Genomic DNA, 72,089 nt, shown 5'->3' on the forward strand with positions numbered 1-72,089 from the left:
TTTTTCGAATCTATGTGTACAGTAATACAAACCCTCATTTTTTTTTTAAAACAATGCTGGGTCAGTGAGTCGAGTCACGTCGTAAAAATGGTAAGCTCCAAAGTAAGCATGATGATTATCTAGCGTAAAAAATAATTCTATGTCGGCAGTAATTTTTTTTTTTTTTTTTTTTTTTGTTAAATATTATTACATGAGGAGTCATTTCGACTTAAAAATTATTTTATTTGGTAAATGTTACCTTACGCTACAACAGAACACCGACCACTCTAATTTTTTTTTTAAGGGGTATTCGAGGTCGCTGACAACGAATCTGATAATCAAACCCGTCGCAAATTTACCGTTTGCATGGTATGAACCCCTATTTTTTGCACCATTTCACTGACTGTGACTGACTCAGTCTCACCACTTTCAGTAGTGTTTTTCTTTCATAATGTGTTCGCGTGCGAACGGGCATAGGGAAAATGACTTATTACATACATCGCGCAGCAACTAAGCGGTCATTTGAAAGAAATAAGAAAGTTCACACAAAAAAAGAAAAATGTGGTTCATTCTTTTTAATTAAAGTTTTCAGGAGCGGATTACAAAATCATAAGCACCAAACATTTTTTATGTTTTTCGGGGTCGGGGGATTCAATTATAGAACTTGTGTAGTTCAATAGGTGATGTTTTTTGTTCTTTTTTTTGGGGGGGGTCGGGGGATTCAATTATAGAACTTGTGTAGTTCAATAGGTGATGTTTTTCGTTCTTTTTTTTGGGGGGGGTCAATATTGTATTTTTTGCACACTGTTGTGCTCTACGATTGATTGACTTCCTTCTTTACTTGTATAACGTATCTCAGAAATGAATTTAAGGTCTACATTTTGACCTGCCCTTTTTCCACCATTCGGACGATTATTTACAGTGAACTCCATGATGACTACCGGGCTCGCACCATTCATCCTTGGAAGGCATCACTTAACTCATCGACTTGTTGCAACTATTCTCTGAACAGCGTGGAGTCTTGAATCTTGCAAACGTGGAGGTAAACCATGAACTACTACCCTTACGGGTGTTACCCACTCTCTTTCAACAGAAGGCTAAGAATGGTACATCTTTTGCAATTTGGATTTTTTTTACTTTAATAAAATTTACATTGAAGTTTAAAGTTGAGCCTGTTGTGATTTCTGTTTGCTTTCTTTCATTCTGCCAAGGGCAAAACCGAGGTGAGAGAATATCTTAGTGAACAACAACCACAAAACAGAGCATTCTCTGCAAGTTTTACCATATTTTCAAGCGCTTTTCTTTATTTGGTAAAACTTGTGGAGAACGCTGTTTTACGGCTGTTAGAAAAATGGAACAGAAATTTAAATTTTGTGCCGTCTTAATCTTTTGTTTTTCAACTTGTGAATGCCTAATAATTTAATTTATAAACGAAAAAAGTCAATTTGGGTGCTTCTACACTATTAAAACAAGATTTTAAAGGATAAATTCTAGCACTAATTTTGTCCAGATACAAAACTAAACCGCATTTCATATATGCTTATATGATTTCTTATTCGCTGCTCAATTATTCTCGCGATTACTTTCCGTATCTGCACAATCAATTTCCAACCTTTGTAATTACTTATATCAAGTGCTTCTCCTTTAGCTTTGTAACAATTCACAATTATACTCAGTATTTCGAGATAATCTCTTCTTTTATGATCTGATTCATCAAGTCCATAGTCATCTCCAAGCCAGTTTCATCCGTACCGTTTAACAACACCTGGGGATCCTGCAGCAGCATCCTTCTTCATTTTACACCTTTACGTACTATTTCTTTCTCAATTTATTTCACTGAAGCTTCTAGATTTCCACGGTTCCACGGAAACTCAATATTCAACAATTTCTCATTGTGGCATTTCGAAACATCCCTCGTCTCATTTGTTGCTAACGTTCCATTGTCATTTTGTATACACTGCTCTCAAAAATATATCCATATTTGTCATTAAAATGTGTTAAGCTTTTTTTATTCTTTTTTTTTTTTTTTTACATAGGCATCACCACTTATCAAGGCCAAGAGGCCACTCAAGGATAAGGGTTAAAGAGTGTACAGTAGACATTGGACAATATCAATATAGTAATCATTAGTAATGAAAATTTGGTAAATTTGAAAACTTATATAGAACGGCTCATCAAGAACTTTTTTTTTTTTTTTTTTTTTTTTTTTAATTCAATTTTCACCCCAAACAAGGCACAGTGCCACTTTGAAGCAGGGGGCTACTATCAGGGACTTAATTAGCGGGGTCATTATGAAGGGAGATGAGTAGAAAGATCTTTGTTAACATTACACTTGAACTTCTGCATATCATTGCAGTTGGGAAAGCAGAATCCCGGAAGGGAGTTCCAAAGACCCGCAGTTCTGGGGAAGAAACTATTGGAGTAAAAGGCTTTCTTGCACCTAGGGATCTCTACTGTAAAGGGATGAGACTTAGTAGCTTGTCGGGTTTGTCGGGGGTAGTTACGTCGGGGAGGTACAAGTGTTTGCAGTTCGTCAGAGCATTCACCATTGAAGTATTTGTAGAACAGGCAAAGGGATGCAGCATCTCGTCGATGGGACAGAGGCTGAAGCCTAGATGACAGTTCAGGACCTATCAGGTTGGCGACTCTCTTTTGAACCCTGTCCAGGAGCAAGAGACAAGAAGCAGATGCACCAGCCCAGATGTGACAACAGTACTCCATACATGGGCGAATGGTTGCCTTATAGAGGTATAGGATACTGTCAGGCGTAAGTAGTTTTCTAGCACGGTAGAGGGAGCCAACCTTCCTTGCAGCAGCCTTGGCAATGCTCTCAATGTATCTATTCCAGTTCATATTCCCTGTAAACGTTAGGCTGAGGAGTTTAAAAGAAGTACTTTCAGGTAATGTGTTCTTGGCCATTGCTATTGGTGGTAGAGAAGGTTTCTTGTAGTTATTGAAGGAAACAAGCTTAATCTTAGCAGCATTGAATGTGACCAACCATTTTTGTCCCCATTCCACTACGGATTGGAGGTCATCCTCTAGCGTTTCAGCCATTTCCTTGGATATGTGTTCATTTGTTTTCCCCTCATATCTGTTATAGAGAGTGGTGTCATCGGCAAATATACCCATCTCCGAAACAATTTCATCAGGGAGGTCGTTTATGAATATCAGGAATAATAGAGGTCCAAAGATAGACCACTGAGGTACTCCCGCATTTATGTCGTATTGTTTGGATGTACGACCGTCGAGGACAACTTTGATTTTTCTATTACTTAAGAAGGATTTAATTACATTATGAATTCTTCCAGTGATTCCATATGATCTAATTTTCCTTAGAAGACCATCGTGCCATACCCTGTCAAAAGTCTTAGATATATCGAGGGCCACCGCTCTACCCTCCCCTGTTTTATCCAATGAACGGTATATACGTTCAGAAACTACAGTTAAGATATCTGCTGTTGAATGGGCTTGCCTGAATCCATATTGTTTGTCAGTCAGGAGTTTAGCAGCTGTTAGGTGCTGGACTAGGGCTTGATTAACTAAGGACTCAAATATTTTGGCGAAAAGCGGGAGGAGGCTAATGGGGCGATAATTTAGTGGGTCAGTTCTTTCACCAGAATTCTTGAAGACTGGTACCACAGAGGCGGTTTTCCAGCAGTCGGGAAAACAAGATTCGTTAAGGCATTTATTGTAAAGTTTGGACAGAACTGGAGCAACCTCGGCAGAGCATTTTTTTAATAGCACAGCCGGGATGAGATCTGGTCCACATGCTTTTGAGGTGTCTAGGTTTTTTATAATAGCATGTACCTGAGAAGGGGTGATTTTCAAATCGTCTAGTGAGGCGTCTGTTCGCAGAGGAAAATCAGGGAGTGAGTGGTGTACCGAGTTCAGTGTGGAGTTTGAGGCAAACCGACTGGCAAGCAGATTAGCCTTGTCAGTTGCCGTGCAAGCAACCTCATGATCGTTTGATAGTGGGGGAATAGTTGACTGTCCATTATTTACTACGCTGTTGTAGATTTTCGAAAAATCCCGGGTTCCTAATTTCTGTGCTTCGATGCGTTTTCTGGTGGTTTCAGAGTAATCTGTCTTAGCTGTCTCTATCACTCTCTTACAATTATTTCTAGCTTCTATAAACTTCTATTTATTTGAGCTGGACTTAAATCGGTTGAATCTGCGGAACGCATGCTGCCTTTGACAAATGGCAGCTGCACAAGCAGAAGTAAACCATTGGGGGGAGTGGGGCTTGCTATAGAATTTCCGTGCGGGAACATGTGCTTCAATAGCAGTTTTGAACCATTCAGTGGTCTCATTTGCACACTGTTCTGCTGGAAGAGTAAAGATATTTTGCCATGGGGCATCTCTGATGAGCTCCCTGATGGCTTCCCAGTCAGCCTTTTTGTAATACCTCGTTGTTTTGAGTAGTGGGTCTTCAGTTTTAGGGCAAGAATTTAGGCTGATTTCTACCATTATCACAGCGTGATCAGCATTGCCGAGTGGGCTGTGGGCATTTGTTGTACAGTCATTGGGAACCGTTGTCAGAAAGAGATCTAGAAGTGAGGCAGGTTGATCTTGCTGGTCTGGGAAACGTGTCGGAAATGTAACCAACTGAGATAGGGAATGGGATATAGAGAAGCTATGTGTTGCGCTACCAGCTACGTCTGTGTGATTAGAGAATCCTAGCCAGTTACTGTGGTGGACATTGAAGTCACCAAATACATGTATTTGTGCGCTAGTATCGAGGGAGAGTGCTATATCTATGCTGTCTGAGACTTTGTTTATAATAAACAAAGTCTCAGACTTTGTTCATGGAATCTACGTTTAGGTTTAGGCACAGATAAAGAGTGGGGGGAATTATTGATAGTGTGTACAGCTAGACGAGTGTTTCTTGTGAAAGTTTGGCGAGGGGGGACCATAGATTGAAGCTCAGTTGAACACCTTCCATGAAAATAACGATATACAAGGGTACAGTCTTGGTTTGAGGGAGAGCGGTAGAGAAAATACAAGTAGCTAATAATGTGTTGCATATTTAGTCTGAAGCACATAAAGGCCTAGTCCTCTGATTCTAGTTTTATTTCTCTAGTCAGGGGGAGGGTGTTACGAATATAGACTCCAAGTCCATGCATATGTCTGTCCGAGTCCTTACGGTAGAGTGGGAGATAACCAGGCATGTTAAAGTGGTTAGAGGGAATGGAGGAGTGAAGGTTAGTTTCACTTAATGCTAAGATATCCGAGGTGTTTACAAGGAGAAATGACTCGACATCATCTAAGTTAGTTCTAAGCTCGCGGATATTAGTAAATGCAAGCCTCAAGGGAGGAGGCAGGTTGGTTTTCTTTGAGTTTGGTCCTGGTTTAAACGTAACTTTTGCTTGAGCTGTCATTTCATTTTATTTTATTTAAAAGTTTCAGTTAGGGTGAGTGAGTGAGTGAGGGGGTGCTGAACAAGTAGTTGTGCAGAATACCAGACATGCAATACAAGTAGACCATCAGCTGTCCTCACCCACATTTACGTTAGACTTGAACACAACCATATTGTAGTCAGCCGGAAAGCAGGAAAACGGAAGACAATTCCACAGGCGTGCAGTTCTAAGAAAGAAGCTTTGTTCATGGAATCTACGTTTAGGTTTAGGCACAGATAAAGAGTGGGGGGAATTATTGATAGTGTGTACAGCTAGACGAGTGTTTCTTGTGAAAGTTTGGCGAGGGGGGACCATAGATTGAAGCTCAGTTGAACACCTTCCATGAAAATAACGATATATCAGAGACAAACTCGCAACATCTCTTCTGTGAGATAGAGGTTGCAAGGAAGAGAAAAGGACATCTCCTACGAGGCTACGAAGTCTATTTTGAACTCTATCAAGGCAGGGCAAGTCCTTTCTAGCAGCTCCTGCCCAGATGTGGCAACAGTATTCCATCCTTGGACGTACCTGGCTCTTATATAGATAGAGAATAGCATCAGCAGTGAGATATTTACCAGATCGATAGAAAGATCCCACCATTTTTCCAGCGGCCTTGGCAACAGATTTGATGTACGTGTTCCATTTAAGATCAGGAGTAAAGGTCAAGCCCAGAAGCTTGTCAAAACTTGAGGCCTCCTGAAGACAAGAGCCATTCATTTCAATTGATGCCAGATGTGGATCAGAATGTTGATGATGTAAAGAGAGAAGCTTGGTTTTAGATGCATTAAAAGTAACCAGCCACTCCTTTCCCCATTGTACTACGTGCTCAAGATCAGAGGAGAGAGAATTGGAGAGAACTTGGTCGTTTACTGTCTTAGATGCGCTACCATAAATGGTAGTGTCGTCAGCATAAATGTCTACAAATGATGTAAGGATGTGATTTGGAAGATCATTAATGTAGATCAGGAAAAGAGTTGGGCCCAGGATGGACCCCTGAGGGACACCGCATTAATACTGTCAGCTTCTGATTTTTACCCCTCAACTACTACTCTTATGAACCTATCAGAAAGAAATGATTTAATAATTGAGAAGACATTTCTAGCTATACCATAGCTAGAGATCTTATGAAGTAAACCTTTATGCCATACCCTATCAAAGGCCTTAGATATGTCAAGAGCAATTGCCCTAGAAATGTGGCCTCCGTCAAGAGATTTGCTAATCCTATGAGATATAACTGTAAGCACATCTGCTGTAGATCTAGCAGAACAGAAACCATATTGAGTGTCACTAAGGTTATTTTTGTTGAGATGGTTGATTACTTCTGTATTTAACACAGATTCCAACAACTTACTCATGACGGACAGGAGACTTATTGGCCTGTACTGAGAGGGGGATGAGCGATCACCTGAATTCTTAAATACAGGACATACTGATGAGATGGGAGATGGGAAACTATTCTCCTTAAGACAACGTTTAAACAGTTTTGTAAGTATGGGCGCTAGTTCAGGTTAAAGTTTTTTGAGTACTATAATTGGAATACCGTCAGGGCCAGTTGCTTTACTGGAATCAAGGTTTTTGATTAGCTTGGCAACATCACATACAGATATACGTATATCACATAGCGTGTTTTCTGATACAGGAGGAAATATTGGGGGTTGGCGGCCTTGGTCGCAAAGGGTAGAATTAGCTGCAAAGTTCTTGACAAAGAGTTTGGCTTTGTCTGATGCTGACGAGATTACCTCAGGTCCATTGATAATAGTTGGGATGGAGCACACGCTTCTGTTCAGGATTCTGTTTGCTATTTGCCAAAACTGGTGGGAACCAAGCCGCTGCTCAGCTACTTTGGACTTAACAGCTTGAGCATACAACTCTCTTGCGTTCTTTATTACTTTCTTACAATGGTTGCTGCCAGTCCTGAAAGTGGCTTTAGTTTCCATCCATCTATTACGTTGGAAGCAGTGGAAAAAGTGATTTCTGTACGCAATGGCAGCAGCACATTCTGGAGAGAACCATGGCTGGCTGTTAGGTTTTTGCTATCCTGTATTCGTCATTCTTTTGGTCATCTCTTTGAAGTGTGTCTTGAAACTTTGCTTTCTCAGCATCGTTCTTGTTCCTCTTTGCACTCGGATACACATCTTTACACACTAAACGTTTTATCCACTGACTCCTATGCTCCCACTTTTCTTTGATATGTTTCTCAACCATCAGGTCACATCTACGCCATGGGGGCTCTTCCGTTCACCCACAAGTCTGCTATGTTCTTCTAACATTGTATTGTTCAGCATCTTCCTGTCGTAGATCTGGTAGCCGAAAGCTTCATCACTTAATCTCTCAGCTCACATTTCCCATGTTCTTTGTTCAATCATCACACCTTTTATCCTGCAGATAAAATTTCTCTTGACCTCATGAGTTTTCTTGAGCATGAATTTGCAAATAACTGATTTATGCTGTCACGATTTCTTTACCAAGCATTATTATCACATCATCACATCACAACATTAGTTATAAGAAAATGGATGGGACCCCGTTCCCCGACCTTAGAACTAAGAAGTTACTAATTATTGGAAAAAATGTTTTATTTAAATGATAAAATCAAAATCCAAAAAATTTATCAAACATTTTATTGTAATTCAAGTTACATAATCTAGATGATGACAGGTTAACAATGGACATTAAAAAAAAAAAAATAAGGAAAAAATATGAGAAAAGGATAAATGTCTATTTTATGTCATTCAGATCTGAAGACTTAGATTTTTGTAAGAAAAAGAAAAATACTTCTTGTGAGGAAATTGGTCTATTAAGATTTGTCGGAATCAGACTGCTTCTTCTCGGTTTCTTTGTTCTGTGATGTATTAGGAGCTTTTGAGTTGCTGTCTGACTGGGGACGTTTCTTCTTTCCTCGTGTTCTCACTCTGCGTCGTGGCTGTAGACCACCAGACATTCCCATCGCATTCCTTGCACTTGCAATATACGACAACTTTCGGGCATTTGCGAGGATGTTTTTCACATTTGCATGCAGAGCTGTACGAGGAATTTTTTTGCCGAGAAATCGAAGAGAAGCTACTTCATTTTTTTGACTATCTTGATTTGCACCCATCCGGTTTTGTTGCATCATCATATTTCCTTGGGGTCGTCCCATATTATTTGGAGGAAACATTCCACAATCATCATTCCTTGAATTCTGCATATTATTCCAGGGTCCATTATTTGGCATTCTGTTGGTATCCATCATATTGTTTGGATTCATCGAATTATTTGGGTGATCCATGGGAGAGAATCGTGGTTCATCGTTGAATCGTAATCTCCTATCATCATAGTTTGAGTCTTGCGAATAAAATCTATTGTTATCAACACCGGAGACATCATCATAATCTCTTCTGTTTGGGCCCATAAATTGATTAAAGTTTCTGTTATCTCGTTCACATGTTGGTTTATCGAAATTGTCATAATTACGATGCATTTGCTCCCTATTTCCATTGGTATTGTAGAACTGAGAATTAAATTCTCTCTCCCGATTAAAATTTTGCCCACTGTAATCGTGCATTGTATTAAACCTTTTTTCATCGTGACCAAATCTTTGATTTTGGTTAGAATTAAATTCATTACCATAATTATCAGACATTCGATTCTCCATTTGACCCGGAAACTGATGTTCCCGTTCAATATTTTGCATTCGTCCAAAATTAGATTGGGATGCCTCTCTATTGTAGGGGCCAGGCATTCTGTCCTGCCACATTGGCTGATTGGGTTCCTCAAAGTTAGTTTGGGATGCTGGTCCAAATTCTCGGTTGTCATGCCAACGTGACTGTTCAAATCTTTCATTATTAGGCCGAGACATCCGCCCAAATCCCCTGTCATCCGCCCAAGGCATTTGCATAGGTTCTCTGTCAAATGAATCAGACATTTTTTGTCTCTTGGAAGAGTTGAAATCTGTTGAATTTGGAACTTTCTCGGATATTTTATCATCGTTCCAATCTGAAGATGATGGTTCCCAATGATCACATTGGATTTCTGGAATCTCGGATTTGTCGACAAGACGGTATTTACCTTGGGCACCACCATGTTTTTTCAAATAGTTCACAATATTAATTGGATCATAATGACGTTGAAGGACATAAAAAATGCCAAATCGATTATTTTTTTTTACATTTAAATTCATGTTTCTTTCTTTGGCAATATTGGATAGAATTTTTGCTACTTGTACAGACATTCCGGGGCCAAATACCAATTCACTGTTCATTTCACTCCAGGGATGAGAGTCAATAAGTTTTTTTAATGCAGTTATAAAGCTGCGATTTGAAATGTTTTGTCCAGGAACTAAAGAATGACCACCAATACTTTCCATTTCACTGGCTAAGTATTTCACATTAGTCCAATTAATCCACTTCTGACTATATTCTTCCTCACGCTTCTGAAATAAAAAAAAAAATTGAAACATAAAAGTAGATGAATATATTTGCAAGCAAAATAAGGTACATTTAGATGAGGAAAAACAATTTATTTTCATTCAGAATTAAAACTATTTAAAAAAAAATCTTTATGATTTACATACTCGTCACGATACGAAAATGTCATATTCTAAAAATTACATAAATTGATCAAATAGTTTTTTTAATTAAGAAAATTAAAATTTGTGATTTTTAACGATTTTAATAGTAAATTCTATCGATTATAAGGCTAATTTTGGTCTCAATAGTTCAAATTGATTTGTCTCACCCTCATTTCTAAAATATTTTAAAGGCAACAGATCCAAAAAATAACGTATCGCTTCGTAAAATTTTTTTTTCTGAGTTAAAAAAAAAAAAATTACAATAAATTTACATGATTTTTGGAACATGAAAATTTTATTGCGTGACGGGTATGTGCATCATAAAGATTTGTCTGCATTTTCTGTTTTATTGTTTTTTTAAATGAAATTGAATTCTAAACAAGAACCAATTTTTTTTTTTAAGAATTATTATTGCTTTTATTAAATAAAAGTATTTTCTTTTGAAGATGTTTCACTTTAGCTAAATTGTATGAATGTTCTTTGGAAGAGAATAAAAAAAATGGAATATTGCCAGATACAAAATTCTGTCATCTGACCATCCATTTTTTACATGGAATTTTTTTCTTTAGATCAATAAAACCTTAACAAATTGAGGATTGAAGTGAAAAACATTTTTATACTAAACTAGCAAGCTACCTGGCATTGCCAGGTCACAAAATAAATATATTTTAATTTATACAGATTTCATATTCATCAGTATAGAGCCAATACTATATTGATTATTATATTGTACCCAGTATATATTAGTTATTTCAAGAGTTTAAAAAAAATGACTTGGGTGTCATCAGCTAGAATCAAAACTAAAACATTTATTATAGCTTTCCAGCCTTATTTGTTTGTGTCTGATCTAAGTCCATACGCATATAAAACTTAAGCAATAATGTTGTCAAAAGGTATAAATGTATACATAGAAGTAATACGTTTAGTTGACTTATGCCTGACAAGTTCAATTTTTTTTTAACTATGATCCTTCAGTAGCTATTTTTACTGGCTAAAAACCAAATTGGATTCGTTCTAATGGTCCAAATCCACTATATATCAAGTTTCAAGTCTGCAGACCAAAAATTGATACAGTAGTTTGGTAAAGACTATTACTCACACAGATAAGGTCACATACACACACACACACACATATATATATATACACACATACGTTTGGTTTAGCTCTTAAAACTTCATAACAAAAAATGTAAGATCAAAATTCATGATAGACCATATAACAAAAAATAAAGCTAAGAACTCTTTAATTATAGACTGATTTTAACACTTTCTAAAGAAATTAGCTTATAATTCATGACAAAACAAGAAGTAATTTAAATGAATTATAACAAACTAGCAGGACTTGTGCACCAGCATTGATCACTGGCACAAAGCCAGTATAGGTTTGTTGAAAGAAGTCCACCCCTTCAAAAACAAATGAAACTATAATTATGTGGTGCATTATCATAGATTGAGCTAATGTTTTGTTTTGTTTTCTGAAGTATTAATTGAGATCCTCACTAATATAGAGTAATGTTAAAAAGCATGTTAATCAACATATAAGAGAATGTGCTTCCACCCTCTTAGAATGAGAGGAAAAAAAGAAAATATTTACTAAGAAATATTTTAAGCAATCATGAAACAATAAACAGAAATGTAAAAAAAATGGATGTTAGTTAAACTTCTAAAGTTTGTAAATGTGTATCCCCCCCCAAAAAAAAAAGAAATTAATGAATTAATTACAAAGACATATTTCAATCAAGCCTGAAACCATTGGTTCTGGTGTTTTTTTTTTTTTTGCAATGAAAGAGAAATCCTTATAGACTGAGATAAATTTGTTTTAGTTTGGTGACGTGATTGGTAATAACCTGGAATGGAAACCCACACAGTGGGATTAGTAGCTTGTGTAAGGATGGAAAAAAATCTCTAAATAAATGTGAAAAAAGTAATAACATTATTCGAAAAAAAAAAAAAGAACTTGTAAAACATAAGAAAATTGCTGAAGCGTTTGCTTATGTTTTTTGGTTTTGTACCGCTCTATTTTTGTAAATATTATTTTCAAAGCAAATTAAAGTTGTACAAGATTTTGTTTTTATTAAAATGTTAGGTGAAAGTACAAAATAGTTACAAAAACCGTCTCTTCCCGATGCTAAGATAGGCTATAAGGACCTGTGGAAATTCCACTACGGACTCTTTCACATGTATTATGTTGATGTTGGCATTCTGTGGATGTTCAGTATAAATGAAGACACCCTGATATTATTGTAGCTCTTTTGTTAAAACTACGAAAGTATTTATCTAAATTAGCATGGATGCCCAGCATAGCTCGGTCGTAAAATATGCTTAAATATGATATTTTAATTTTTGTAGATTTTGTATATATTATTATAGAGTCAATTCACTATCGATTCTTATGGATTATAAAGTTGTGATTTCAAAAATAAAAAAATATATCCATATGACTTGGGTGCATCAGTTTGAACCAAAACCGAAACTTATGAAGAAAAAAAATATGTGTGTGTATATATATATATATATATATATATATATATATATATATATAACTTCAGTTCCTTCATCTATAATCAAAACCAAAACTTATGAAGAATTCTTAGTAAAATTATTTATTACTAGAAATGGAAGGTCATAACAATTAAACGAGTCACTCAGAAGAAAAAAGATGTAAGTGTGACACAGAAAATAACACACGTTATCATATCAATATATAGATAACAATAAAGAAAAAAAAAGAATTTGTAAAACATTCGAAAATTGTCGAAACCTGTTATTAGGTTTTTAGTTTTGCTGCTAATGCACAATTGTATCGCAGAATTTGTAAAATATTAGTGTTGAAATAAATTCAAGTGTTATATTTTCTTTTATTAAATAGTTAGGGGAAAGTACAAAATAGTCAAAAAACACCATATCCTCCCCATGTAAAGAATGGCTATCTGAATAAAAAAGTTAGTACAATAATTGTATAAGGATTGTCTTTATGTTAGATTGTGTTTGTGCGTTCTCGTCTCTTTGTAAGGTTTATCCATTTGTGGAAACATTCATTTGTCTAATTTGGATTAATTTTAATAAATATGTGGAGAGATTTAAATGAAAATTATATTTTCATGGTGTTTCTTGAATTTGTTATTCAAATTAAAATATGTCTTGACAAATTCTCAAAACTGAATGCCCTTACCTCGGAATAATTATTTAAGTTGAATAAGTCCTTTTGGTTATTTTTCTTGCCAAAATGAATTATGTACTTGTTTTGACAATGTGGCCATGAAAAAATAGTCTCTAACAACTTCATACGTGTTAATTATACCCGATCAGGATATAAGAACAAAAATGTTTTGTCACACAGCACTACTATTGCTGTTTGCAGCTTTTTGTATTCTTGATGCTATTGCTATTTCTGCTAATTCCTATTTCATTGCTGTTGCTGCTAAATTTGTATTTTGTTGTTTATGTTTTGTTTATATAAATCCAGAAAGAAATATGTTATTTTGCAATATAATAGCATTGTGAGCATCGTATTGTACACACATTTAGAATCCGGTTCTGTTAAATTGTTGTACGTTTAAAATGAAAAAACAGTATGCACCTGCGATAAAAAAAACGTATAGAAATACCAAAAGGTTCTTACTATTTGTTATCAATGTGTGCATTATCCTAACCAATTACCAAAGCAGGTTCGTACAGTAGCTGATAAGCATCACAAAATGACCTGTGTATGATGTAACGATGATAAGCAAAATGTAATAGAAAAGGCAGTATATTCATGTACGTCTGTGCATCCGTAGCTAGAAGTCAGCGGAAATTAATGTTTGATCAGTAATCGTGTCCGCCTTGCTGTGAACATGTGTAAACAAAAGCTATGTACAGAAATGAAGTGTATTAAACAATAAGTCAACATGTGGTCACATCTGTGCGGATAGGCTTCGATCGTCTTAGATGAACATGGTGAAAATCTTGTATTCAGGGGAAAAAACAGGTGTTTGTTTTGTGTGTGCATCGATGCTATTTTGTATAGTGTGTAACCGTTTGAAAAAGATCGTAAACAGATAATTGCGTATTCCAAGAAATGCAAGCTGACAGCCAATCAAATTGGCCGAATTTTGTGGAGGGAGTGATCATTATTTTAAGAAAGGGATATGGAAAAACTAATGTCGAATGTATTTGTAAAAGAATGGAACACGGATGGCAATGAGGGGAAAAAGATGTGGAAGATGGAGTAATACTCACGGTTGCTTTGAGGTAAGTAAGAGTAGTAAATAATAAGAGAGTAGCATGCAGTGAAGTTCACATAAGTATAAAAGTTACTCTCCGAGGAATTTATATAAGAATTTATGAGAACAAATGAAATCGAATTGTAATAATCACAAAACCAACATCAGTTAATGACTAGTAGTTGGATTATATTGAATTTTTATGCAGCATGTGCATTTTTCAATAGGTATAACGTCGGTTGTGTAGAAGGGGGGGGGGGAATCACTATCATTTTATTAATATAGATAAGAAATAAAACCTATCAAAAACATGTTTTTAGTCATTTGAAATAATATTTAATTAAAATGACTAAAACCATATTTTATGGCAGCACATAATTGCCAAATTTTTTTTTTTTTTGCAAGAATATTTTTGTATTCCTATTCAGAATTTTACTTAAACGAAAATACAGAAAAATCTTTATAATGTACATACCGTCACAGAACGAATGTCATATTCCAAAAATCGTATAAATTGATCAAGTAGTTTGCCTTTTTAACCAAGAAAATGAAAATTAACAATTTTTCCCCAAATAAAAACTTTTAATTATTTTAAACTGGCTGTACCTGTCTGGCCACACGTTGCCGTGCGTAAGCACAAACCCAAAAAACAGACACACTGGAAAAACGCACACACAACCGCAAATACATACAGAAGCACACACCAAAAAATACAAACATGTACAGGAACACACGCACACACAGAATTGCGCAGGTGCACACATGCGCAAAAAACATGCATGCACGCACACACATAGACACAGAAAAAACACACACGGACACACAAAATAAACATGAACATACACACATGCACAACTAAACTCACACACAACTCACATATGCACCCTCACTTTGAAAATAGTAAGAAGTAGACAGTTTAAAAGCTTTAAAAATCACACCTAAGGAGATTTTGAAGCACATAAAATGTCAATATATGGTTATGATTAAATGTTAGAGTCGAGCATTATAGTTAACTGAGTAAAGAAAAAACAAAGAAAATAGTATTGTTGAGTGTCTGTTAAGAAGTGTTGAACTAGGAAAAGAAACATTGCTGACCGTAAATGTTATTTTTTTACCAGGGATTGCATTTTTTAGGGGGTGGATACTGGAAAGAATTCAAAGTAAAAGAAAAAAAAAGAACGGAAAAGTGAAAAACCTGTTACAAAACAAACTAATAGAAAAAAAAGGGGGGGGGTCAAGTAAAGATTAGATATCCCAGTAGCAGAAGACAAAGATAGGCGCAATAAGGCACACATTTCAAGTGACACCGGTTGTTCAACCTTGACATTGCCGTTGGTTGTTTGTAAACACGTCAAATAGCAGACATTTTCAAATGTTCGCAAAAATTTTTTTATGATTTAAAAGAAAAAATATATATTTATAAATCATTTTCTTTAATATTAAATATTTACAAAACTTTTAAGGATTAAAAAAAAACTTTTTTCTATTTACACAAAACTTTTGGTGTAAGTAACAAAACGAACGTAAATTTAACAACATATATTAAAATAAATGGGTGTCTTTCTGAGTGTGTTTTTTAATATATTTACAGAACTTTAATAAAACTAATAATAACGATAATTAATAATTAATTACAAAACATTAGAAACTGAATATTTTGGATGCTAAACTTACTTGTACTTAATTTGTCTTTATGGAGAAATAAGTAAATAGCAAGTTTTTTTTTGTTTTTTTTTTAAATAAAAATCAAAATTATAAAAAGATTTGTATCTTGTGATACTACACTTCATCTTTATAAAAATAAAAGTTATAAAAGATATGTGAATAAAATATATTTTTTTAAATCTCGATTGTTTATACTTGTGATTTTAACATGCATAAAAATTGCCTCGGTCTAGAAGGATTTCTCCTTTCAATGACCATCTACATACATTGCACTTTAAATAAATATTGAATTGTATTAAAAATGCACAAAGAAAGATAAACACACACACACACTGTACATAAAAATTAACGTTGGCCGCAAAAATCCGAACAAGTCAGTTATTTTATATTTCTGCCATTAAAAAGTTTGGTTATAATAATTTCATTAAAATTTTTTTTTTAATTATGTATTTTTTAATGGACATCATCCGAAATTCTCAGTTATAACGTCGGTTGGAGTTTGTTTCACCTCCGCGTCAAGGCTCCCGGGTTCAATCCAGCCTCACGACCAAAACTATTTTTTTTTTTTTTTTTTTTTTTACATCTTTAAACACCCGGGCAACGTTTCTTTATTTTTTTTTACTTCGCTTATTCTTTAGTTTACCCCCCCCCCCATACACACAGCGTTTTTTTTTTGTTTTGGTTTTTCCGATTTTTTTAACATCGTTTCAGGGTTATTATTTACCCCCCTCTCCTCATACACACACCTACAAACACCCGGGCAACGCCGAGTACCCCCGCTAGTAATAAATAAACGAATAAATATCAATGCAAATAACAAACCCCCTTCCCCTCCTCCAAATCAAACATAAATCCAGATTCAACTTCCCCTCCCTCACACACATCACTAGCAGCGAGAGCCTCACTACACCCTTTAACGCTTTGCCCTTTTTTAAGCCCACCCTTTTCTCCCTCTGTAAAAACCAACTCGTGACAGCATATAGCAGCAGCAACCGCCTGCATAAGAAGTGAGTGGCTAAGCTAAGAAAAAGAAAAAGAGGAAAATATTTAAGCAGGATAAAAAAAAAACAAAAAAAAAACGCTCTTTTTTTGGTGGTGGGGTGGGGGGGGATAGAAAGAGTAACGTGACAAGATGGGCGAATTATCCTGCATTACTCTGATGATAGGATAGAGAGTTCTTACCATCCAACTGAGCCATCCCAGCTTCTCCCAGCCCGTAACACTATGCAGGTGTGAATGATGATTGTCTATGAAAATTGTATCGTTAACACTTTGGCACCCGGTTTGGCTACAAAAGTGGTTGACCTTTAGTGATCTTGATATTGTCATTAATCGTGGGGATCAAAATAAATCAACGGGATTCAAGTCCAAGGTAAGAAATGTGTAATTGGCATTTGACCAATTGATTTTGGCAAGGAAATTGCCCGACTAGCTTTGATTGTTATTGAAGTGGATTGGGACCACCACCCTATCCACTTACCCTCGATATAAAAAGGGTTACACAAGCAATTTTGCCAGAGTCTGGCAAAGTTTGGAGACAAGTTGAAAGGGAGTCTGGCAAAGTTTGGAAAAGAGTTGAGAAAAGTCAGAACAGAGGGAGGCAGTTGGGCCGACCAGATGTTTTGCACTATCTAAAAATCAAAGCCATGGCCCAAATCTGCAATTCTGACAGAGTCCTGACAAAAAACAGAGATTGAAGAAATAGAAAAACAGCTAGAGAAAATTACCAAGGCGATAAACTGATCAAATAATCCTTATAAAATGAATAAGGCAATAGCCCGAAACTTGTACTTCATACCAATATCGCTCGAAACAAGGTAGAAAGGATACTATACCTCGTCGCTAAAAGCCTAAACAATTACTGCTGCATATTAGCTGTGTGTAGCCGATTAAGTGAAAGAAAGTAAAGAGAAAAAAATCTAAAAATACCAAAGCTAAAAAAAGAAAGAAACAGACATAATACTTTTTTTATTATTATTTTTTCTTTCTGAACAGACAAACAAAACTTTGTACAAATTGTTTTCAGATTCGTTAATTTTTTTTACACAACATAAATCTCGGATCAAAAGGGACATGTTATCTTATTTTACTTTTCTTTCCTTTTGTTTTGGAATGTTCGTTTGGCAAAGGTCTTTTACAGTGATTTTGTATACAACAGAAACGCAACACAAACCATATGGGCAAGTGAGTTTTTTTTACAACAGAGGCGCAGCACAACACAACATGAGTGATTGATCATTTTGGCTACAGACACAGCTGACAACTGGAGTTATCCAGTTGAGAGAACTTTGGATCTTCTTCAACTGACATTGTTGTAATAGAGATTGTCAACCCCCTCCAACCCAGAAACTTTCACAGTATTACGACAAATATCTGCTTGTCTGATATTAGAGAGATAAAAAGTACTCATACTATAGCTGTCAAAAGATGACATAGCAAACACCGGCACCAGGATGATTAATCGGGGAAAAAAAACAGAACTTTTTAGGCAGCCTCGTTACCATTTATTCACTGCTTGATAACTGCCTAAACCCCCACAACCTCATGCCCCTTTTAGAAACATCAAAACATCAGTAATAATTTATAATCAAAAGTTTATTTGTTGGTGTGAAATAAAAGCAATATATTTTTTATAGATCAACTGTATTGTGGTTTTACTTTGCTGTCAGTGTGTATATATAACATACTAGCAACAAAAGTAGATGTTAACATTTATATAAACTGGACAAATGCATTTTGAACAGGCAGACATAGCGAATACGTAACGATTGTATTAGAATCCAAAAAAAAAAAAATTGAAATCATCCCAACACTAGTTAGCACCCACATGCCTCACAATGGAGCATGGGAATATGAAACTTTCCAAATTGTCCTTCAATGGAATATTGGGTTTTGCATGGCACATAACAGGAATAACATGGATTACGATTATAGGTGATTGTTTGAATTGATTTATGATTCCATGTTTGTAATAACTGACATGATTATTTTATTTCATGTTTGTAATAATTGACATGATTATTTGATTTCATGCTTGTAATAATTGACATGATTATTTGATTTCATGCTTGTAATAATTGACATGATTATTTGATTTCATGCTTGTGATAATTGACATGATTATTTGATTTCATGCTTGTAATAATTGACGTGATTATTTGATTTCATGTTTGTAATAATTGACATGATTATTTGATTTCATGTTTGTAATAAATGACGTGATTATTTGATTTCATGCTTGTAATAATTGACATGATTATTTGATTTCATGTTTGTAATAATTGATGTGATTATTTGATTTCATGTTTGTAATAATTGACATGATTATTTGATTTCATGCTTGTAATAATTGATGTGATTATTTGATTTCATGCTTGTAATAATTGATGTGATTATTTGATTTCATGCTTGTAATAATTGATGTGATTATTTGATTTCATGCTTGTAATAATTGACATGATTATTTGATTTCATGCTTGTAATAATTGACGTGATTATTTGATTTCATGTTTGTAATAATTGACGTGATTATTTGATTTCATGTTTGTAATAATTGACATGATTATTTGATTTCATGCTTGTAATAATTGATGTGATTATTTGATTTCATGCTTGTAATAATTGATGTGATTATTTGATTTCATGTTTGTAATAATGTATGTGATTATTTGATTTCATGTTTGTAATAATTGACGTGATTATTTGATTTCATGTTTGTAATAATTGACATGATTATTTGATTTCATGTTTGTAATAATTGATGTGATTATTTGATTTCATGTTTGTAATAATTGACGTGATTATTTGATTTCATGTTTGTAATAATTGACGTGATTATTTGATTTCATGTTTGTAATAATTGACGTGATTATTTGATTTCATGCTTGTAATAATTGACGTGATTATTTGATTTCATGTTTGTAATAATTGACGTGATTATTTGATTTCATGTTTGTAATAATTGACATGATTATTTGATTTCATGTTTGTAATAATTGATGTGATTATTTGATTTCATGCTTGTAATAATTGATGTGATTATTTGATTTCATGCTTGTAATAATTGACGTGATTATTTGATTTCATGCTTGTAATAATTGACATGATTATTTGATTTCATGCTTGTAATAATTGAAGTGATTATTTGATTTCATGCTTGTAATAATTGACATGATTATTTGATTTCATGTTTGTAATAATTGATGTGATTATTTGATTTCATGCTTGTAATAATTGACGTGATTATTTGATTTCATGCTTGTAATAATTGATGTGATTATTTGATTTCATGCTTGTAATAATTGATGTGATTATTTGATTTCATGTTTGTAATAATTGACAGGATTATTTGATTTCATGTTTGTAATAATTGACGTGATTATTTGATTTCATGCTTGTAATAATTGATGTGATTATTTGATTTCATGCTTGTAAAATAATTGACGTGATTATTTGATTTCATGCTTGTAATAATTGATGTGATTATTTGATTTCATGTTTGTAATAATTGACATGATTATTTGATTTCATGTTTGTAATAATTGACATGATTATTTGATTTCATGACGTGATTATTTGATTTCATGACGTGATTATTTGATTTCATGTTTGTAATAATTGACGTGATTATTTGATTTCATGCTTGTAAAAATTGACGTGATTATTTGATTTCATGCTTGTAAAAATTTACGTGATTATTTGATTTCATGCGGGTTAAGGAAGAAGTTCTTCAGTGTTGACTGGAAAGAAAAAAAAAATCTAATTAAAATAATGATCTCACCTGAATGATGGGACAATTGCGGTAAAAATTGTTGAAAAGGGCATCACCACAGGCATTTGTTAAAGCAATACCAACGGAAGAACCTAAACCAATTCCAACTGGTTTGTTCTGCAGAAAAACTGTCACCCTGAGACAAAAAAGAAAGATTATTTTTAAAATGACGACTTTGAAGTGAAAATGCTATTTCAAAGTGTGATTTGACAGACTCTCTTACAGATATGTGCTATTATAAAACCTAAGCCTAACACACTGACAAACACACAAAACTTACCCAGCATTTGAACTAGGATCAAAGTATAGTATCTGTTAAGTCCTGAAAAGCCATCCTCTTCAATATTACCCCTCCCCTTATTCTCAAGGGGAGTAAGTTCATTGCTCATCACAGTGGGGGAATAATATTCAGGTTATTATTTTTTTAGGCAGACCATAGTGTTCCTTATTGGGAGCAGGATTCCCATTATAAACATATCAATATATCACATGTCTATCTTTGCTGCTGTGGAAATCCAACCTCGGATTAAAATGTAGCAGCTGTTCAACCACAAGAAGTCATTCTTCATGGCATTAACTACTCCTTTGGAGCTGGCAAAAGATTAATCACTTTTAAGCTCCTTATTTTAGAAGAGGATTTGTCTATAGATAATTGCCTGAGATGCTCCCACTCAGGAGGTAATGTCATGGTACCTTCCATACTATTTCCACAGCTGGACCAGTGCCTTTTTTGGATAATCTAAATTCCTCACAATAAACTGACCTTTTACCTAACCATGCCAGTGTTGGAGGCAGGTAAACAAATCCAGTATAATATCAAAGTGTAGCATGTTTTCATCTCGTATACATGGCAAAAGGGTTTACTGCATTTTATCAACCTCTTTCTGAACAGAAATGGATTTATTGTCTGTAGAAGTGCTCTCATTAGTGAGAGAATACAGACAAAGTGACATCATGCATAACCTTGCCGCTGTGTGAGGCAGGTAAACAGATTTGCATAGGATCAAAATGTAGTATCTGTTTGGTCTTGGGAGACAGGTATTAATCCCTTCTTTCAGAGGCAGCAAATGGTTTTCATCGTTTTCTCTCCTCATTTTAGGAGGATGTCACCTGAGTTATCACCAATGAGAGAATGACAAAAATACTGACCAGGTTATTATTTTTTAGTCAAACAATAGCACTGGATTCCTACAACAAACTGAACATGAGATGGTAAACAAATGCACAGAGATCAAAGCATAGTATCAGTTCAGGTGGCTGCTCTCTCTCAGAGCTTTATCTCATTCTTTCAGAAATGTGTTTAGTGCCCCTTCCTTTCACACTTTCACAGCTGGATCAGTGCCTCTTTTGTATAATCTGGATTCTTCACAATAAAGTGACCTTTTACCTAACCATGCCAGTGTTAGAGGCAGGTAAACAAATCCTACATAATTCAAAGTGTAGCATGTTTCCCCTTGTGCTCTGCTTGTTTGTTTCTGTCTGAATTTCAGCATTTGCAGCGGCGGCTTAAACTGAATAAGCTGAATGTTATCATAAACTCAGCAGACATTTGCGCGTCTGCAAGTATAGGCATTATTTTGGTAGACTTGGTTGGATGAACAGGTGTAATGTCGAAAGAACTGAAACCTTAAGTCAATAACATTACTGATGAAGCAAAACTGCGCATCATTTTGATGAAATAAGTTTGTTAAACTTGTTTTAATTTGAAATCATTGTTTTTTTCTGACATAAACAGTTAAAACAAAAAATGTAATTACAATTGGCACTTGTAAAGTTTAATCAAGACATTAAAAAATGAAACTATCAAAAAAAGGTTATATTGTAAGTATCCGTTTTGGACTGAAGATCTCCGAAAAAAAATTTCATTTAATTTGATTGAATATTTTTTTGTTTTTTTTTACAGTGAAAAAACATGTTTTTATAAGAGTGTGTTGAAGGTAGACATCTCTGAATTTTTGGAACACGCCATGGGGAGATAACTCAATTTAAAGTGCCGACACTCCTACTCTCTCTTTAATACTAGCTTTTCTTACTAAAAATCGAACTTTTTGCTCGGTATCATAACAAATTGTTTTTTCGCTGTAAACAAAAAAACTACTCGATGAAATTAAGTGAAATTTTTTTTCAGAGAACTTCATTCTATAACGGATATGTACAGTTTAAAGTTTTTTTTTCAATATTTTCATTTTTTAATGTCTTGATTAAACTGTATACGTACCTTAAAATTTTATATAGAATTTTACATGACTAAATAATTTTGCTGTTGCCATTCAATTTTTAATTCTTAAAGCTGATAACATAATACCATTACACATCCAGTAACAGGGATGTGATGGTGGCTCAGTGGTTGACAACATGGGCTGACAACTTGGATGTGCCAAGTTCAGTTTGTTTCACAGAAACACTTTCACTTCAGGATGTTGATAACCTTCATGCAATCTCTCTCCTATCCTTCTAGAAAGAATTCTTAACAGAAAGATATCAGAGAAACGAATGCCAACAAAATCATCATGAATGATGTTCAAGATCAAAAACAAAAAAAGATTTATATGACAAATAAGATGTACATGGTGCGGATGATACTAATTTGCCATTTTCAACTAATTTTATACATTTTTTTTGCTATCAATTTTGTCTTCATGAAAATATTAATATTTCCATTCTTATTCTTGCAGATTAACTGTTTTAGACAATTTTTAATGTTATTATTTGTAGAAAACACAGTGAATCCTCCTTAGAATACATGCTGGTTGACATAAGGAGATTTCGAATTTCCTCAGTTTTTATAACAGGTGGATGGTAAAAAAGATTAGAAATGAATACAAAAAAATTCATGATTCAACTGCAAGGCAATATCAGGGAGAAAAATGCACGATCAACAACCTGATGCTGCTAAAATGCTCAAATTCATCAATAAAGAGCTCATCAATAATGAATACAGACAGTGTATGCGATTGCAAGGGAAAAGGGTAACGAAAAAAGATAATTTCTATCAGAAGATATTGTGTCCAGATCACCTGAAGTTAGTCGAGTGCACATTTGTTGTAAACAAAATTTTATTGTCTTCAGAAGTAATGGAAATTTTCAAAAGTTCGTACTCTTTGCAGGTTTGGGTTAAAATTACTATATTTGGGCATTTTAGCTCCAAATCACTTTTTCTGGCATAAATAAAAAAAAAAAAAAAAAAAAAAAAAAAAAAGGAACTTACTATTGATGGTGCACTTGTTAGAAGTGGAATTTTATTGTCTTTGTTAAAAAAAAAATTCTTTTTATTACAAAATTCAATTTTCTAGGGTTCTGGGCCCAAATTACCACATTTGGGCATTATAATGATCATGTGAAATTGATTGAGAGCTTTGTTATTTTTTACTTTTATTATTAATTCAAACAAAACACATTATCACTCAGACATAAAGGGCTACTGTGATTTAGGGGCCCAATTTATAGAGGCATCCTAAGTGGATGGTTTCTGCATGTTGGTGCAGTTAGGAAAGTAGGTGGGGAGAGAATTTCAAAGTTCAAGGAAAGCAGCTATTAGACTAGAAAGCTTTCTGGCATCTGGGTACATCTACAGTGAAGGAAGTGGGATTTTACTGATTGTCTGATGAGGTTTTATTTTCATGAAATGAGCACCAATGACTTATGACAATTGAATCTGTGGAATGCTTGGGCCTATGCACAATAGTGCCTGCACGTTGAAGTGAACCGATAGGGATAGTGGAGCTTACGAATGAATTTGATTTTGGGGACATGTGCTTCTATGCCGATTGACTCATTCAGTTATCTCATTTGTACACTTTAACAGGAAGAGAAAAGGATTTACTCTATGGAGTATCTCTGAAGGATTTCCAAATCAGCTGATCTGTAGTATCTTCGCATTTTGAATAATGACTCTTTAGTTTACAGTCGAAAGTTTTGGATGATAGCAACTATTATCACAAGGTGATCAGCATTCCTCAAGTGGGCTATGGGCAACTATCACACAATCCCCACGTACTGTAGACAAGAATAGGTTGAGAAAGGAGGTTTGCTGATCCTCACAATATATATATCAGAAAAGTGACAGTCTGTGAAAGGAAATATGCAATGGAGAAACTATGTGGACTGTTACCGTGTCTGCATAACTCAAGAAGCTAAGCTAATTTCTGTGATCGACATTAAAATCCCCAAATACATGCATTTGGGCATTCAGATCTCAAGAAAGTGCTGCATCTATATTATCAGAGACCTAGGGTACAATCCTGTATCGAAGTAGAACAGTAAATGAAATAAAAGTCACAAATGCTGTGATGTAAGTTTTATCTAAAGTACATGTAGACCTGTTCATCTTACTCTTGACAATGTTCTCTAGTTACAAATATAGTCATAGTCTGTGCACATGGTAGAGTAAGAGATATCTAATAATGTCAAAGGGATTAGAGTAGATCGAAAAGTAGGGGTGTACCGATTAATCGGCAGATAATCGGTAATTGGCCACTAAGCCGATTAATTTGCCAATTTGCCGATTAATCGGCTGATTAATAGGAAAGAAAAAAGTAATTAAATTTTAATTATTTTATCACTGCCAAGTGATTCAGCAGATAGCTTTGACACATTAACATAGTAACTGCTAATTTAACTTAATATTTAATTAAGTGTCTTGCCATTATTATGGCTTTTTCTCTCCATTAAATAAAATTACAAAATAAAATTTCCAATTCTTAAATGAATATACTTAAAAAATTAGATAAGAAAAAGAAATTACAAACCAACTACAAAGTACAAATTATAATTCTTTAAGTGAATAACAAAAAGCTGAAGTTTTGCACCTGCTGCTCTACTTCCTCTTCTATTCTAGCTGCCTGCCTCCTCTATTCTCATAGTCTCCTCAGTATTTAAAGTTGAATACTTTTAAGTTGTAATGTAGAAACAGAGTTTCTCTATTCTTAGGACACAGCCTGTTCCTCAGAGGTTCATACACATTACCACCTACACTAAAGAGTCTCTTACCTTCCAAATATGAAGGTAGTGTGCTTAAATATTTTGAAGCCAGCTCAGTAGTGGTAAGGTCACCTGTGTTTTCTTCCACCATTGAAATGATCATCACCTTTTGCGAGTATTTGTAATGATCAAGTTCTTTTGTGCATTTAACCATAAGGGATTGACTCCTTCTGAGTTTGAATTGTGATTCTTGTATTTCTGTTATAATTGCAGTTTCCAGGTTTAATTCAGCTTCTATCTGCTCTAAGTTTTGATTTGTTACTGTCGGCTTATTTGAAGCTAATTGATAAAAAGGGCTTGAAAGAGATACAGTTTTACTTTCACTTTGATCTCCTTGACTCTCAACAGAGCTTGAAGAAGTGTATCCTGTGGATACTGCTTCATCATCAGCAGCAGACAGTAGAAGATGGAGAATCTAATTCTTAGTGTTTTCCATGTCATTCTTTTGAAATTTAAATTTGAATTGTGGATCTAGGAAAGGAGACACACAAGTTTTTATCATTTAGATAGAATGAAAATCTTGTTTGCATCGATTCATTAAATTGTTCAATAGTGGTAAGGATTCCACTAAAGTCAGAAATATGAAAATTAGATTGAACAGCTTTTGAAAGAAATAACCTCAAAGCTAAAATTGTAAGTATTATCATTGATATGATTGGAGTTCTGTGACTTCCTTCTTTGGTGATTTCTTCAAATGGACTTATTAACTGGACAATTTTTTGAACAAGTCTCCATGAAAAAATCTCTTATTAAAAATTTCCGGTTTGTGCAAATCATGTTGCTTCAAATGAAAAGTCGTTTCTGATTACTGCTAACTAGTAAAAAAAAAATTCTGTTATTCTGAAAAACAGCCAAGTTCGTTTCCTTATTTTAAAACTGATAAACATTATCAGAAGGAATTTTTTCTGTGCATTCAACGTAAAGCAGAATGGTCTGCACAAACCAGAAATAAATCACTTGTAAACAATCACACCATTAACTTGAACACAGCCAATACAAAAATAAAATAAAGATGTTAAAACAATAAAAAACAATAGTACTTATGTAGAGAACATTTTGGAAACCAATTTCTCAACAGGTGAAGGAGAGGGTGTTTTTATAACTAGTCTGTTCTTTCACTTAACAATTTAATAAACAATACACAACAAATGATTTGTGCCACAATCATTGAAGAAGGATAGCTGAAGTTATTTCTCTGTATGTGTTTGACTGGGGAAGGGGTTGAGATAACCTCAAATGGACGCATGTGATCAGTGCCAACTGAAAAATTCAACAAACACCAACTGTATAAAGAACTCTATAGTCGATAACACGCAGCTCTCTCTTTTATTAAAATTAAATTGATGTGTAATATGTATGTCTACTTAATTCCATCATCATGATAAACAAAGTGAAAAACACTACATAAAGTTATTACATTTTCTTGAGGATCTTATTTAAGAAGTACATAGTGTAAATGGCTGACATTTGATTATAGCATTCTTCTGGTAATTTTAAAATTTATCATTGAGCATTTTACAAACTTTTCTGTTTCTTTTTCAGATATTTTATAGTTTTTACTTTTTGTCAGAAATAACTTTTTTCATATTTTGATCTAACTGGCAAAGATAGTCAATGAAATTAGAATGCAGAGTCCATCTATCTTAGTTGCTGGTTCATTATTTTCAATAGTTATGTACTGTTGATATTTTGAAATTATGTAAAATAAATATATTCAAGAGTTTTATGTGCATTTGAAGTCAATAACTTATACACATAAAAATGTTCAAAATTAAAATAATATCCAACCCTCATTTGATAAATCCAGAACATTTGATTAAAATTTTAATAATTATTTTTGCATAATTTGAAAACATCCACAGCTAAATTTCTGTGAAAAAAAAAAAGAAAATTGGATTTCTTAGTTTACATTCTACAATTAAATCCTCCAGTGAATCATTATTAATGAAACCAATGTTTATATAATCATGCATGAAATTAGAAAACTTTAATATGCAATGCATTTATTTGTTACTGGTGAGTAGTGCATGATGGATGTATGTAAATCAAAACTTAAATGCTGCTCAAAATAAGGGTTAGTGAAATGAATAGATTTGTCAGTTGAAAGATGCTGTGTGTGGACTGAAAATGACTAAATTATAACCTAAAGGGAAGCATTTCTGTAGTAACATGTCTCAGAGATGGAAAATTCTTGAAAAGAAACTCTGCTTGTGAAAACTGACATAAAAAGGAAATTCTTTGCAATTAGTAAATATGTTCTTTTTATGAACATCTGACAGGAAGGAACCAAAGATTAAAAGGTCGATCTAGCACCTTTCATGAAAATAATGATAGAAGAGAAAAACTAGCAAGGTTTAAAGAGGCTGTAGTAAAGAGTATAGATCACCCTTCTCCACTAGATTATGAAGTTCATTTTGAACTCTGTCAAAGAATGAAAAAATGCTCTAAGCGACACCTCCCCAGATGTGGAAACGACACTCCAACTTAGGAAGTATCAGAGTTTTGTAAAGCATATTGCATCAGTTTATATTTTTAGAGCAGTAGAAAGATCCATCCATTTTTCAACAACCTTGATTGGATACAGGTCTTTCATTTTAATTCTGGTATGCAATTCAGTCCTAGAATTTTAACTGCAACTGAAAAAAGGTTCTGAGCATTGGTAGTGAAATTAGAGAAGCTTGGTTTTAGAATTCATAAAATTAACAAGCTATTTTCTTCCATTGTACCATATGCTCCAGATCAGAAGTGAGAGATTTTGATGACCAATGCTCTTCAAATTAATGCTATGTATTAAAAATAAACAAATTTGCACATCAGAACATAAAAGATGAAATTACTGTAGGGCATTATTGTAGGTTAACACTGTCTGCTCCTTCCCCCAAAGGTTTGAGATTTTATTTTTAGGTGATTACGTGTGAATATCCTGAAAAACTTTACAGGAAAAAAAACAAAAAACAAAAAGACAATTTAGAATTTTGAATGAAAGATCAGTTTCGCATATAAATTTAACATACAATGATCCCTCATTTTTATATCAATCTTGTGTTTTAAAGCAGATAACCATTTTTTCCCTTGTCAGATAAATAATGCACATTGTTTTTTGGGAGGTTCTACTTGTTTTAGGCTATTATATATCATTTTATGTTCTTGCCACTCAGATTTAGGATTAGTGGTAAAAAGATTAATTAGTTTCTTTAAAAAGTTAAAATAGTCCAGAAATGAGATATCATTTTATGTTACAATTGTACATGAAAATACTAAAAAGAGGAATAACGGAGTGTTGATTTACAAATTTACCAAAAATAGGTTACTTAGAAGCATCGAAATTACGAAAATTACTGATCTATAATTTATATTTATTACAATTGTGATTCCTCAAGCAGATGACAAAGTTTCATTAAACGAAAACAAATATTCTAACATATTTCACTCTTTCTGAACACTCGGTATTTTCTTATTTATATATATTATAATAGTTCTGATGTAGAAAAATGCAAAAAATAAAATGAACAAGAAAATATAAGATATTATTTTTATCAATATGAAATCGAAAATAGTTTGTTTACATATGTTCTTCTCGCTGGGTGCCGCCATCTTTATTTTAACACATACTAATTATTGTGATTGGTTGATTATAAGCAAGTAAATGAAAGATGTATTCTGATTAGCTACATTTTGTACGTACACTGAATAAAAGTTAGGCCCTAATTTGACAATTAAAATTCAAATTATTAATTAATGCACCAAAATCTTGCGTGTGAAAAATTTTCCAAGGTTTCTTATGATTTTATAAACATTAATATCCAAAAATAATCCCCACTCCTTTACATCCCATTGAAAGTGATAATTTTAAACTTGGGCCGATGACCTATAGATGCAGAATTCAATTCTAAATATGTTTTCTATGCCAATCTTTTAAAATTAATATTTGAATCATGAGTCTAGGAGAGTAGACATACCTATGGTAAGGAGGATTCCACTTAAGTCAGAAATACTAGAATTAGATTGGATAGCTTTTGACAGAAATAACCTCACATCTAAATTTGTAGGTATTATCATTGATATGGTTGAAGTTCTGTGGCTTGCTTCGTAGGTGATTTCTTCAAATCGACTCAGGAACTGAATATTTTTCCCCATTAGTAAGTTGTTAAAGTAATAATCTTATCAACAGCATTACCGAAGCTTTTCATTGTTCTTAATTTATTTTCAGCAAATAATATGCTGAATTCCACTATTTGGCCACATTTTGAATGAATTTGTTTTATCAAATAAGCTGATCCTGTATTTCAGTAAATTTACTAATTGCTAATAGAAAGCGATTAAAGTGAGAAACTATATTTCTGTTAAATGATGTAATGGTTGTCTTCATAACCTGAATTACAATGTATTATTCTAAATCACATTCCCTGACACCAGCAACCATATTTGCTCTTGAATCCTGCAAGACTAAGAAAACTTTATTGAAGATTTTATACTCATCCAGAACATTGTGCAATTCTCCACTTATTCTTGCACCTGTGTGCACACCAGGAAATGGAACAACTCTGCACGGTTAAAAGTCATTTGAAAATCAATGACCTGTCAAACTAAGAAAGGAAGCATTATTTGTTGTAGCTATCCAAATGTCTGTAGTTCATGAAATGCTGCTAGTTTCAGCAAGAGACAGTTGAATTTTATTTTTACTTTTGTAAATATATCGAAAATTATTTTGTAGTAAAGTACTTTTTTGATGGAATGCTGTAATTTAAACAAAATGTTGCAAATTTTTTAAATCCAATGTCAGATGTCACAGAATATGGTTGAATATCAACAGCAATTATTTCTCTTATCAGATAATGGATCTCTTAAATTTTCTTTTTAACCAACATTGATTCTATAGTAGTTTGGTGTTTCACTAGACGCTTGTAGTTGCTGCCACTTGTTCCTGGAAAGTCTGTCTCTGAATATTCATTGTGCTTCCTTTTCTTATTTGCAACTTTTGATTCTTTTGAATGCAGCTTTCTAAGATGGTTTAACATATTAGTCATTATAAAAGTTTTTGCTGATTTGCCACTCCTTGATATGATGGTTTGATATAATTTGCAAGCAGCTGTTTTCTTATTCTTGGGATTAACATCAAAATACTTTCAGCAGAAACCGGTTGCCATAATGGTTGAAGATTGTTGTCAATATTTAGTTAATTTTTATGTAGTTAAATTACTTATGTCTGATATGTAATTAGTAATTTATCTTACTATATATTATCTAAACCATCAAAATAAAAATATATATGTAATGGTAGCAAGGGTCCGAAAATGAGGAACCAGAGTATGACTGATGAAGAATGCTTTATTTTCGGTTCGCACATCATTACAATTTACTGTAGAATTCCTTAACATGAAAATAAAGATAAAGTGATAATTTTCTTTGACAATGATTTAAAGTAAAAATAATAATGTTAATTCAATAGGATGAGAAAGGAGGGAAACTTTCCATATGCTTACATCTATTTTCCTCAAATTCAGTAGTTATTATAGTCTACATGTAAACAATGTGTCATGCCTGTTATTTGATAATAAAGCATAGATAATACATGTCTCTTCGATAAATTTTCACTGACAAGCAAAATAGGAAGGTAACTTGCATTCGTTTACAATATAATTAATACTAGTATTATGACAACAAAATTTGCTGATAAATCGGCTGATTATCAAAGGCTGATTAATCGGTAATCAGCCAATTTGATAATTGGTACACCCCTATTGAGAAGTGTAGGTTAGCTTCACTAAGTGCTAGGATATCCAGGGAATTTACTAGAAGAAAGGAGTCTACATTACTGAGGTTAGTTTTAAGCCATTGGATATTTGTGAATGTTAGCCTCAGGAGAGGAGGTAAATTGTTTTGAAGAGGTTTGAGCTTATTTTTTTTTTTTTGTCAGTCACAATTTTGTTTTGTAGATATAATCGGCAAAATGTGTGATTGATACCAGTAAGCTCACACATATAGACTAATAGCTGAGGGTCTACTAATTTCCAACTTTTGTCTCACAGTGTGAGGACCATAGACTGAACACCCATCATTACATGTGCATTCTGAGTGAGATAGTGAAATCCTGGATCGACTAAGTGGCTGCAGGTAAACATGACGTTTGGTAGCAAAACTCAGGGCTTTTCATTGCTGAAATATTGCATTCTTGTACTTGTTTGAAAAGTACTTCTGACAAACTCGTTTGAAAAGTACTTCTGACAAACTCGTTTGAAAAGTACTTCTGACAAACTTGTTTGAAAAGTACTTCTGACAAACTTGTTTGAAAAGTACTTCTGACAAACTTGTTTGAAAAGTACTTCTGACAAACTTGTTTGAAAAGTACTTCTGACAAACTTGTTTGAAAAGTACTTCTGACAAACTTGTTTGAAAAGTACTTCTGACAAACTTGCTGCGCTTATGACTTTCTCAATGTACATACCTCCAACCAATAACAAAATCTCACCTCTTCACTGTAGAGATCCTCAGATTCCATAAAAATTTCTCTCATAACTTCTTTCCTGGGATACTTTGACTTGCATCCTATGCAATTACACCAATAAGCTGAGATTTAAATGTAATGTGAACAAACATTTTGATGCACAACTCTTCAATTAGTATTCCCTCTTTAAAATTTGACCCCTAATCACAGCTCCTTACATCTCAGTGGTGATATGCCTTGTTTGGAGTGATAAAGAACGTGGCTGATTACACTTTATCTGATATTTGGTCTCCCAGCTTGCCTGACTTCAACCCCCTCAACTTTGTGTTAGGTGCGGTGGAAAGAGACATCACCAGATTTAGTTATAGCACAACAGATGAGTTGAAGGCCAAGATCACCAGAACCTTTGGGGGCCTAGACAGTGATAAAGACTTATGACTGGTTCAGAGTTTACCTCAAATCTCATCTAAGTCAAAAGGCAGGTTCATTGAGTGAACTCGACATGGAGACACACTCACCAAAGTTTGATAAATAAATCTCAGACAATAACCTTGTACAAATATCATCCGCATCCCATAGACATGTCATTTGTTACAATAACATTATATACGGGGAAAGCAACTATTGATCTCAATCTCCATTTTCAAAACTGTTGTGAAAATCACTTTTCTCAAGTAAACAGAACAGTTAATTCTTACAATTGTTTAAGTTTGAATATTGACATTGGCTGAAGCAAAAACTAAATAACAACAATTCAAACGATAAAGTGGCATTCCCTGATGGAAACTGGAAAACAGTTTGGGAAAAGCTTTCATAACTGGCCAAAGAATACAAGTATAGTAATTTAAATAAAGGTTTCATTCAAAGCATCATCCTGGCCAAACGCAATGAAGCTGTCCAATGTGAATATTCAACTTACACAAATGTTTTGGTTCTTATTTAGAATTCAAAAATTACAAAATAAAAAAAATACAGAAATATCTTCATGATATATGTACCTATTACAGAACTAAGATATCATATTCCAAAAAAAAATCACATAAACTGATCAAATAGTTTTATTTTTAACTAAGAAATTAAAATTTTATGAGTCAAAGGGAGATAACTCAGCAATAATTCATAACTATTACATTTATGTTACGTTGACGAATTCCCATTAATCGCTTAAAAGTTACTTTCTTTTAAAAATAAAACTACTTACTATATATGATTTTTGGAATATGACATTTCCGTTTCAGTAACAGGTATATATATCATAAAGATTGTTCTCTAGGTTTAATTTCTAATGAGGTTGAGTTCTAAATAAGAAGCAAAGCGTGTTTGCTTATATGTAAAACACTGTGGTATTCGATACAAGAAAATTGATATTACTTACTTGTGCACATTTCCAACCTTAGATTCTACCGTGTGCATATTTATTTTACTGAAATATGTACTCAACCGCAAAACATGCAGTGCTTTCTTTACACGGCGATTAGCGCCTTTGTGGTTTTCTCTGATGACAAGAGAAGAAATGGGTCGCATAGGATCCGGTTCAATAACGGCTCGATAGACAACTGAATCCACTGCTTCCGCATATTTAGCATTAGTGGCAGATTTACCTGGTCTGGAACCATCACCGCAGATTTCTTCGATACTCGAATCCTTTAATCGAGTCAATGCATTCATATAGGCTGCATTTCGTGCTTTATTCTTGGATCCTCCTGCTCCAGTGGTAAGATACATTTTTTCGATTCTAACTTTAAATTGGTGTTTGAACCTGTTCTTAGTTGGAGCTACATAGTTCATAACATGTGTAGCACCAACCGCATTAAATGTACTAACAAATAACTCGGCAACATTATCGGCCGTGATAGACTTATCAGCTAGATACATCTTCATCTTACGTATAATAGGATACATTTCAGCGTTTGGTTGCGACTGGGAATTCTGGTCCTGATTCCGTTTCAAGCCTGAATTTCTTTGGGGATTATATTGACCTTGGTCTTGTTCATAATTCATGTTATGACCCCGGTCAAACATAGGAGGCTCTGAAAAACAGAAAAAATAGGTGATAACTTTTCAAAAAAAACAGAAAACAATTAAAAAGGAATCCATTTTCTAGTGAATCCTTCAAAGCAACCGTAATATATGGATGGTATGTATTTCTTTTCGATCCGGTCCATTGCTACCTATTGCCCTCTTCTCTAAAAGGAGGTGTTGTCAAACATCGCAAATTGAATGCAGAGGTGGGTAGACAAGATGTAGCAAATTTTGCAAATGTTCGAGTTGTAAAAGACATTTTTAATTACATCCAGAGCTGTGGAGTCTGTAGCTCAAACGCTAGACTCAGACATATATTATTTAAATTTGTGTGAAACCTATATGTAGATATAATATTTTGAAATACAGATTATTTTTAAACCTAGACACATTTCAAATTTCCATTCTCTTCAGTGTAGGAAATGATAATTACCACGAGTCAAGGGATTCAAACCCAATCAAAAAGTCATCCTTGACTGTAAGCTGGTGTTTAACCTCTAGGCTACTGGTAATTAGCACTGCAAGTAAGGGATTTAAGTTCTGTTCATACCGATAGGTGGCACAAACAGTAAACAGTCAGATAGCATTCAACGGCAGAAGTTTAATTCGCATTTGGGTTGACTGCTTATTCCCGATTCCCTAAAGGGGGCTCAACTTTTTCTGCAAAGGACCTATTCACGAAAAAAAGAAAAAAAATTTTGTGTTATTAATATTACTTTGTACATGACCCTTTTCATCCAGTGTTTTTGAAGATGATGAGGGCAATGCTGATGTTATTAAGTAGATATCTGTGAGAGTCTGTTCATTTTACCCAGTAGAAGTAAGAATCAGGGTTTTTCTTAAAACCGATTCCAGAGACATTTTTTTTTTTTTTTTTGCTTCCTTCCATTTCCCACGTCTGGCTGAATTTGTCAGTTTTAAGAGAAATAAAACTAACAAAGATTTTTACAAAATAAAATCACAAAAAAATTCATGTGTATAAAAATTAAATATAGTTAATAAAAGACTGATTGCACTTTTCCCAACATTTTTTTTAAATTAATATTCAGCAGAGGAGTAATAATAGAATTTGAATTAAACATGAAAACACAATTTTAGATTCGTGGAAATCTTTAGAATGGTTTCATGAAAAAGTGATTGAACATAACTTGTCCGTTTAGCAATCATTGCAAACGGGCTGATAGAGTAGAAACTAACTGAATTTTAATTCTAAAATATTCAGTTTTGGAATCAAAATTACAGCATTTACATACACATGATAGAACATGATTCACTTTTAATTCGAATGCTTCATGAAAGGTTGTAGAGAATTTACAATAGACAGAAAATGAGAACACGTGTGTACTCCTGCTTCCAAGAGTGCTGAGCCCCACATAACAGATTTGAATAGTTTTCAATTTACAAATTATAAATAAAACACCTTTGTGGTTTATGAAGAGCAACCAACAAAAAAAACAAAAAACAAATAACATTGTAAAATCCTGTAATACAAAATTATTTGGATTCCCATAAAAGTTTATGTTTGTATAGAGCTTTGTTTTAAATTGCATCCTCAGTCAGATTGAATCACCATAACTATAGTATAGATTTATAAAATGAAGAAAAACAGTTTTGAAAAGAATTCCAAATTTTCCCATGAATGCATCTAAAAGCTTTGAGTTTTGTTCAGAATTCGACCTAATTAAAAACAAAAATACAAAAAAAATATTTACAATGTACATACTACGTACGTTAGGGATCAAAAATGTCATATTCCAAAACTTATGTAAATTGATCAAGCATTTTTTTACTAAGTGTTGTGTTGTGGAACAACAGTGAAAATAAGAACAATCAAGTCGAGGTTCGGTTAAGGAACAAGTGTATTAACAATAATGTACAAAGATAGGAAAGCGTGTATATCTGCTGGGCACTCGGCTAGCAATTGAAGTGCAGTCGCATCTCTCTCACCGGTGTTGAATTACTAGCGCTATTTATAGTGCTAATCGGTGTAAATTCCTCTGTTCAAGGAAGGCCGGTATAACGCTAAGAAAATTACAATTTTTCATGAAGTGAAAATAGTGTCTCAGTCTGCTATATTTATAAAATAATTTGAACAACTGAGACAGAAATAGAGATCAAAATCTGCCTACAAATTCCCATTAATTGCTAAAAAATCTTTTAAAAAATGATTATATACACACACACACATATATATATATACATATATTTTATCAATTTACGTGATTTTTGGACTATGACATTTTTATTCTGTGATGGATATGTACATCAGATTTTTCTGTATTTTTTATTTTTATTAGGTTGAATCTTGGATCACAAAATTAGGGTTAGTACCAATGAAAACTTGTGTAGCACATTATAATGAACTAAATTACTGTAAACTCTTAAATGAAAATGTTCATTTGCTAACTTAAATTTTGAAGAAGGCAAAACTTTTTTAATCATTTGGGAATAATATCTCCTCCTTTCTTGTCTTAACTGCTTGATATTGGTATGATGAAACGTTATATTGAAAAATGCGGAATAAAAAACATTACATTTTTTAATTTTAGAAATGAGGATTGATCATTCATATTATTTGGATTCTTCAGACAACTGTTCTCATCTTGAGTGTTATTTTCACGTTTTAATCATCCTTCTTATGTTTCTACCCAAAGCCGGCTAAAGGATTATTAGTTGGCCAAAAAGTGGTGTGACGACAACAACTATGGAAGGCAGCAATTACTAAATATACAGTTAAAAATTCAGCATTCCTATCCCATCACGGTTAACAACCTGACGAAGGTCAGAGGAATAGTGGGCCAAAACGTTGTGAAACAACAACTATAAAGATGAGGATAATAGTCCGCAAACAAATAAATAAAATATACAAATTACTCATCTGAAAAGAATTCCAATAATTGAATAATAAACACTGATAATGTCGTTCACCAAATTCCGCCCATGTTTGTTTACAATTCCATGTCAGCTGATATTTAGGCTTGCCCTGGAAAAGTTACTTAATGCTTAACTTTAAAATATGCAAATGAAGAAATGATTTGCAGCGATTTTAAATGGTATCTCTTCTCTTATCATCATAAATTGAACTCATTAATAAGAAAAAATGAAAATAAAATGGTGAGGTACAGCCAGGATTGAACAGGGGGATCATTTGATCTGTAGTCAAATGTTCTACCACTGAGCCATATCTCCAGATGACAATAAATCTGTTTTTTTTTAAAGAAATTATTTAGCCAGTGTAACAAAATATTTCCCTGGAAATATTCTTTTTTATCTATAAGAGGGAAAGATTATTTTTAAGATCAGATTTTTTTGATTTTTGAAAATTATTTGCTGAGATTTTATTATTTCCCTTGGCCAGTGTAACGTAAAATATTTCCCTGTAAAAATTTTTTTTTTTTTTTTTTATCTATAAGAGAGAAAACTGTTTTTAAAATCAGATTTTTTTGATACTTAGCAGATGAATTTCTGTACAAAACATATCTAAGAACACTGCTAGACAAATAAATTACCTTTGTTTGAAATTTGCAAAAGATAGGCTCAGTGGTTTCGGAATGAGGAAGGAACTCACACACACACACACAAAGTGACTTTTATAGAATAGTAAAAGATTCATGGCTTAAAGTAAAGAGATACATACAATCTAATTGCATAATCAGAAAGAGCACAAGAGTATCAAGTTTCATAAGAACAGGTTAAAAAATGAATAAATGGCTGAAACAATTAAGGATGACCTGCCACTACTATCGGGCCAACAAGTAGTTGGCCTCTGGCAATGAAATTGGGAGTGGTTAGCCATATCCTGCAACCTGGCTCAAGATTGACAAAACTGGAATGTGATATGCAGTTCATGCTCAGAAAAAAGCCCCCTTAATCTGACCAGGATGATAGCCACAACAAGTACAAGTACTTTAAACAATTATAACTTTTGAATTGATGACATTTGTATAATTTAATGGTTTTGAACTTCTTTTACACGGTTCTATTCTCTCAAGTTGATAAAATAACAATTAGTTAAACAAAAAAAAATTAAAATTGAAAAATGAAAATCAATAAACTTGTAATGCTATGAAACATTCAATCTTAATATCTAAGGATTTGCTAAGAATTTTAAAACCAGAAATGATTTGCTATTCAACAGTTTAAATGCTTCTAAATTCTTTTCAAATTAAAAGGGTCACAAAGCCATTTTGCTTTCTTTTTCAACTATTAACTAAGATTAAAATGGCTGACTTGTTTAGAAAGCAAAATAAATGTATACTAAAGGATGCAATTCTTTTGAAATTAGATTTTTTTTTACAGTTTGTTTTAATATTTAATGCTATGTCATTTTTTTAATTTTAATAAATAATCTCTGCATTTATAAAACTATCAGACAAGATAGTGTGTGTTTCTTGCCTTTATGTAACTTTGATAAGATTTTATACATATTGAATTATTTTTATTTACAATTTAAAATATAATTTTTCTCCAAGCCTTCTGCAGCTCCAGAATTCAACTTATTAAAAAAAAAAAAAGAAGCCTTATGAATGTTTTGGAAGGTATTATTTTCATAGCATTACAAGTTTATTTATTTTTTTATTTTTTTACATCCCTCACAGATTAAAAATGTCATATTCCAAAAAATTGATCAAGTATTTTTTTTAACTAAGAAAATCAAATTTACGATGAAACAAGAAGTGTCTTGTTAAACCATATTTAAAATCCATTACTGGTTACCTCCTCCTTTGACAACCTCTTCAGAAATAGATCAAAATCAGCAATGTAATGGCTACAAATTGCTATAAATTGATAAAAACTGTTAAAAATTTATATAAATATATATAAAAAAATATTCTATGCGTCTGTCAGAATTCGTGATTTCTGAAAAATGACATTTTTATTCCATTATTGTACATACATCATAAAGGTTTTTTCTATGTTTTTACTTTTTTAATTAGGTTGAATTCTGGACATGCACCTAAGTTTCTTGTGAAAAGTTACATCAGATCTTTTTCTCTCCAAAAGTATGAGGTACATTCAATCAATTATACAGAACAAAATTCCCCCCTTCTCTCTTTAAATAACAAAAACAAAGTTCATAAATATACATCAATAGCAATGTTAAATATATCGTCACCATGATCAAAAAGTAGTTGAGAGCATTTCTGCTGAATTTGTTCATTAGTAGCTGTAAATAATTGTTTGGTTATATTTTGAAAAGCAAAAATTGATTACCAAAGTTTGGGTCCATCCCACCACCAGGGTTACCCTTGTAATTGTTAGCAGGGTTGAAGTCAGGGTTTCCCATGTAATTTCCACCACGGTTGAAGTCAGGGTTACCCATGTAATTTCCACCACGGTTGAAGTCAGGGTTACCCATGTAATTTCCACCACGGTTGAAGTCAGGGCTACCCATGTAATTTCCACCAGGGTTGAAGTCAGGGTTACCCTTGTAATTGTTACCAGGGTTGAAGTCAGGGTTACCCTTGTAATTGTTAGCAGGGTTGAAGTCAGGGTTATCCATGTAATTACCACCAGGGTTGAAGTCAGGGTTACCCTTGTAATTACCACCAGGGTTGAAGTCAGGGTTATCCATATAATTACCACCAGGGTTGAAGTCAGGGTTACCCATGTAATTACCACCAGGGTTGAAGTCGGAGTTACCCATGTAATTACCACCAGGGTTGAAGTCAGGGTTATTTCTTCTGTTTTGTCGATACATCTTTAGAATTAAAAGAATATAAAATATCTGAAAAGAAAACAAATACATAATTCCATTTTTATTAAAGTGATCTAAACATTTTTTTTTAAAGAATCTTAAATTTATGTTCCTTTAGGCATCTTATTTTAATCATTGCATTACGACTTTCAATTGAAAAAAAACCCACATATTTCTAATATAATCATATGGAGAGTGATTGTTTCAATATCTATAAGTAGCCATTAATTTGTAAACAAAACAAAAGGGAGATAATTCAGTGTATATTCAAGCAAACACAAGCATTAAATGTGTGTAATAGGAGGAATAGCATTTGTTTGTAACAAAGGTGACAACTGTTGTTCTAATTGAATTATTCAAGGTAAAGAAAGAGCAACAACAATCAATGACAAAGTTATTTTATTTAAAATCTGCTTTGATAGAAACTTAAAACAGGATGCATTCATTCAACACTTCTAACCGTTTTTTATTAAGTATCATAAACCTAAAAGTTTAGTGTAAAAAATGGATAAATATAACAAAATTCGATTCAATTTCAACTGTACTTTAAAAATTGTCCATCAGTGCAATGTTGCTATTAAATGATACTCACTATTAAAAAAAAAAAAAAAAAATGAAGGCCGAAATTTAATTAGAAATAATTGTACTTTTACTTCTTAGCCTTCTTATACTAGCAGTGATGAAAACATCTTTGTGACATTTTTACTGTTTTTTTTTTTGTCAGTTGGTTTCAAAGTTGCCATATTGTAATTTACACTTGTTCATGTTTCTTCACTCTCAGCAGGGTATTGTATCCTGCTGATTCTACTTCGTTATCATCAATGGAAATTCTAAATATTTTTCATGCCAATCTTTTAAAATTAATATTTGAATCATGAGTCTAGGAATAGGTATCCCAAACTGGCCTAATTTAGGTGCGAAAACTAGTAAATAAAGTAAAATTTCCCTTAATTTCAACTTGCGATATCTCGTTTGTTTTTTTGGGTTATTTTGATATGGTTTTGATTTAAATAAAATTTAATCTTTTGTCTTTATAGATATATAATTCTTTTTCTTGTGTCTTTCATAGTTTTTTTTTCAGGATTTTTCAAGTTATGCCTCTAATTTTGGTAAATGTCGCTTTATTTTTTACACAAAAAAAATGTTGATGTTTTTCAAATTTGTTGCGCTTCATATTGTGAGTCTAAGTACATAAAAATGGTATCATTTTAAAGAAAAAAGGTCACTTAATAACATGGTGAGGTTATTAAAAGGTTATAAGTGTTTTTTCTAAAAAAAAAATCCAACTTGAAAACTTCAGTGAAAGAAACATGAAAGAAATTTTATAGTAAGAATTCGAAAAAGGCACCGTTTTGTAGAGGAATATCTCCTCTTTAATAATCTGTTGGTGTCATGTTTATGGCCCCATAAATCAAGGAGCGCACACTAATAAAAGTTGGGGTACCTACAGAGATTTTCAACTTAATGCCAGAGAGAATAATTATCAACTGTCAGCTAGCCAGTAGCCACACAGCAGCACAACGTACTGACTGACTGAACGGAAAAACATAAACAAACAACTTATGGACTTACCAAAGTTCTTAGGTGAGTTTGTTTTTTCTTTATTATTTAAAAGTTATAGAAAGATATTTTTTTAATTAATATTTTTAGAACGTCATTAAAAAAAATGAAAATTTACAATTTAAAAAATAATGCCAGTTTATTTTCTATAGCTTTTTTCAAACTTTCATATGTTCTTTCATGGCTTTCTCCTTCGGTTACGGTTGGATAAACTTCAGCATTGTTAGATTATTTTAATTAAATTAATTAATAAAACCGTGTACAAAACATTTTTAGTTGTGTGGGACTGACGGAAACTTTTATTTTTTTCGGTTGGATAAACTTTAGCATTGTTAAATTATTTTAATTAAATTCCATAAACAAAACGTTCGGCTAGTGACTTATGACGATAAAGTATATGTTTTTGTTATTGTTCAGAAACATAAGTTTTTTTAATTATGAAAAAAAAAAAAAAAAAGAGAATTAAAAAAAAATTATTTAAAATAAATTACTTAAAATAAGCATTATTTATTTACTAATTTTTTGTTTCTTTGTTTTGGATTCGTAAAACATGTCAACATTTACGCTTTGTAGAAAAAAACTGACTAAATATAAAAACTCAGTTCCAAGGCTATATATTAGCAAATATATTAAATTATTTTGTTCTAAAATTTGAAAATAATTACATAAAAACTTTTTATGTCAGCATTAACAGAAATTGTGACAGAACGCATATTAATTTTTTTTTTGTCGTCACCCGTACATACACTCATAAACAATAAAAGTGGTTGCAGGACAGAATGGCTGGCATTCTGCAGCAAAGAAGGGTACCAATCTCAAACCACAAGTTATCGGGCAAATAGGTTTAATTCTCTATTTGAAAATGCCCTGGCAATATATCACCATAAAGAGCACATAAAGTTATTTTTATCTGTGTTTGCAACATCTTGCAATATGAAATTACAGAGTGTTTTGGCTGACATTTCTGATGAGAGACTACATTCCCTACTTGCTGCAGTTGGTTTGCTGAACATTAATTTGACCAAACCTTTCTGGAAACTTGTTAACAGCACTGTTCAGTATGTTGACTTCCATCACTATATCAAGAAAATGGCTCTAAGTTTAGAATGCTGGATCAACAATCCCCAGTTGTTATTAAAATCTGACTGTAAAGGTGTATTTAATGGGGAATTCTTTGAGGAAGGCAATGTGTCTCTCTCACAGCCCTTGAACTTGTTTTAGAATGTTTGCGCAAGATACTCAGTAAGTTCCTCATTGTCACTAAGCACCAGTTGCATGATTTTTTAGAAGGAGGTGCTTTTGGAAAAGATGTAGATCAGGAGACGAGAGATGCCTTGAAGAGCTGCCCTTTAACAAATCTGTCAGGTGAGCATGCCTTTGGAGATTTAGATTTTAGCATGCAAACAAAACGACATGCATCACTACATAATCGATCATCTTCAAATATGCTTAAGCGCAATCGGACAACAGCTTGGTTGGAAGTAATACCATCAACAAAGAGGCAATCCATTCTGAGCATCTCCAAAAAACATGCAAAACATTTGCGACAAAAACATGCATAACAAGAAGCCCTTGTGAAACTTTGTGTCCAAGAAAAAATTGCACAAAATGAAAGATTAAAGAAGGAAAAAGAACGTCAAGCTGCTGCTGAGAAAGAGAGAATTATTAACTCTGTTATTAAGCATGGTGGTCCAGTGAAGTCTGATAAACAGATAAAAAAAATTTCAGAAAGTGGTTTGGAAGCACTCAAAGACCAATTGAGATACCTCAAGGTTGTTTTAGGTGTCAAAATCAACACCAGTGGAAATAAAGTTCAGCTGGAAGCTGCTCTCTCTGACTACTTGAAAAGAAATCCAATTGATTCATCTCCACCTCCACCAAAGCAACAAAAAATGTCTTCCCTAAGTGAATCTGCTAAACATTCAGATAACTCCTGCAGTTGTGATGAAGATCCATCTCAGGATATCTTCAGTTATGAACATCAAGGACAATGGGTAGCTGTCTACTATGACACCAACTTTTACATTGGCCAAGTCATTGATATTATATCTGCAGTAGAAAAGATTATTTTCGATGGCCTTTATCAGATGACATTGCCCAAGTAGAGTCAGCATTTGTCTACAGATGGGATTTTGAGGTAATGCCAGTTTCAAGTGATGGTAGGATTTGGAGGATTCCTGAGATATCTACCATAGCAGAAGCCTATGAAAGAATTCTGAGAGAAGATCGATAAGAAAGGAATTGTAGTAAGACCTAAAATATCTTTCTTACTTGTTTTTTAAGTTGAAAGTTTTTCAATGTTTAAAAAAAATGATTTGTGCCTTTTTTTTTATAAAATATTTCTAAATATTATTGTCGTCGGTGCTTTTTTGGCGAGTTTAAATTTCCCAAAGTAAAAGTATTTCTGTGGCAAAAAGTTTTGTTATTAGAAACAAGTCAACCATTTTTTTGAATTCCTCACCCCAAAATTAGTAAAGTTGCAAAGTTTCAAGCTTCTACCACCAATGGTTACAGTTTTATAGCAATTTCAGTAACGTATACTTTTTACTCATTTTTTTTTTACCTTTTTTGCCCTTTTTACAAAATTGCCTGTTTGACTGCTTTTACATGGTCCACAATTGAGTGGTTTTATCAATTTATAATTAAAAGAAAGAATTATCTTGATCTCTAATGTGTTTTGAATCATACTAAGAAGATTCAATACATTAGCTATTAAAATGAAATTGATATGAACAGTTAAAGTTGCATTTCCGTGTCGTATTTTCACTGTTTTCGCGTTGATAGAGGGATTTTGCCTAGTGTTTAAGTTGGTTTCATCTAATATTTATTGCCTAAATTTGTATTAATTTTCATCTACTACAAGATGACATTACATTTATAAGGATTTTTCACTTGTTAGTAGCTTACATTTTTAGTTATAGACTATGAAATTTGGCTTCTCGGCCACGATAGCAAATTTCAACTTTCCGACAAACTTTGAATGATCATAACTTGATGGCTAATTGACCTACTAAAATAAATTTGGTATTTTTGTAAATGGTTTACAAAAATCTACATGTCCACATTACTTTTTTTTTAGATATGATAAAAATGAAATTTTGGTTTGGGATACCTACTAGGAAAGTAGACATACACAAGTTTTTATCATTTAGATTGGATAAAAAATCTTCTTTCCATTGATAACCTGAATTGTTCAACAATGGTAAGAAAGATTACACTAAAAGTCAAAAATACTAGAATTAGATTGGATAGCTTTTGGCAGAAATAACCTCACATCTAAATTTTTAGGTATTATCATTGATATGGTTGATGTTCTGTGACTTGTTTCTTTGGTGATTTCTTCAAATAGACTCAGGAATTGAATATTTTTTTGAACAAGTTCCCATTGTTAAGTTTTTAAAGTAGGAATCTTATCAACAGCACACATTACAAGAGCTTTTCGTTGTTCTTAATTTATTTTCAGCATATAATATTAAATTCCAACATGTGGTCACATCTTGAATAAGGTTTTTTTTTTTTTTCAAATTAAGCTGATCCTGTATTTCAGTTAATCTGCTGATTGCTAATAGAAAGCAATTAAAGTGAGAAACTGTATTTCTGTTAAATGTAATGGTTGTTTTCACAGCCTAAGTTACAATGTATGATAGTTATTCTAAACCACATTCCCTGACACCAGCAACTATATTTGTTCCTGAATCCCACAAGACTAAGAAAACTTTATTGAACATTTTATACTCATCCAAAACATTGTGCAATTCTTCACTTATTATTGCATCTGTGTGTGCACCAGGAAATGAAATAACTCTACGCACAGCTCTGCACGTTTCAAAGTCATTTGAAAACTACAGACCTGTCAAACTCAGGAAGGGAGCATTATCTGTTATAAGTGTCCAAATGTCTGTAGATCATGAAATGCTGCTAATTTCAGCAAGAGACATTTGAATTTTTGTTTTACTTTTGTAAATATATTGAAAATTATTTTGTAGTGAAGTACTTTTTTAATGGAATGCTGTAATTTGAACAAAATTTTGCAACAAACCTATTAAATCCAATGTTAGATGTTACAGTATATGATTGAATACCAACAGGAATCATTTCTCTTATCAGATAATGGATCTCTTGTGACTTGTAGTCATTAATATCTGAAACTTTCTTTTCGGCCATTATTGATTCTATAGTAATTAGGTGTTTAGTTGTTGCCACATGTTCTTGGAATGTCTGTCCCTGAATCCTCATTGTGCTTTCTTTTCTTATCTGTAACGTTTGCTTCTTTTGAATGAACCTTTCTAAGATATTAATTTTTATTCATTGCGGACTATCCTCATCTTTTCTTAGTTGTTTCACAATGTTTCGGTAAACTATTCCTCTGGCCTTTGTCAGGTGGTAACCGTGACGGATAGGAATTCTGAATCTCCTAACTGCATTCACTGCAATTACTGCCTTCCATAGTTGTTGTCGTCCCACCACGTTTTGGTCAAGTAAGCCTCTAGCCGGCTTCGGGTAGGATTGAAACCGCTATCTTCAGACAATTCTCACCTGGAACCGTAGAGATTCGACATCTCTATCAACTGCGCCACGGGCCTCAAAGGGTGATCAAGGTTGAATTTTTTGGTTTTATAAATTCATGTTTATTATCCGATCTTCCATGGTCGAGTCCATACCGAATGGTATATATTAATATAAACAACTAAGAAAAGATAAGAATAATAGTCTGCAATAAATAAAAATTAATAAATAATACTCATCTCAATCCAATTAAATAATATATACTTTCTAAGATAGTTCAACATATTAGTCATTGTAAAAGTTTTTACTGATTCGCCAAACTTTGATATAATAGATTGACATAACTTGCAAGCAACTGTATTCTTATTCTTGGGATTGACATCAAAATACTTCCAGCAGAATCTGGTTGTCATAATGATTGAAGGTCGTTAATATTTAGTTAATTTTTTACGTATTTAAATTACTTATGTCTGATATCTAATTAGTAATATATCTCAATAAAATATACATTATCTAAACCAGAAAAATATATATGTAATGGTAGCAAGGGCCTGAAAATGAGGAACAAGAGCATGATTGATGAAGAAGGATTTATTTTTGGTTTGTACATCAAGGTTTACTGTACAATTCCTCAACATGAAAACTGCAAGATGAAGTAATAATTTTCTTTGACGGTGATTTAAAGTAAAAAATAATGTTAATTTGATAAATTTTCACTGGCAATCAAAAGAGGGAGTTAACTTGTATTCGTTTACAATATAATTAATATTAGTATCATTTATGACAATAAAATTTGCTGATAAATCTGTATTAGAAAACTTATTAATCATTCGATTAATGGGGAATCAGCCAACTTAGATTTCCCGGTCGCCATCTTGGATTTTTCATGATGTTATAATGCCAAATGTTAATGTCCATCAGAATAATACTTCCTATGATGATAAAGCCTTACTTAACATTTTTCTTAGCTGTTTTTATGATGTTTCTAGTTAAAGCTATTAAAATTAAACTGAAGTATGCTAATTAGTCCATAAGTTACCAAGTGAGATGTTTGTAAATAATGCCAACTTAACCTTTGTGGTATTATAATATGTTCAAAATTTTCTTCAGAATATCTAATGATACAATTTTTTTTTTTAAAGATGGATTAGTCTGTAAATTGTGTAAATTTCCTACCATTTTCAGTGATAAGCTTATATGCATTTGAATAGGACTGACTTAAGGGAAAATGTCCAGTGAACCACACATTTTTTGATACATTTAAATGGTCATAACTCCAGTTCTAATGGGTCGATTTAAAAAAAAAAAACTCAAGATATTATTTTTGTTTTTATGCTCTTTTCAATAATGCTTGATTTGAGTTTATTCAATCTAAAGAAAAAAAAAATGGTGTGGTATTGCTATTTGTAGGTTTTTTAGTGCCATGAATTATTCCTTGTGATTCCATCTGGTTGAGTTCTGCTTGGATTTTTTTGTGCATGGCTATGGGTGTCCTTCTAAGTGGATCTATGTGGTATGGCAAATTTGTGTTTCTAATAATTGAAATGTTTCTCAATCCCTCTTCTCCACAAAGCCTAAATTACAGTGGTTTAACCCATGCTTAACGGACCCAAAAACCCAGACACCATTCTCCACATGTCCCCTGTTGTGTTTTCTCTTAAAAAGATATAATCAATTAATTTCAACCTGTGTACGACTCATTATTTAATAATAACTAGATAAATATGAAAAGGTCCACTTCATTTCCTGACTACTTGATCCACAATATTGATTTCCATTTTAATGGCAAAAAATAAAAACATAAAAAAATTAAAAAATTTTTAAATGCGAATAAAGGATAAAAGAAACAGAATAAAAATAAAAACAAATGAAATTGAAATTTTTCTTAAAAATGAAATGATAAACACACAAAAAAACAACAAAAAAACAAACAAAAAAAAACTGACATTTTTTTAAGCGAAAATAAAAAATAGAATAAATGATTTTTTTTTTAATGTCTTAATGATCAAGCGCTGCTTGTTGAGATAGAGGCAACTGATCGATTTTTTTTAAACGTGCTATTTTAAGCAAAAACAATATCACACACTTAAATTGTCATATTAAAAATAGTAATATACTGGTGTTAGTTAAGTTTTGCACCCCTGTACTTACAAAGCCATTTAGCGGAAGTGACACAAATTTTTAGCTACTAGGTATGTAGCTGATGCTCAAAATATATAAACATTATAACTCCTCCCTTTACTCAAAAATTTACAAAAAAGTCAGGAAATTAACCAATTTTAATGAAATTTTCAGTATTTATCAAATGATGATCACAGAATATAATAAATCCATTATTTTTATTTGAATCTTAGTGGAAATGTATTTGTTTAAACAAAAAACACCTTTGCTAAAGTTATGGTTTTCAGTCGTAAAAAACAAAATGAATTTATTTTTGCTTTTTTATAAAAACATAGCTTTTAAATTGTAACAATAAAAAAGTAAAATTAATTTTTGGGGGAACATTACGAAAAAAAGCCCCTAAAGTTTGTATTAATGAATTCGATATAACGCAAAGAAAAAGTAATTTCTCAAACTACCGATATTATCATTGAATTAAGCATTGTTTATTTAATATTTTCACACACAAAAATTTTAATTGCAAAAAAATAGTTCTGTTTTTTTTAGATTACATGTTTCCCATAATTTTTATATGTAAGATTCTAATATTTTCCTTGCTTGAATGAATGTAACATAATTTTTATATAATTTTGAAAAAAAAAAAAAAAAAAAAAAATTTTTTTTATTTAAAAGCGGGGTCACAGAAAAATAATTAAATTAAAAAAATGGTAAAAATTATAGAAATGTTCACAATAGGAATGTACGGATGCACGATTGGAAAAAAAAAAAAAGAAAAAAGAAAGAAAAAAAAGAAAACCAGCACTCCCTACCTCCATCCGTCCAACTACTTGATATCATTTTCAGACAGCCTTTTGACTTTCTGACATTTTCGGCTTCTGTAGAATTCACACTTAAACGACTTCATTTGTTTTTGCTTAAGCGAAGCTAGAATCTCTTCTTTTGGGGGCTAATCAAGCTATTTTTTGTACAAACAAGGTGTTTTTTTTTTTTTAATTTAATTCAATATCTTAGAACTTGACTAATTATCTTTGAAATAGACCTAGAAAACCAATATTTATCTTTCAAAGGAGTTTTACAATGGATTTATTTAACTTCAAAATTTAGCTGAAATTGTCAGCTTCCAAATGTTGCCATGAAAACATTTTTTATTATAACTTTTTTTACGTAGACAAATACTTTTTTTTCTTTGGGAAATTAACTTTAGGCTTTAATCTTTCAAATACAATAAAAAAGTAATCGGAAACCTACAAAAAAATGATGATAAACCAGCTTTTAGAACTATGTCCCCCTATCTTTTTTACACCATTATTACCTGTACCTATTAACTACAGAGGTCCAATATTGTACATCATGTACTTTTTTTAAAGCAAATATAAAAATAGAACAGCCCTTATTTAAACTTTTTTTTAACAAAATTATAACTTTTATAATAAACTAGCGGGGGTACCCGGCGTTGCCTGAGTGTTTGTTCCGGGACGGACGGGGGGGGGGGGTTTAGTTTTAAAAAATGTTATGGTAGGTAAGTAGGAAGGATCAAACCCGGAGTCATGAGTAAAAGTAGGAAAATAAAGTGTGAAAAAAAAACAAAAAAAAAAAACATCTGCAACGTTAACAGTTCAGCCACCAAGAAAAGTCCATTCCAGTTGTTTAGGAAAAAAAAAAAAAAAAAAAAAAAAAAAAAACGACTACGGTAGGTCGGCGCGAACGTGAAAATATAATGTGAATTGTCCAGCACGCTAACCACTACGCCACAGAGCACTGCAGCTTAGTTTAGTGATTTTAAATAACTTCACATGAAAGAACTACGAAGCCAAACCGGTGTTCTCTTCTCAACTGTTCCTTGTGAACGATCCCCAAACGGTGTTAAGTGGTGGCAGGGGGAGGAGGAATTTATTAGAGAGAAAATATTTTACCACTTCCATTGATCTTAACCGATTTTGGCCGTGACTTCTCAGCAGAAAAAGTATAGAAATCTAAGATTATCGAGGAATTTGAGAAATAATAAGCCTTTAACACACCTCAGATATTGTTCTGCCGTTTGTGCATATTATATTTGCATGAAATATCTTGATTTTTAATCCTATTAAGGTCAAAATCCTACGGGAAAAAAATGAGTTCATTTTATTTATATAGAGATATATTTATGAACTGTTTTTATTTCTTTACTTTTATAATAAAAATATAATATGGAATATTTTTTTTAAGCATCAAAGGCGTTGGTAATGCTGCTGGCATCACCCCATTAACTAATTTGTTCATGATTTTAAAATTGGTGCATGACTTTAAAAGAGGACCTCTCATTAAACAAAATCTCATTGGAACTTACATGAAAAGTTGTTCACGTATAAGGCCACAGGGGAGACAAAAAAAAAAAAAAAAAAAAAAAAAAAAAAGAAACCCTAAGCAGAATTCATTTCAAAACAGCAAAACTTAAGCTGGCCTGCTAGGACACTATATATTTAAATGTAGGCAAATTTGGACATACAAGGGGTGTGCAATAAGTAATGCCCCTGACCCACTTCCCATAGCAATAGAGCAATGAAACTTGGCACAGTTATTAGTCTTTCTCTACATAGGAACCACCTAGAGTTTTGCATTTCTCCCATTGTTTGATGCAGCTCTGGAGACCGTTTTTTGTAGAACACCCTAGGTTGGTCCCCCAAGCATGATGTGACTTCAGAAATCAAGGCTGCATCATCTGGGAAACGCTTTCCTTTCAAAAACAGCTTCATTGCTGGGAAGAGGTGAAAGGCAGAGGGTGCAAGGTTAGGAGAGTAGGGAGGATGGGGAAGGATTTCATGACCATATGCCCGTGCTTCTGATCTGGCGACATGAGAGTTGTGGACCGGAGCGTTGTCCTGCAGGAGGAGGGTATCTTTGCTGATCTTGCCCCGCCTCTTGATTTTGATAGCTTCCTCAAAAGTGAAGCATAATAGGCTCCTGTAATTGTGGTACCTTTTGCCAGGAAATCTGTCATCACTACTCCGTCCTGGTCCCAGAAGATTGTGAGCATGACCTTGCCAGCAAGGGTTGCACCATTGCCTTCTTTGGAGGTGGTGAGTCTAAGTGCTTCCACTGCATTGACTGGGCTTTAGTCTCTGGATCATAGTGATGGACCCAGGTTTCATCCTGTGTAATCAGTCTTTTGAAAAACTTTCACTCATCTTCTTGGCACATCTCCAAATTCATCCTCGAGCACTCGACGCGTTCTCGCTTCTGGAATGGTGTGAGCAACCTGGGAATCCATCTGGCAGACACCTTATGCATATGCAAATGATCATGAACGATAGTTTCCACAGACTCTGAACTAATCTTGAAATCTTGGGCTATTTGGCAAATAGTAATGCGCCGATCTTCCAAAATGGCAGCCTCAACTTGACGGACAGATGCCTCATCAATGGCAGAACAGGGGCGACCAGGTCTGGGAGCTGTTTCCACAGACTTCCGGCCATGTTTGAATTCACAATGCCAGCGTTTTACAAGGTCATATAATGGGGCATTATCACCGTAAGTTTCTTTCATTTTATCAAAAGTCTCCTGTGGTGTGCGTCCTTTCAAATACAAAAACTGGATCACTGCTCGACATTCAACAGGCTCCATTTCACACCTGACTCCGTTCAAACATCTGTAAAACAGAAACCACAATTAGTTCAGAGCTGTAATTTGCCATATAACCCGTAGAGATATAAATCATTGCACATGCAAAATTTCAGCTAGATCAGACAACTGGAAGTGGGTCAGGGGCATTACTTATTGCACACCCCTTAGTTTATTGGTTTGAAAATATAGGTTATTTTTTAACAATTGTCATAAAATTTTAACCAGAGTATAGTATTATAATCTTTTAAAAGCCTGCAAATTTTCAATTTGGCTACGAGTATAGATATAACCATAGTGGCCTGGCACGGTCACAGGGGAGACAACCATTGCAGCAAAACCAACAAATGTAGGGGAGACAACCGAAGCTGCCTGCCAGGACACTATATATACAAATATAGACAAATTCGGGCATATTTTATTGGTTTGAAATAAATATTGCATTTACATTTTCTACAAATAAATATTTTTCCAGGTATTAAACAAAAATATGTGTGCGCTTGCACGTACAACAACAGCCACCACTTATAACAAAGAATTACATTGCTTAATACCCAGAAAAATACTTATTTGTGCAAAATTTAAATGCAATATTCGTTTTCAGCACACCTGAAAACCTACCGAAAATAAGTTTTTAAGGTATGTTTCATGTTGGTATACCAAATAAACACCACCCCTAAAAAAAATAACAGATGCCCAGGTGGCTATAATTACATTAAATTAATATAGACAAGTGATCACCCACTTTTAAAACTATAATTTCTTCATATCTTGGAAACTACTCATTTCTTGGGATTTTATTTTCATTTTCAGCACCCTTGAAAACCTATAATAGTGGTAATCTTGAAGGATTTTTTGTGGGTGAAAGATACTGCACCATTACCAATATTTCAATCAGTCATTTGTTTTAAATTATCTGATATAGCAGCAAGGAGAGACTTGATTCTAAATATTTCTCATCTGTTATATCTCCCCTCTTTGGTTTTCATACATAAAGTAAATTTCACAGTGTATAAGGATTATTTGACACCGGAGATATTCATAATCGTACCCTATTTCCAAAAGATACATCCCGGCAATATTCGTACCACTGAATACTAGATTTCAGAGAAATGCCATTGTTATTTGCCAAGCATGTGACAGAAAATTCTCAATGCTAGTAAAACTAAGCTGCTCTCCTTTAACAATTACAAGACGCCTCTCCAACCCCTATATCCATGACAAATAGCACCCTACCTGAGAATTCTTCCTTCAAACTCCTTGGCCTAACATTTGCGGGCAATATAAACTGGAACAAATACATAAAAGACATTGCAAAGGCTGCTGCAAAGAAGGTGGGTTCTCTCTATCGAGCTAGAAAACTACTCACACCTGAGAGTATCCTGTACCTTTACAAGCCCACCATTCGCCCATGCATGGAGTATTGTTGTCACATCTAGGCTCGTGCATCTACCACTAGTCTCTCCCTCTTAGATAAAGTCCAAAAAAGAGTTGTCAATCTAATCGGGCCCACTTTATCAACTAAGCTCCAGCCCCTGTCCCATCGCTGCAATGTTGCATCACTGTGCCTGTTTTACAAATATTTTAATGGAATGTGTTCTGATGAACTCGTTTCACTTGTACCTCCTCAACGTACATATCCCTGACAAACCTGCTTAGCAATAAGATCTCATCCCTTCACTGTTGATGTCCCTAAATGCCAGAAAGCTTTCTATTTTAATAGTTTCTTCCCTCGAAAAGTTAGACTTTGGAATTCCCTTCCTGATGCCTGCTTCCCTGGCTGTACTAATATGCAGAAGTTTAAATGTAACATAAACAAATATCTTGTTAATCCTTCTTAGACATGGCCCCAAATAGTAGCCCTTACATCCAAGTGGCCATATGCTTTGTAAAAGGTGAACATGAGTAAAAAAAAAAAAAAATGAAGTCAAACATTATCTGCAAAACTGTTGAATTGTCAGTTTGGCTTTTTCAAAAAATGTATCATGCTAAAGAGATGGTACTCTTGCACTAGCAGCATGTCCAGTAAAAGTTATTCATTTTCACTTTAGCATATGCCTGCATAGTCATGTCATGGCCACATGAGCAAACCTTGCTTTGTGCTTTTAAGTGTTTCTCCTGGGCATATTGGATTGGTGTTTCATTTAGTTTCCTAAATAATTCCCATCTTGACAATCTTTCGTTTTAGGTACATAAAATGAAAATATTTTCAAAATAAATACTGACTTTATTTGACTCAGATAAAGCAGTAAAATGAATAAGAAATGTTTATACTAAAGTTGTAATCAATAATATAAATCTCACCTGTCTGTATGTATCTATGACTGCCTAAAACTTTCAACAGAGGCGAAGGATTTTCACAAAGTTCAAAAAAAAAAAAAAAAAAAATTAATTGCATAAAGAAATAAAATTTTAAATTAAAAACTCGTGTAATTCTTTAAGAGAATAAAAAAAAGTGGAAAATTTGTCGGTAGGTTTGTGTTTAAAAGTAAACTTATTCAACTGATGAGTGAAATGTGATTATTTTTCGATTACGGTGACCCATGATGCTTGACTAATTTTATTATTGACAGCAAACACATGTCACAAATTCAAAGGGGAGAGAAGACACATATCAGCACTTCAAATGTTTATTTCTTTATGTAGTTACTACAGAGATTACTTTTGAAATATATTTAGTCTAATGTGTTGTTTTTACGTTTTTGAAATAATTAATTATGGCGGTTTTAGGCCTTCGTATTTTTCAACTGGAACAAAAGAGAGACAACTCCGTTGTGAACGTCTGATATGACAATTGAAAGTCGCGGTCTTTTTGAATCCTTGCTTAAAAAAATTCTTTTATTTAAAAAGTACATGGAATATAAAATATAAATATGGACAAATTCCTAAAAATGAAGAATGTAAGCACCCATTGATTATTAATTTTTATAGATAAGTGATTTTTTGGAATTTATATATATTTTTATATTCGGAGTAATAAAATTCGTTGAATTTCTTGAAATCTTTTTTAAAGAAATCCGATTAAAAAAAAAAAAGAACTATTGCATATTTTTCAATTAAACCTTTCATTATTTTAAAATTTTGGTCTTTGCTCCTTTTATTAAAAAAATATTAGGGTTTAAATTACATTTTTCAAGTAGTTATAAGCTTCGAAAGATAGGGAGTCTAATTATTCAAATTTTTCCCACTCATTTTTAATGGCGACATCTGACGCTGTTAGTGGGGCAGTGGGGCATGGGGCACGTCGTAAAAATTTACCACTTTAATTAAACTTGAAAATACGGTGCTTCTACAGAATTGAAACGAGATAAATGGAGTTTTCAGAGAGAAAAAAAAAATGGTCTTAACTAATTTTTTTTTTTTTGTCAATTCTAATAAGTTACAACGGTAGCTTTCAAATTATGCAGTCGAAATTACCTGAATATTACTGAATAAAAAAAAAAAAAAAAAAACTTGTGAACAGGTGAAAAATTTCCGCCATCTTATTTTGGTACTCCTGCAGTATTTTACCCACCGATATCACGATCTTAGCCGAGCGTTGATCGACATCCGTCGGAAAACGCCGGAACATGGCGAGCGGTACGATACTCTATTAGCCAATCAGGGCGCTTCAATCGAACGCGCAGCAGACGAATAATTTTCATTGAAAGTATACACATAGCGTTTCATTTCAGTTATTTTATTGTTCAAAGTAAAAATACACAGCCTTTCATTTCAGCTATTTAATTTAGCGATAAAAAAAAAAAAGGAAGAAATATGAACCTAGGACTGCTGGAAACAACCTTGCACTCCACTGAAGCCGTCGTCGAGTTTTGCCAGGAGAGAAAATTAATTCCTACATCGGTCACGGTCGCCTGCCCAAGATACAAAAACCCTTTGCTCCCTACTTTGCCTCTACAGTCAGTAGAAAATCTTCCAGTCGGAACTAAAGATAAACAGTAATTGTTGTCCCCCCCCCTACAAACATTACTGGAAAAAAAAACATTGTTCTTACTGTTTAATACCGTTTTGTTAAAAACAAACAAAAAAAAAACATTGAAGTGTTTATTACTGTTGCTTACCCCCCCCCCCAAAAAAAGCTATCGAAAACAAAATGAACCAAAAAAAAAATATTCAACAAAATAAATTTATTTTACTTTTAAAAAAAACTTACGGTAAGTGTTTATGATTTATTTTATCCAAATTTTTTGTATTAATTTTATACATTTTGTTGTGTGTGTGTGTGTAATATCTTTTCCTTGTAATGTTGTTGCTATTCACATACTTTTAGCGTTCTTGCACCGTAGCTCCGAATTCTCGGCTTTCGTCGGCGTTAACGCCGAAAGCGTTCGTCAACGCTCGGCTAAGATCGTGAAATCGGTGGGTAAAATACTGCAGGAAAATTACCTCCCTTTTAAATTCTCCTGTGTTTTACGATCGTTTTGATCAAATTCTATTTTTTATTTTCTTTAATAAATAATTTTTTACCTTTATCGATTTTCGTAATTTTTGGATATAATCTTAAAAATTCGAGGAATACGTAGATACCATTGTTTTCATGTGAAATTCAGTATTACGATTTCCGAAATTTCGTCCCAATAGTGTAGAAGCGCCGAAAAGACTATTTAAAAAATAGCGCGGATCAATAAGTGCACTAGCACCAAAAACTTAATCTGTCATCTCTATTTCAACAAGTACCGATAAAACTATTGAAAATTATAAAAAAAATTTGCAAGTGCTTTAAAAGACAAAAAAAAAAAAAAGATACACGTTCGTGGGTAAATTTTTACGTCGTGCTCCAGTGCTCCACTCCAGCGTATTATAAACATCCCAACCTAACCTCCCTATGTCAAGAACGGGGTTTAGTACACATAGATTCGAAAAAGTTGTCAAAAAACAAATATATAAAAAATAAATGTTATCAAAGGCAAGAGAAGTTACTTTTCTACCAAACTGGATATATTTTTCGTGTTTTTAACATGTTTATTCAGCTCGAAAAACATACAGTGTTTACCGATGTATTCGAAAATTCAAGATGGCGCCTCACTCCCTCTTTAACATGGTAAGTTTGGGAAAAGGTGTTATATATAAAAAACTAGAAAAAATACTATTAAAAACCCGCCGAATATATGTCAAGCTATGTCACGGTAACATATATTGAGCGAGTTTTTAACAAAATTTTATCCAGTTTTTTATTTATAATACCTTTTCCCAAACTTACCGTGTTAAAGAGGGAGTCAGACGCCATTTTGAATTTTCCAATACATCGGTAAACACTATGTTTTTCGAGCTGAATAAACATGTTACATTGAATAAAAACACGAAAAATATATCCAGTTTGGTAGAAAAGTAACTTATCTTGCTTTTGATAACATTTATTTGTTATATATTTGTTTTTTGACAACTTTTTCGAATCTATGTGTACAGTAATACAAACCCGAAAGCCGTTCTTAACATGGGGAGGTTGGGGTGTTCATAATACGCTGGGGCACGTCGTAAAAATTTACCCGTTAAAATTTAAATTTTAAGCACGTGTTGATATGTAACGCAACGGTTTTGTCCCTTTTAGTCATGCAAGGGTTGGAAGTGCCTTTATTTTTACAACTTAAACTGCCTATCTGCTAATTTCGACATTACACGCAAGTACGTAACGTTTTCACTTGAAATACGTTGGTTTAAAACATCAACATAAACAAGCACCGCTGCTGCTGTAATTATTTCCTCGGTGACTTTATCACGAAGAAATTGTTGCAACTCATTTGCGCATTTCACCGTTTTCTTCTGAACTACTTTTTAGCCGGAAGTAGCGAGTCTTTGTTGTTGTGCCTGTTTACCGATCATAGATAAATCTTGCAGAGGGGGGCGGTTTATAGTTAAACAAAGGTTGAGCAATCTCCAGCTGCATATGTCCTGAACAGGTATTGCTAAATCCCAGGGGAGAAATCCAGGGCAAGTGGAAACAATGCCGGCACAAACCCGCTGTCATTTTAGCTATCTCGTTGAACAATCATTAATTCTATATTAAGCAAACTATATTTTTTATATAAAAAAAAGATGTATTTTACAATATTTTCCACAAATTTGTCTCTCTTTTAAGAATTTACAAACATTTTTTTTTAACAATAATAGTATTCTTATAAAGGTATTTAAAAAAAAAAATGAAGAAAATCGCGTTCCTTTTTTTTATTTTTTTAACAAAGTCAATTCATAGTTTTGCTTTTTCCAGTTTATCTTTGAAATGTAAATCTTATATATATAAAGAAAGCCGCGTGTTTATTCTAATTTAACGAGTAACAAAGCGATTGAAAATAGGAATAAATATACTTACCGTATATTTTTAAATATAGTCTTTGTTTTACTCCAGCAGTAAGCACATAAAATATGGCGACTCTGGATGTGTAGTCGCAATAATTTTTGAAGCCAAATTTTTCAAGAAAAAGGGCCAAAAAAGGCCAAATTGGTAATTGAAGCCACAGTTTTAGAAATAAAAAAAATTATTAACGCTATATAAAGAGGGGGGGAAATGACTATATTGAATATGTTAGTTAGCTCTCAAAATTTTGTGTTTGTTTTTAAAAAATTTCGTATTGTTTTTTAGCAATGAAGTAAAGACGTTCCATGTGAAATGGAAATAATGGTCATTTTATACATAAGGAACATTAATAATAAATTCTACAGGTTACATAACTTTTAAAGCATACCAAAGATCTTTAAAGAATATTTTTTTTTCTTACAAAGGAGTCATCACTTATCAAGGTCCGGAGGCCACTCGAGGATAAGGGTTAATAAGTGTATAGTAGTCAATGGAACAATATCGTAATAATCGTTAGTCGTGGAAATTTGGTAAATTGGATTATTTAAGGGGACGGCTCATCAAGAACTTGTTCAAGTTGGACTTGAAAACCATATTGTAGTCAGCTGGAAAGCAGGCAAACAGAAGAGAGTTCCACAGACGTGCAGTTCTAAGAAAGAAACTTTGTTTGTGAAAATATATTTTGTGCTGTCACTCACTACTCACTCACTCACCACGTTCGCACGCAAACAAACGTTTATTAATTTTAATTTCCCCGCGCATCTGCACAAAAAATAAGTACTTCCAGTAACGACATAATTTCAAATACGCCCACACACTTTTATCAACCAGCAAAAGTAAAATGGACATATTTCTGGCGGACGTAGTTCAAGACGGTACTACGTGACACAAGCGACCAATGAGAAAATTTAGAAGATTGTCTTTTTAACGCTTTTCCAAAAACCAAAATACCAGCAGAAGCAATCTTGTGCTGGAGCCGGTTCAAAAAATATTTAAGCGCAACAATCATTCTTTCTCTCCTTTTTTTCCCCTTCTTTCTTCTTCTCTTCTCGTTTTCACCTCATCATCGTTTTCAAATTTGTCGAAACCATAATTACAAACGCCACGCGGGCACCCAAAAACCATGCTTATGAACACATGCACCCATTCCATACATTTTCTATAAGAATTAATAACAACGGACTACTTTCCTCATGGGACTTTTGAATAAGGCGAACATCTCCGATTAAAACACAGACCTTGAAATTAGGACATTATTTTTACACAAGACTTTCACCTTCTAATCTTATTAATTCAACGAAGGACTTTCACTTAACATGATCTTTTAATCTTGATAATTCCACATAGGATTTTTCACCTACTTTGAAGATTCTAATCATAATGATTTCTCAAGAACTCTTACCGATCGAACCTTTGCTTGTTCATCTTGTTATTTTTGTTGAAAAATAAATGCGGTGCATTTTAAATGAGAAGGAGGTGTCATTTTGTTTTATTCCTTTTTTTTATTATTTTGTTTGAGGCAGAGAAATGTAATTTCACTTAAACTTCTTTTCCCCTAAATGTAGATGAATATCCTCAGCTAGACTCCCCCCCAAATTCTTTTTTATGTGATTACCTGTTGAAATAAAAAAAAACAATTATTTCAGAATTTAGAGGGCATCATTAGTTTTGTAAAGAAAACATCTATTTACATAAATTTATCATCATTTATTTATTTATTATTTAACACATTTATTTACATAAATTTATCAAACATCATGGGTCGATAGTCTATCTGAATAACCTTTTAAAAGTAAGCTAGCTTGGGTGCCTGGCGTTGTCCAAGTGTTTGGCAGTGTGTGTTAAGCAAAAAAAAAAAAAAAAAGTGGTAGTAGGCAGGTAGGCTCGAACCTGTACCACAAAGGAGGAAAAGAATGTGAAAAAAACGTGATGTCTTTGCCATTGCATTCATCACCAAACCGGAAGTGGCTAAGGTTTAAATTAAGACTAGTCAATCGAACAGAGGTGATGACTTTCGAAAATATTGGCGTAAAAAGTGACCCTTCTTTGTAGAAAAATGCCCAGTTGAGTTTTAGGCAGACATAGAAACATACATATATTTAAACAGATAGGTGAGATTTATATTATAGACTAATGGGGGTGCCTGGCATTGCCCGAGTGTTTGGAGGTGTGCGTTGAGCAAAAAAAAAAAAAAAAAAAAAGAAAAAAGTGGTAGTAGACAGGCAAGCAAGCTCAAATCTGTACCGCAAATGAGGAAAAGAACGTGAAAAAAAGAGGATAGTGAATTAAATGAGTTGGTAATTAACTGTTGTCCGGGTGGAGGATATTGGCACAAGGACGAAATAAAAAACTTTAAAAAGAAAGATAAGAGCGAGGTGGGATTGAACTCGAAAACATAGGGTAGTTGGTCTTCCTCACTAACCATTAGGCCAAAGACAGTGAATTCAATGAGTTGGTAATTAACTTAAGAATCATTGAAGTCGGCGCAGAAATGAAAGTTGCTTTTAAATCTGGCTGAAGGCCAGTTAAGCTTTCCACTTTCTGTCATGGTATTTATTTGCTTCCTCACGAAAGCAAATTAGATACAAGGTCGTTTGTAATGTGGGGGGAAAAAACAGCTCCCCCAAAAAGAGGGCACTCTTCTGGCAGTATCCAAATAAATAGTAATTGTCTCAGCATGAAGTGTTTCCCCTACATTGACCAAGGACCAATTACAGAACAGATACTACCCGTCGGGAAGGTCAAGCGGTTGAGTTAGCTTTGATTCGTTTCACTTTATTTATACGAAAAAGACAAACAAACACTAGAAATGAGGGAACTTTTTAAAACGCAATAAAAAAAAAAAAAATAGAGATGAAGTCCATTTGCGAATCTGAGATATTACGATCTAAGAAGTATAAGAAAATTTCTCCTGGAATCTATCTGACGTGAGAACCCCCAGCCAAAAAGCCTTTGTGGACATATACAAATGCTCATGCCCATTATGCTTTTTATATATTAGACTAGCGGGGGGTACTCAGTGTTGCCCGGGTGTGGTGTGGTGTGGTGTGGTGTGGTGTGGTGGGGGTGGGTAAATCAAAACAAAATGGAAAATAAAGAACGTAATAACCCTATGTAAATATTATTAAAAAAACAACGAATGTGATGCAAAATAAAGAATAAACGAACGATGTTAAAAACTTCTTAAAAAAATCGGAAAAATAAAAACAAAAAAAACAGCAAACGTGATGGAAAAAAAAAAAACAAATGAAAAAAGGGGCATGAAAAAAATATATATATCTGACATCTCGGCTCAAACGTGCAATCTTAAAATAACAATGTTGCTATTATACTGCCTGGTCTTTGACCCCGTGATCGAAATTAGGTTGTTTTTTTTTTCTATTTAAACTAATTCAAGAAAGAATTTTTTTGCACATGCGTGTATGGCTAAATTATCATGAAGGAACGATTTTTTGCTACCCCCTCCCTATAAAAAAGTGCCCAGTTGAGGTTAAAGGAATTAATGTTTTTAGCCAATTTTTCGATATTTGCCGCCCAAAGAGTCGAGCTTCAAAATGATACTGATCTCGTGAAAATCTGTCGCCTCTGTCGAAAGTTTTTGTGAAACATACATACATACATTTAAACAGACAGGTGATATTTATGTTATAAACTAGCCTGAGTGACTGGCATTGCCCGGATGTTTGGAGGTGTGTGTTGAGCAAAAAGAAAAAAGTGGTAGTAGGCAAGCAAGCTCAAATCCGCACCACGAAGGAGGAAAAGAACATGAAAAAAAAATGTGACATATTTGCGATTGCGTCCATTGCCAAACTGGAAGTGGCGAAGGTTTAAATTAGGGCTAGTCAATCAAAAAGAGGGGATGACTTCCGAAAATATCGGCGGAAAAAGCGACCCCTCCCTGTAGAAAAGTGCCTAGTTGAGAGTGAAGGAATTAATGTTTTTAGCCAATCTTTCGATATTTGTTGTCCAAAGGGTCGAGCTTCAAAACGATACCAATCTTGTGAAAATCCGTTGCCTCTGTCGAAAGTTTTAGGTAGACATGCAAACATACATACATACATACATTTAAACAGACAAGTGAGATTTATATTATAGACTAACGGGGTACCTGTTTCGAGGTGTGTTTTTGGGTAAATCAAAACAAAAGAATCGTTGCCCGGGTGTTCGTGTCGGGGGGGGGGGAGTTTTAAAAAAAAAGTTTTGGTAGTGTTACATATGCGATAAAAGGTGTGGTAAGGCAATTTATAATGTAGGGGTATGAACAGAAACTTAATGATAAAAGCAAATATCGTTTACCTTTCTAACACGTTACCAAAGGGGGGGGGATTTTTCTCTTTATCGCATATGTGACACAGCAAAAAAAAATAAAACAAGTGGATAGAGATACAAGGACGAACACAATAAAAACGTGATGAAATAATGAGGCAACAGACACTTTTCCAAATGATACAAAAATAGATAAAAAAAGAAAGAGTTTAATGAAAGAAAAAGAAATGTATTCAAAGTTATGGAATCTGAAGTATATCTATGCGTATTGAAATGAGCGAAAGTCTTTGGGGGAGGGGTAATCAAATTCTTTGCACTTACAGGTCTCTTTTGTTTTCCCTTTTTATTTTGTTTTTTTTTTGCTGGTGTGTTTCACAACTCGCCAATGACGCAGTTAATCCAAGATATTTCCTTCGGTGGGGAAAAAGTTTTAATAGCAAATTCACGTTAGCAACTGTCTGTATTTTTGAGATGAGGTGTTTTCATTGATTGAGATTGTCAGACTGACTCCCTCATCTTGGTTGTTATTGTCACAACGTTTCGGCCGTTTTGCCCTCCGGCCTTCGTCAGGTGTTTTGTATCGAACTGGGGAACCGTTTGTTAGGAGTCTCGAACCCAACCCTTTATTATTATTACGGGGGTACCGTGTTCGGACTCCAGCTAGGCTCTGGGACATAGTTGCTGATTCTCTGTTTTGAATGTTACTTTTTCACTGCCTTCGTTCAGGATGAAGGCAATGAAAAAGTAACATTCAAAACAGAGAAGGTGGAAAGGAACGGCAAAAAAACCGAGCACCTAACCATCTCGGCCACAAGGGGAGAGAAATTGATTAGCGTATTAAGATAAGGATTATAAAGTGAAATATACAGGTGCGAGGAAGTGGCGTGATGTTTGACCTAGTTTTGCGCTGTAGCCAGTTACTGTTTCCCCCGCTTTTCACTTTTCGAAGACGCGGCGAGCTGGTAAAAGTCGGGCGAATTAAATACACACGCGACCCCCGTTCTTAAGTCATAGATATTATGATTTAGATGTGATATAAAAAAATATAGACTAGCGGGTGTTTAGAGGTGTGTGTACTCGGGCGAGGGGGGGGGGGTAATCAAAACATAAGAATAAGCGAAGTAAATATTTTTAAATATTAAAATTTTAAAACTTAAAAAACTCGAAAAAACACCAAAAAACTAACGTAAGGCAAACGAACGATGTTAAATGTAAAAATCGGAAAAACAAAAAAAGAAAACGCGAATGTGATGGAAAAATAAAACAGAAAAACGAACGTTAAAATTTCTTTAAAAAATCTGAAAAATAAAAAAAAACAACAAAAAAACATAGAACGTGAAAAATGGCTTAAATAACCCTGTTTCAATATTAAAATTTAAAAAATCGAAAAAAAAGACACCTCACACCACGATTCGAACCCAAAACCTTTAGATAATGACCCCGCGCTCTAAGCAACTGAGCTAAGACATCGACGAAATTGGATCGTTTTTTTAAATTTAAACTAAATCATGTTCCGACGTCATTTGTGCATGCATAGAAGCAAACTTGTCAAGAGAGGACAGTTTTTGCTGACCCCTCCCTGTAGAAAACTGATGATTTTAGGGTGAAGGAATTAATGTTTTTGGCCAATTTTTCGATATTTGTCGGGTTGGAAGTTTAAAATGATACCGATCTCGTGAAAATCCGTGACCCGTGTTGAAAGTTTTTGCGAAACATACAAACACACATACATACATACAAACAAACATACATACGCACATTTTCGCTTTTATATATATGGATAACCAGATATTTTAGATAAAGGAGATAAGTTGTGTGTGATAAGAAAGCTCTATTAACCAAACCACAAGCCCTGAGTCTAGATGGCAACTCCCCACTTCCTCCAAAATATCCTTCTCTTAATTGTACCTATTTACTATGCCTCCCCACGGGACAGAGTTAGACACCAGGGTCGTTTTTTAACGTGGAGAAAAGGTACAAAAATAAAAAAATTGTCTCAGTCGTGAAGGATTTCTCCTCCACCGAAAGAGAACAAGAAATAGAAGTGCAGCATCTGAAGAACAGATGATATTTATTTGCTCCCCCCACCGAGCAAATTAGGCACAAGGCCGATTTTTAAAGTGAGGAATGAAGGGGAAATGGGGACCAACTCCCCGGGGAGTAGGGGAGCTGGATAGTGACAATTGGTATGAAGGGTTGCCCCTACATTGACCAAGGTCTTATCTGTGGGGTCACCCCCACATAGGGTCTTTGCTTGCAGTATCTGCCAGAACAGATGGTATTTATTTGCTCCCCCACCGAGCAAATTAGGCACAAGGCCGATTTTTAATGTGAGGAGTGAAGGGGAAATGGGGACCAACTCCCCGGGGAGTAGGGAAGCTGGATAGTGACAATTGGTATGAAGGGTTGCCCCTACATTGACCAATAACTTATATGTGGGGTTGCCCCCACATATGGTCTTTGCTTGCAGTATCTGCCGGAACAGATGGTATTTATTTGCTCCCCCACCGAGCAAATTAGGCACAAGGCCGATTTTTAATGTGAGGAGTGAAGGGAGGGGGAAGGGAAAAAGGGGACCAGCTCCCGAGAGGTGGGAAATGGGAGCTGGTTAATGGTCAGGCATGTGGGGTTGCTCCCACATCCGGTCCTTGCTAGTCACAGCTAGTCACAGCTTGCAGCATCTGCCGGAACAGATGGTATTTATTTGCTCCCCCACCGAGCAAATTAGGCACAAGGCCGATTTTTAAAGTGAGGAGTGAAGGGGAAATGGGGACCAACTCCCCGGGGAGTAGGGGAGTTGGATAGTGACAATTGGTATGAAGGGTTGCCCCTACATTGACCAAGGTCTTATATGTGGAGTTGCCCCCACATATGGTCTTTGCTTGCAGTATCTGCTGGAACAGATGGTATTTATTTGCTCCCCCACCGAGCAAATTAGGCACAAGGCCGATTTTTAATGTGAGGAGTGAAGGGAGGGGGAAGGGAAAAAGGGGACCAGCTCCCGAGAGGTGGGAAATGGGAGCTGGTTAATGGTCAGGCATGTGGGGTTGATATTTATTTGCTGCCCACATCAGCAAAATGTGGCACAAGGCCGGAAAGTGGGAACCCCGCAGGTTCCCCTAAAGGAGGGGCACTCCTGCAATTTTAAAAATTGCCTGAGTAACCCCGTCGGCATTCCCCGGTCGGGGCGCCTCAAGCAATAAACTTGCCCCACCGGAAAGCCCGGTGGCAAGGCCTGGGAGGGTGGACCTCCTAGGTATTACCCAGGCAGTGTACCTCAGTCCAACAGGTGCTGGGCCGATTCCCGGCCCCTCACCTGTTGGGCTGAGTGTCAAGTGACGAATCCTTGACAAGTAAGGTCAGATATGTGGGGTTGCCCCCACATCTGGTCTTTGCTAGTCATAGCTAGTCATAGCTTGCAGTATCTGCCGGAACAGATACTACACTTTGATCTTATTTATTTATTTTATTGAAGTCAAAAAATGCATTTACAATATCAAATTATAAAAACAAAAATTAACACAACAAAATTAGGCACAAGGCCCTATAAGAAATTGGGAGGGGGAGGGTACAGGGTCTTTTTGACTATCTAACAGATGAGACTTTGAAGTCTTACTCTTGACTGGCAACATTTACCAAAATACCTCAATCACTCTGTGGATTTTAATCTAACTAATACCCCAGCGTTCAGTGTAAAGGATAACTTATGTACAATTTATAAAAACTTATCTGTGTGTTGTGTGTGCATTTTTTTTTTTTTTTTTTTTTTTTTTGTGTGTATGCATGTGTGAGAAAATAAAGTTCGATTTCATTAGAAAGAGTTTTTGAATTAATTTGGAATAAAATGTTCGTGGAGTGGGACTATACTATTAAAAATGTTCATTTCCAAAAAATAAGGGAAAAAACTACTAATGTGTTGTTAGTAAGACCCCCCTGTACTATTCTATGTGGTTAGATTTCCCACTGTTTTCTGGGGAACCGAAAACAAGCAGGGCATCCCTAATGGGTTTGGGGAAATGGCCTTAATAGAGGTGGGAGAAAATAAAGCAACGGATGGAGGGGGTAGGAGGGTGACCTCTGAGTAGGGGAGCGACCGGGGACATCAGAAAATAAACCTGAGGAGCAGAGGGGTTGGGCAGACTCAGAGGTACTCTAATACCAAAAAAAATAAAATCAGGGACAGGATCTCATTTGTACCACCAGTCAAGAGTTACTTTACTGAACTTATGCTAACCAAGGCGGGATGGGTTCCGTAGGACCCAGCACCGCCCATGCCATGCCTAAGGAGGGAACACGTATTGAAACTTGGCTCCTCGACGGATGCACAAACTAGTGCTGTGCACCCACCTCTTGTCAAATTCCACTCTAGGCAACCTCTTCCAATCGCATCTGATCTTTACTTTAAGCAAGTGTTTAAAGTAAACAATCAGATCCCGATCCGGAACAGATGTCCCTTCGCGGACCAACTTGAGGCGCGTGATCCAGATGGTCATGCGCGCTACTGCTAGGATCGCCAGGAAAACCAAACTTTCCTCCCTGGGGAACGGCGGCTCCATGTTGTACACAAAAGTTCCTACGTCGAGATCGAGCAGACACTCGGCATCGATGCGAGCTGTTACCCCCTCGACGTACTTTAAAAGGGGCTGTATCCGGCTGCAACTAAAAAACGCGTGCTCGATAGTTTCGGGCTCGCGTTCGTCACAGCACGGACAGAAGCGCCTGGTATGTTCTTTATACCGGAAAAGTTCGTCGAAGAGGGGCAGCGCATTTCGGACCAGTCGCCAAGTCAGGGAGAATTCCGAGTTATTCAGAATCTCCCGTCCCGGCGCCCAACACCATTGAGAACGGACAACCTTCATCGACCATCCCATCCGCCTACAAAGTGGATCCTTCGCGGTCCCCTCCACTAAATCCCGATACAGTTCCTTCCTTGGCTGATCGAGGACACTGATCCCCGGCAAAGCTCTAAGAGCGGTCCGGCATTCGGAGAAGAACTTGGACTCCCCCTTCGGTCTATGACGACCTTCTACCGAAGGGTTGGGTTTGAGATTGGGAAACGAGTTCTCAACCACAGGGACCCAAGGAGCGTCTCCTTCAAGCGAACGACCCAGGAAAGCCAATCTCTCGGCGTTTCTGTGACACAAGAGACTGGGCTGACTCAGGCCTCCCTCGCTCGGACGTTGAACACAGACCTCTCTGCAGACATAGTGCTTACCCTCGTTCCACAAAAGTGGATCGAGGCGCCCTTGTAAGCGGGTTAGGCGTTCTGCAGGGAGAGGAAGTACAGACAAACGGTAAAGGATGAGCGGAAAGACGTATGTAGCACACGCCTCCGCCCGACCCTTCAAGGACAATTTCCTTCCAATCCAAGTCTTGACTGACGATTTGACCTTAGACTGTACTTCCGACCAATTCTTTTCCAGCTGAAGTCCCGGTCCAAACCAAACACCGAGAATACGGGCCGGTCCATCGGTCCAGCTGAAAATACCTGGAAGCGAGTTTACCCCGGTCCAGGCCCCCAACCGCAGGCCAGCAGACTTGCTACGGTTGAAGATGGCCCCTGTTACTTCTTCGTATCGAGCGAGCGCCTCGACCACCGCTTGAATGTCCGTGAGGCAAGACACGAACACGGTGACGTCATCGGCGAACGCGGAAACCCTGGCTCGTGTGCCTCCAGGGAGAGCTATTCCGCGCAGGACTGGTGTAGTCGCCTCGTCCCTTAAATTGCGAAGGAGGGGTTCCAACGCCAGGACATACAGCAGAGGCGACAGTGGACAACCCTGTCGCACCGACCGAGAGACAGCGAATGACTCCGATAGCTTACCGTTGATCTGCACCGCCACCGTTGGCCTGTCGTACAGAACAAAGATCCACTTGCGGAAGTCCGGATTAAATCCGGCGGCCTCTAACACAGATCCTAGGAACCGATGGTCGACCCTATCGAATGCCTTGGACTGATCTAAACTGATCAGCGCGGCTTCGGCGTCGTCTTCTGTCCCCTCTATGATCGAGCGTATCAAATGCAAATTGTCTTGAATTGATCTCCCCTTCACAGCATAAGTCTGGTCTGGTTCGATCAAATCAGTGATGACAACCTGCAAGCGATTCGCAAGAATCTTTGCCAAAATCTTTAACTCTGTGTTTAGCAGAGTCAAGGGCCTAAAATCATCAAAGTTTTCCCTCCCGCCATGCCGTTGACCTTTCCTCAGCAATGTGATCACACCCTTGGTCACCTGTCCAGGGATGGAGCCCTGGGCAAACCAATGGTTGAACATATCCTTCAGAAGAGGGACCAACATGGGCGACAGCCTCAAGTAGAACTCGTAGGGTAAACCATCAAGCCCCGGAGATTTGTTGTAGCCGACCTGCTTCAACGCAGTAATGACCTCATGTTCAGTAATAAGACCATCACAGCTAGCCGCTCGAGCCGCCGTGAGGCGGGGCGAGTCAGCCAAATAGCTGCCAAACTCATCAACCCTGAGCCTGGGTAGTTGGGTGAAGCGCACCGATAGATGCTCCCGAAACCCCTCGCAGATCTCCCGAGTCGATACTAAAGCGTGTCCTTCCAGGTTATGTACTTTACGAATGTACCCATCCGAACCGCGCCTTAAAGCAGCCTTACGCTCAACGGCGTCAACATTCACAGCCTCGTTAGAAACTTTGTTTAACCTAGCCCTAACTACTTGACCTTCATACCGCTCGCTAGCCAAGCGGTTGAGGTCTTGTTTAGCTAGTGCTAGCTCTAGGGGATCCCCCCCTTCCACCGCCCGGGTCAGCTTATCCTCTAAGCGCCTCTTTGCCTCAGCCTTATCTAACGCGAGGCGTTGGCTATACTTGACAGAGAAGCGCCTAATTTTGGCCTTAAGACTAACCCACCACTTACTCCCTGTAACCGCCCCCACTAAAGCCCTCTGAATTAGCTCAGTGACCTTCAACCGGTAGTCCTCCAGCTCCAACAAGGAGTTGTTGAACTTCCAGTATCCGGCCAGTTTAGGCCTAGCACTTAAGTTCAAACGGGCCATAACAAGTTTATGGTCCGAGTGTCCTAATAAGTGGAACGTGGGGCAAGATAGGAAGTCTATGTCGCCTCTTCTAACTAACATCCGATCCAAGTAAGTACTCGGATGGGAAGGCACTACAGAATGCCACATCCACATCTCCCGCCCTGGATGATCAAGACGAAATCTGTCGACGAGATCGCACGAAGCCATCAGGTCAGACAGAGTGCTGTCACACCACGCCGACCCACTAGCCCCCCCGACCTTATCTATACTGGGATCAAGGATTGCATTCCAATCACCCATTAAAACTAACCGTTCCGGATCCACTAAGAAGCCCTCCAACCGTCGAAAAAAGGTTGCCCTCTCTACAGCAGCATTGGGAGCATAAACAGCAACAATCCGAAAAACACTGCAATTAACAGCAACATCAACAACAAGCGCCCGCCCGTCCTCGCCTGCGTGAACAACATTCACCGACGCTGACAGGGTGCGTTTCACTTGCAAGGAGATTCCACGACTATAAGTATTGCCATATGCTGAGTAAACATCGTAATCGTTTACCAGCACCTGACAATCCTCGTCACAAACAAAGTGGGTCTCCTGGATAGCGGCGATATCTACCTTAAGGGACACCAGGTCTCTCACAACGCGCGAGGCCTTGCTTCGACACCTGATGCCCCTCACATTAAATGTAGCCAAGTTTAAAGCCATGTTCACTTACCTTAGGCAGTGTCACAGACGGGTCTGAAGTCCTCGGGAGTGATGACGTAGCAGGCTTGCCCAAGGCTTCCGGTCAGCAGCTCCGCAGAAGGTAATCCATCCTTGGCAACGCCTCCCACGTCCAGGGGAAAAGTTAGTTTTAATGCCCTGTATAGGGAAGGATGGACATACAGGGGTGTGCGACCTTCGCATTTCACTGATAAGTTTTTAAGAGACGGGTGGTCCATGTCGACAAGCTGTTGGCCTGGTATTGCCTCCTTGGCTGCCTCCAGCATTGCCCATAGACCCTCCGTTCTCGAGTCCTTGTTGGCCCTTACAAAAGTTGTCAGTAAGGGGGCATCTTTAAAGCAGTGCGGTTGTGTGACTCTGTCACCACCCACATATAAAAAGTTTTGGAGCTTGTTGAAACGGACCTTCTGCTTTCCTTTCAGTTCTGGTGTAATCCGCTGAAGGTCCGTTTCGCATATCCTGCCTCCTGGCAGGAATGGCAGCTTCTTAGTTCTTTCTGTTCTCCCCGCCGGGGAGGGGTTCTCTTGATGCTGAGTAGGGGGAGAGTTTTTTGGGGAGAGAGTGTTTTGTTCTGAAGCGACGTTAGTGGACTTGTCGCAAGACACGGGGCACGGAGCATCTATCGGCGTGTTAGGGAGTGCGGGCGAGGGGGATGTTTGTAGCTTAGGCTGGGGAGTCGAAGAGGAGACGGGGCGCAGCGACTGATTTTCAGCTGGTAAGTCAGTCTCTGTGGGGGTTTGGTGGTCTGCCCTCATTTTCCAGCTCTTTCTCCTCCTAGCTCTTCTTATTTCTGTAGCGCTCAGCGCTGTCCTGGTCGGTGAGGCTTCTTCCTCTTCCTCCGACACTGCTTCCTCCTCGGATTCTTGAAGTTTTCTTTTATTCGAGGAGGCTGGTATTTGTGTGTCCATGTTGGTGATTTCTTTTCCATTGTCTTCGGGTTGGGCTGTTATCGCTACTTGAGTGCAAGGCTGTTTGCTGGTCTTGCCCTTTTTCGCGACCGTCACCCATCCCTGTTTGGCTTCTGGGGGGTTTGTAGTTTTAGCTGGAGCGGGGGCCATGACTGCGGCTTTGGACGCCTCCGGTTTTCTGCTGGCTGCTTTCCGTTTTGGGCAGTCCTTGGCCATATGGCCCTGTTGTTGGCATTGCCAGCAGTGGGGTCTCCTCCCTTCGACTATCAAGGAGAGCGTCCAATCCCCAAACTGGATCGTGGCCGGGATGCTGAAGAAGCCCACCTTATCCACCACCATCTGCACCTTGTAGTCGCCGGTCATGATGTTTCTCTGACCGCGGCAGGGCGTGACCTCCTCGACATCTCCATATTGGCTGAGGATGGCCCCCAGCTGTCTTGCTCCCATGTAGCAGGGGACGTTCAGCACCGACACCACTGTCCTTCTTTTGTTAAGGTAAACCGGATGTAGTTTTATATTTTTTGATTGGTGGTTTGCCTTAGCAAGTCTGACGGCGTCTTCTGGGGTGGGGAGCAGGACATCCCACATGGCATAGCTTTTCCTGCAGATGTAGTTCGCAGGGATGTTCTGCTCCATCAGGATCTTCACCATTGTTTCTTTATTTATCCCTGTCAGGCTTCTGGTCTTAGTGTCAGAGGTGATTAGAGATAACACTCTCTTCTCTAGACTTTCCACCTGACCTGGGAGTGGCTGAACAGTGTTTCCTTCCGTGACGCTTTTGTATGTCGAGAGGAAAAGGTCACGGTATTCCTGAGAAGTCATTTTCTCCTCTTCTTTCTGTCCCCATGCTGCGACTCCTCCTTGTTGTGTGTTCGATGGACCAGGAGCTGAGGGAGCGGTGACAGGCGCTTTCTGCTTGGTGGAGGAAGAACTGGTCATAGAGTTGGGGGTCTGACCTTTTCCAGGCAGGGTGGGCCAGTCCGCAGTTGATGAAGCGTGCTGGCTCCCCCGACTTTCCGGGTCCTTCTCCGTCCTCTTCTTCTGTGGTTGGGCCGCTTTCTCCTTCGATATAGGGCGTTCCGCTTCTGGGGAGGTCATCGTAGTTTTAGTAGCGGCCTCTGCTTTCGATATCTCTTCCGTATGTGACGTGTTGTTGCCGGTCGAGATATGCCTTGTATGTACGGCTGCTTGTTTACTGCCGTTGCCCTCTTGGGGAGTGTTCGAGGGTGACGGATCCACCATGTCCTCCTCGAATAATGACTGTAAGGAGGAGATGGTTTCACTGAACAGCTCTTCTTCAGTATCCTTAGAGGGGTTGTTCTTTCCCTTTTCCCCTACGGTTGTTGGGGAGTCCCTCTTTTGGGGAGCGGAGTGGCGTTGTACTGGTGTTGCCACCGTT

General features: G+C 35.3%; 1 protein-coding gene across 1 annotated transcript; it reads right to left on the minus strand.

Moving 5' to 3' along the window:
- Window positions 1-7,979: 7,979 nt before the first annotated feature.
- Window positions 7,980-57,921, minus strand: LOC145277673 (uncharacterized). Its single transcript, XM_080129341.1, has 5 exons — window positions 57,802-57,921; window positions 39,227-39,740; window positions 33,366-34,020; window positions 20,575-20,701; window positions 7,980-9,786 (listed from the first exon to the last, which is right to left on the minus strand). The coding sequence occupies exons 2-5, from the start codon at window positions 39,711-39,713 to the stop codon at window positions 8,173-8,175; spliced, it is 2,883 nt and encodes a 960-aa protein (XP_079985467.1). The 5' UTR covers window positions 39,714-39,740; window positions 57,802-57,921; the 3' UTR covers window positions 7,980-8,172.
- Window positions 57,922-72,089: the final 14,168 nt, after the last annotated feature.

This window comes from Euprymna scolopes, chromosome 1 (genome assembly GCF_053919585.1).
Source record: "Euprymna scolopes isolate OS-2025 chromosome 1, ASM5391958v1, whole genome shotgun sequence".
NCBI classification, from domain to species: Eukaryota; Metazoa; Mollusca; class Cephalopoda; order Sepiida; family Sepiolidae; genus Euprymna; species Euprymna scolopes.

Excerpts from the sequence above, each read along its gene's own strand:
- LOC145277673 (XM_080129341.1), bottom strand. The coding sequence starts at position 39,713 with ATGTATCGACAAAACAGAAGAAATAACCCTGACTTCAACCCTGGTGGT. Across the intron at positions 34,021-39,226 it reads TGGGATGGACCCAAACTTTG|AGCCTCCTATGTTTGACCGG; the intron begins GTAATCAATTTT and ends TCTGTTTTTCAG. Across the intron at positions 9,787-20,574 it reads GCAATTGTCCCATCATTCAG|AAGCGTGAGGAAGAATATAG; the intron begins GTGAGATCATTA and ends TTTTTATTTCAG.